This window comes from Meleagris gallopavo, chromosome 11, assembly GCF_000146605.3.
Source record: "Meleagris gallopavo isolate NT-WF06-2002-E0010 breed Aviagen turkey brand Nicholas breeding stock chromosome 11, Turkey_5.1, whole genome shotgun sequence".
Taxonomy (NCBI): Eukaryota; Metazoa; Chordata; class Aves; order Galliformes; family Phasianidae; genus Meleagris; species Meleagris gallopavo.
The window spans coordinates 4,999,418-5,057,050 of NC_015021.2; the positions used below are offsets into that span (position 1 = coordinate 4,999,418).

The following is a 57,633-nucleotide window of genomic DNA, read 5'->3' on the forward strand; positions in this document are numbered from 1 at the left end:
TTTTTTAAAAAAAGCATATCCATTCAAAACTAGTTTCCTCACACTTTGGATGCTCACCTGACAATCTGACTACACAATCATGCTGCACTTTGAAGGAAGGGTGAATCTGCAGCCAGACAAACAAATTGCTTCAGTTCTGATCTTTGTTTCTGGCATTTTTGTTTTTTTTTTTTCTTCAAGAAACATGTTGGATAAATGCAAATCTCTTGAAGGGAAAAGCATGTTTCCATTCACTGAGGCACCATCACTTACCTTATCCTCGGTCTGAGAAATGAATTGTGTTGAGCACTAAGACCAGAAATTGAATGCACAAATGTTAAACTAGCTGATGGGCAGCATTTCTATGGAAAGGCAAGAAAACTACCACAGTGAAAAAAATTACCTCTGCAGCCCACATCAGGTGTGGCGCATAGGATTCTCAAAGAAAGTATACCTTGGGTGTACAACAGGAAAAAAACAAAACAAAACACAACACACAATTCCTTTCAAAATACTTCCCTGGAAAATGACAACATTTCTGGGACTGCAAGTGCCATTTGGGGAAAAGGAGCACCATGGGTTACAGGAGGTATTTGGAGAAGTCAGATCACAGAACTACCTGCATTTAAGAAGGCATTATCAGTTGTAGTCATTTTTTGCTTGCCCTTTTGAAATTAGCCTCCATTCCCAGCTTAAAATAGACCTGAGGGTTGGAAAGAGGGGAAGGGGCAAGCAGTAAAAGAGGAATTGTCCTCTCTTTCTTCCCCCATCTGAAAGCCTGTAGCCTATACTATCTGTGTCTACAGGCACAAGTAGGCAGCAGGGTCTATGAAGCAATAGGATACATGACCAGCTGATGACACAGCAGAGCTTAAAAATAATACTGCTGATTGGAAAATGTCAGTGTCTGCTATGCAGGTCACACTCTTGGGGCTATCTGTAAAAAGTTTCAGTAGTTCTCTGGAGGAGGCAGGGGACTAGAACCTGAAAGCAGGACAGCAGCATCAGGTAACAAGGGAGAACAATTCCCAGGTTTATTCAGTCATCCAGAGCGTCCCCCAAAACTGCCTGCAATGTCAGAGCTGTGAAGGGAGAAAACAGTGGTTTCCAACACACACGTTTGTACAGACCTAATTAAGGTGTTCAGCTTTACAATTGAGCCAGAGCGTTCAGAAATTGAGTATGGATATGGTTGAAAGAAAAGCTGCTTCTACACAATCAATATATATTTCCTACAATATTTTATGACTATATATCTTGTTATGTTGCATGCAGTGAATAATGGGTAATTTCACAACTTTTAATGTCCATACTTAGGATAAACTCTTACAAAGCAAATTGAATGAGCTCTGCTCAAGGGACTCTTGCAACACTGTGAATCATGCAATATCCACAGGTATTGCAACATCTAATTGCAAAATCAAGGCTGTTTTCCCCCCAACCCTTTTCATAGCCTCCTTTCAGCCAACAGTGACAGTGTTACACAGGGTTAAGCAAGTTGAATCAGCTCAATATATGCTTGACAGTCACCCAACACATCCAACTCAAGGGAGATAGCTGAATTGTGAGGCCTGGAGGTAAGAAGGGGAGTAAAACTTTTCTTGTCATTAATACAGAGCTATTAGCACAGCTCCTTCTGAAATGGTAGAGTCTCAGAACAGACTGCTTTGTTCCCCCCTTGGTTAAAGCACAGAGTTCTGCAAGCCAACACTGCGCCCAGGAGCAACAGCACAGACAAGAAAGCAATGGCATTCACACCGCAGGCATTGTGGCCTCAGTCACAAAGATCAGGAAGAACTGTAAATGAACATACATTGGCTTAGTAAAAGCAACTGTCTGCAAGTGATAGACTAACAAAAGGATCTTTTAAACACAAAAACTCAGAGAACAAACACAACAGTTCATAACAACTGACTAAAAAACAGTGGGTATCTCGCAACAACTCTTGTACAAGGCCTGATACCTGGTTTAGGATAGCAGTGACTATGTCTCAGGTACTGTACAGTTCACATATCACCAGAGATTACATTTACCTCAGAAGATGACCTATTCAGCCAGTACCAATTGCAATGCTGTAATACTTTAACGTAATGGAAAACACAGTGATACTAGTAGAGTAGCACAATCCTAGACTGCAGCAAATAAGAACAAGCCCAAACACACCAGCCACAGACAGAGAAACAAAGGAAGAAAAACTGCTTACCCTTGGAAGGCCGCAGGCAGGCAGGGATCTCCAACAAGATGCCCCCACCTCCACTGCCGACCCTTAAATGAGGTCTGGGAAGGGGTGCATCCTGGCTCCTCCCCTTCCAATCACTCTGGTACACTGCATGCACCTGAGCTCCCCTGGGTTGGCCCTGCCTGCCCACCAGGTGTTCAATCACTGGTTCAGGCCATGACTCAGCATTTCCACTACACCAATTCATTAATGAATGATTAACACACACAGTATGTTTAAAATTCCTGTACTCAGAAGCACGAGCTCTGGGTTTTAAATATCTCTATTAGTTATGCGTTACTGTGGTTTTGTAAATAAACAAGGAAAATACTTTGATATGTCAGTCTGACAGAGCACCATAATAGGACAGACCTATTTGCCCCTTTAAGAAGTCTCTGTGGCAGAGACCCTTTCTTTCTCATCATGATTAAAGCTCTTCTTTTTTTACAACCCTACAGATTTTGCAGCTCTGCCTCTCAAAAAGGCATCCTAACATTATGGGCTAAAAACATTCACCACCCTTTTACCAAGCAATAGCAAACATAATGAGAGTACATTCAATTTGGCTGACAAGCATGGGCCAAATGTAGATCTGAGTTGGGTATCTCAGGCAACAGAACTCTTGATCCCTCAACTCCTGCTTGAGTAACAACAAGCAGAAACATTCCAGATGTTCTGTATCTTACTGCCTGCTGTGACACTAAATGAATACACTTGCTTAGAGCCTTCAACTCAGATAGCCTGAAATTATTTAAAAGAATTGCATCTCTTGATGATCTCTTTAGGAAAATAATCTTAGCACCTCTCTGCAAGAATATATGCTTTGGAGGAAGTTGACAGCTATCAATATCCAAGTCAAAATACACTGTTGTTAATACAAGCCACATAAGATACTTGTGTCATTTGAAATTAAAAGGCTGATAACATAGCAGGGAAGCTCCCGCTGCTTGCTGCCCATAGCCACATTAGGCTCTAGATATCACAAAGTAGTCTACCCCGCCCTCTGTCCCCAGCATAGAGTCCATCACAGTGGGATAATTCCATGCTGAAAATTGAGACGGGGGTAAGAAAGATGACAACATGTAAAAGCTGGGTGGAAGGTGCTATACACCAGCCAGAGACTGAGGAGTAGACTGTGCCATTTACTACTGACTACAAGAAACAACTGAAATCCAGCATAAAGTCCACTGTCTCCTCAGCTCATTTCATCACTCAGTTGTAGTGCTTATTGAAAATCATCATAGACAGAAGAGTATATTCTAAATGTCAGTAACTGTAGGCAAGCTCAGCCATGGCTACCCACTGATGCCCAGGAGAAGACTGCAGGCAGGAAGCTGAAGGAGTTCCTACAGAAGCTGTAGGAAATGGCTACTGCTACTCTGTTCCCATCCACCACAGGAAGGACACAAATGTTCCATGGATTTTAGATCTCTGAAATGGCAGCTACATTAGGAAAGGAGGGCAGTCAATTTACGTATGTTTATCAGGCCCTTCTGTGGAAGTCAGTTGTGAAAATTCCTGTATCTGTTAGGTCAAGGCCCAGCCTCTCTGTGTCTCGGCAGGATTATGTTGTTGGACACTCAGGCACTCTCAAACAAAAGTGAGAGGAAGAGGTTGCCTGATCAATCAAGTATTTCCTTCAGCTGCAGTTCTTTTTCCTACAGGAAGCCCTGGCTTGTATAAGCCACTCCAGAAGCAAACATCAAAGGACTCCTCTATCAGTCTGGGTAATAGACTGCACTTGAACTCTATTCAGTGAAGTGAGACTTCTTAAGCTGAGAGCTGAAGTTAAATTTGTTATTCCTGGCAAACTGCCCAACAGGAAATGGATCTAGGGCAGATGTTTGCATCTCAGTGAGAGGTTGACACTTTTATAATATGCCATGAAAGCAGAAGGAATAGAAAGAGTTGCTCAAACTACTGATTGTTCTAAGGTCTACTATTAATGCTGTAGTGCTTATGAGACCTCCTTTTAGTAACTGGCAAAAAATGGAAAGAAGAAAGTGTTAAACATCCGCAGGAAGTAGTTTGAGCAAAGATCCTGCCCACGAGGCTTATTCAAGAGAACAGGATGAAAAATGCACATACTCCTTGAGTAGCAGCAGTTGCATTAAGTCCTTTGCATACACTAGTTGTTACTTCAAAAATAGATTTCAATCAAAGATGCTCCTTCACCAAAGACACAACATACTGACTTGCTAGTTCTACCCACACAGTATTTCAGACCACTGTGTGTCCATAGCCTGCACACCAGTGTAAAAGAGATGATGCAAAGAGTCCTCAGTTGTTTGATAACAAACACAGGAAAACACAACACAGTCCAGCATACAGCTAGGACCACTCCAGTGCACAGTCCTGTAGATATGCTTGCTTACATATCTAGAGGTATGAAATCTCATGGATTCCCACAGTGAGTTTCCCATAGCTTCGGTCAACCTAAGCTCCACAAAGCTAACAAAAAACTTGGACTTTGGTGAGCAAACAGCAAAAAATGGTTCCTCTTGCTAAAATTCTTTACTATGTTTTTCAAAAGAACCAAATGCACCTGACAGCCACACCTCATGCAAAAAAAGCTAATTTTGCCTGTTCATCTCCTGTGTGGAGCTCAATTACGATGCCATCTCCTCGATAAGAAATCTGAAGTTGCATTTTGACTTTTGGATTAAAGAGGTTTACCTCTTCATTATCTATTAACAGTAAAAATATTTCATGGCAACATGCCATTTTGGGATCTCCTTTCTTATCTGTAACTTAGAAGCAGCATTATGACAGAGAATTCAAACTGACGAAACCACCTAAGATCAAAAGCCAAGAAACTTGATATCTGCAAGTGTTCTTTTTTTTTTTTTAATATTTGTTTCCACTTCACTTCTACTTTAAAGAACTGGTAAGGTGCGTAGATACAAGAACAACATTAAGTATGAAGAAATGCAGCCGTGCATATTCAGTAATGGCTCAGTTTATAGCAGATTTTGCAATGTGGAGGGAGTCTAAATATTGTTATATTGCATTCTTTAGTATTTTATTTTTTATTTTATGTTTTGCCTAAAGCTTAAACAGTCTCTGTGCAATCAATGAAACAAAAACATGCTTAGATGTCTGGTCAATTGCCAGAGTCCCGTACTTGCTGTTCCTCTTAGGCTGCACAGACATCAGCAGCTCACAGAGCACATTTGCCACCTCATTCTTACCTTCCGTGGGAATAAGGCAGACTGGGACTCAACCACCAGACTTGCCACAGACATAGAGAGGAGTTTTCAGTTGTTTGAATGTTCTTCATCCTTCAAAAGAAACAAGCTATCCAAGCACATGGAAGCATCCTAGGAATCAATCTGAGGCCATGAGCTTCCAAACTGACCCGTAATTGTTCTGCAAGTCTGAGATGCAACTTTGAACACCGTCCAGACAAATTTCCTGCCTGGACTTTCACAGGATTTTCTCTTAGGAAAGAAAGATTAATCATTAAGCATTAATCAATAGATAAGTACATAGGCTATTAGACAAATCAAATTAATAGCAAATAATTCTTGCACTATTTTTATACTATAAAAAGAGAAAGGAAAAAGAGAGAAAAAAAGAAAAAGCACTCTAAAGAGAGACAGGAAAGCATGAAATCATGTTTTGGCTTCCTGCTGCACAAGAACTACAGAATAAATCATATGTTGTTGATACAAAGCTCAGAGATTCTCACCCAACAGCCGTTATGATCAAATCTATAGCAACTCCATAGGTAAACAACAAAGAACAGTGCTGGTAGAAACTCATTCTTGAAAATCAAAATAGCAATAAACAGGGTCACATCTTTATCTTTAAATTAACACTTTCAGCTAATTGGGCTGTCACTTTTCCAGCTGCAAATCACTAAAGCATTTACTTCTTAAGTTCAGGGAAAAAGTCTCCAGAGGCCATGAGTCAGTGAATGAAAACTGTTTTGGGTCCCATGGCAAAGAAAGTACTTTGCATTCAAAAACAGATGTATTTCTTGTGGGAAAAAAACAGCCCAACTCCTTCCTCTCCCATAGATAATGCAAAATGTCAGACACCTCCTACCCTCCAGTCCCAGGAGATCAATAGCATTTCAATGATTGGTTGTTTTTTTTTTCCTTAAAGGTTAGCTCATACCTACTTGAAAATTGTAACTGAAATACCACCAAATACAGCTCCCTACTTAGGGCAGAGTGAGGCATGGGACATCAGGTTGCCACTAGTGTTAAACTGCTCTGGCTGCAAAAACCAGCAGAATTTGGGCATTTGGAAGCTGAGGTGGGAAAGGAAGGCTGGGAGATAGGGAAAGGCTGGGAGCAGGGCAGGGGCAGTACCTGTGCCTGGTGCACAGCAGCAACTAGCTCAAAAGGGACTGAGAGAAGACTGTACGCTGGGAAAACCTACCCGCATGCTTTTGTTTGCACTCATGCAGCAAAGAGCCCGTGGGATTAATTTACTGCACTGACAGAATGTTCTATAAGCTGGGAGCTGTACGGAGGAACAGTGAATTATTACACTACTAAACCTCAAAAATAGTATTCAAAGGTTAAAAAAAAAAAGAAAGAAAGAAAGAAAGAAAAAAGTACCATGTTGTACTACTTTAATTCATGGCTTTCAAGTGCCGGGTTCAGTGACTCCAGCATGAGAGCACTTGTGATGCAGCCACACTGTAGCAGCCCCAGTAGTGCTGCTGATCCATAGAACCTGCTTTCTTGCTGCTGCACAGGTGAGCCTGAGCCCCGCCAGAAAACTGCAGACCCAGCACAGTCAAGCAGAGGATCTGAGATCATCACACAGCAACACTGCCATGTTTGCACAGCCCCTCAGCAACATGCAAGGCCACAGCTAATTGGGAGTCTTTGATAACTCACACCATTAACCCTCAGCCCTTCTGGGCCCCCCAGCTCTGCCCATTACACCTGTACTAACACTGTGCCAGGCATGCACAGTGCAGACAGATGGGAGGATGCTCCCCTGAAGTTGTTCTACTTCACTGTTCTTGTTTCACTGGATATTTTACACATCAAATATGAAAAATAAAATGCAAATAAAATTTAAAATAAAATATCCCAGAACTTTAGGCTGTATGCTATCATAGCTGGCTTGGCAAAGCTCCCGCAGTCTCAGTGGAGTTGGAAAAGGGGCAGGAAATATACAAGGGGTGGCTTTGCTTACTCACATCATTGACAAGACACACTTGTTTACATTGGATTGGCCTCATCTAAACTTTGCTGGAGGTTGACCATAATATTTACAAGTTAGAAGAACAATTATGTAGCTGAGAGCAGCTAAGTGAACAGAACAAAACCAGAGAGGCAGAAATCATATCATTTGTGAAAGTAAAAAAAACAAACAGCCATCAGACCACGTATCTTCCCTGCTCTGTATAAATTTACTTTGTGGCACTTTTTGTGCTGCTTTCCTACAGTATTGATGTTCTATGAGTTTATAAACACTTACAGTGCTTGTATTCTCCATGTACTGACTTGTACCATAAAAATTTACACGAAAGGATATTTCCTATGCTTCATCAGTTTGTTTACAGAGTCCATCTTTAAAAGACCAATATTATTTCCTCCGGGGCCTGTTTACAGTCTGCACCTGTGATGCTCTCTTCAATTTTAATCTCATGGGCTGTATTTATTACATAACTGTTTTCTCTCTTTTAGGCACCATTAGTCATCCCTCTGCCAAGATCTTCTTCCCACACCAGGTTTTACTGTACATTCCTTGCATTTTCATACCATGATGTCAGTCCAGAAGTAGAACAAAGATAAGCGTGGTTCACAATTTTCTTCAAATGACCACTTTTCTCCAAAGCTATATATAAAATGAAAACCTAATACTCACCATGGAATTCAGGGAGGACCCAGGCCTGGGAATTTATGATTCTCTCATATTCCATATCCATATTTCCTGAAAGCTAAGAGAAAACATAAGCAAAATGATTTTGGAAAAATGATGGTAGGAATAGAGACCAGAGCTAGCACAGCATAGCTTCCTAATCAATAGTTAAGCAACTAGTCAAATATGTAAATGGCATCAGCAAATGTTTTGAAAATAATTTGTCTATTATGCTTGAAAAATTATGAAAATCTTTCATACTTCTGTCTGTTTGGAAAAGCGAGACTGTTGCATACATTTAATACTTTTTGCCACTGGAAATTATTTTTTATGTTTTAGAACAGCAAGAAGAAAAAAATGCTCAAAAAATTTCCATTCATTTGCATGTTTTAGAGATAGGATGGACTGAGTTTTTAACTACGAACTTTGCATTATGAAAGCAAGAGAGCTTTAGTAATCTGGCAAATCACTGTTCTTGGACAAACATTCATCCTACTGTGGTTTTAATTTCACTCAAGTACTCCAAGCAGGTTGCTTTCAACTAAGTTATCATACTAAATTCATAAAGAGTAAAAACTCCATATGTCATAGCAGAATATCAGAAAAGCAGTGCTTTCATGTGTCTGGCTGTCAAATATCAGACTATAAAAATACCTGGGCAGCTCTGTTCTTCTCTTGGAGCAAAGAAGAGAGCTGTTCAGGCAGAACAATATTTGTTTTACTGACAGATTTTACTGTTATCTGTTATCCACCAGTGGGCTCCATTTGCAGTTTTCATCACACAGTAATTGCTTATTAGAGACATTAGCAGGTTGTTTATTTGAAAACTATTATGCTAATAAGGAGCAATCATATTAGCAAGGTGTGCTCTTTACAACTTTATTTCTTTATTCTCAACAACTAAACTTCCAAAACCCCAAACTTTTTTGTTCCTTACTGAAAGATTTGAAATGTAAAACATTTGATTACTATTCTTTTTTTCTTTTTAATTCCTGAAAAATTTGTCCAGTAATAATCCGTAGTTTTAATGCCATCATAAATAACAGGACTGACAGGAAGTTTCCTAATTTTGGAGGCCATTCTGTACACAAATACTTACTTGCTAAGCATCCTGGAAAAATTACCTTGATGCCGTATTTGCATATTTTCTTATTATAAGCATTACCATAGCTATAATGTACTACTCTTAGTACATTATTAATCCCAAAGGAAAGGAAGAAACTAATTGTAGCATAACTTCTAAGATTCCAGGAAAGCACCTGTTTTACTTATCCCTTGAGCCTCAGGGGATTTCTGACCTCAGACTCACCAGCAAACTCCTTTATGAAATTCTAGACTGGGTTAGTTATATTTACACATCCTAAGATGTCTAACAAGCCAAGAAATCCTAACAGCACATTTGCAGTCTTGCAAAAAAATGCATTTACCATTGGCACAGCTTAAAGTTTTTGCTATTTATCATTTTGTTGTGCTGGGGGGTTATTTGTACTGTACACAGAGTAACTTTTCGGCAAAAAAATAAGAAAACAGTCTTGCAGTGGGTAGCACTCACAAGCACAATAGAGCTGCAGCGATTCCAACCTGATTGCATGCCAAAGCAGCTATGCTTATTATTATTTATATTGCATTAGCACACAGATCCAAATTTGGGATCAGAGCCATACTACTAGGTGTAATGTAAACATGCAGGCAAAGAGCCTACTGATCTAAGCAGCTCATAATCAAAAATGACAAAAGATAAAAAAGGAGAGGAAAGAGTTGGAGAGGAAATAAGAGAAGTGAAAGAAAAAGAAAAAAAAAGAAGAAAAGAAGAATAAGCAAAACACAGAGCAGGGGAAGAGAAGGGGGAAAGAACAGTGTGTATAGGGACTAACCGCATACAGCTCGGCTCACCTCCTGCTTGCTGGATAGCCTCAGCAGTAAGAGAGCATGGAATGAGGCTCTGGATTAAGTAATCAGACAAGCCCCAGTAAGAATACAGAAAGGGAACTGAATACTCTGGATTTTATTATGGAAATATATACACATTAAGCACTCTAAGCATCACAGTGCATTTCCTATCTCTTTGCTTCCACATACATACAGATCTGTATGTGTGCTGACATACAACTCAAGCTACAATGATGTTTCCTTAGATCTTATTGCAGTATATAAGCAAAGCACTGTAAAGGGAGGTTACAATGCAGAGAATTAGATATGTTGCATCAGAAGTGCACGTGGCTATGGGCTGGAGTCCAAAGCCAGTAATCCCAGTATATTTTGGAAATGCTTAAACCTAAAACTAGGTAAGCACACCTGGATATCTACCTAAACTTTCAAATCACTGACTTCAGATGTGGAATGAGAAGTAGAAATAGGTGATTTCTTACAACATAGCCAAAAGTCTTCATGCAGTAGTCTTTGTCACAGTAACAGCAAGGGAAGGAGAAATACGTAAAAGGCTCAATGCTTTGTTTTGAAGCTTCGACCACTCTCCAAGACAGACACATATCACTTTACATAATACTTTACAAATCAATAGTTGCTTCAAAACATGTCTATTAACAGTAAGACTTGCAGATCTGGCAGTCTCCCAGTCCTAGCACTTCCTCTGTGCCAGAGAAGTCTTTCTGAGTAAAAGCTGCTTTACTTTGCAGTGAATCCAGAAAGCTCCTAGGACTGAAAGCTCATCTAAAACCAGTGCAGCGGGTGCCCTCCCCACCACTCCGAGCTCTCCCCTCAGATGCTTACATCACCCAGTAGAAATCCTTCAGAGATGGAAAGTGGAGTAGATATTTATGAGTGGTGTTTATTTTTCTGGAATAGCATAGGAAGTCAGCTGCACATTCTCTTCATCACAAAGTCAGGTAATTTTAACACCCTTAAGCCAATCTCCTGTATCTCTTGCCCCCCATGAGCATCATCTTCTAGAAAAAAAGGAAAAGAGAAAGAAAGAACACTATCATTTTATGGTGCTTTTACAAGCACAGTCTTGTTTGTTAGCACATAGTAGGAGTACAGGATGGCTTTGTGAAGAGCTTTCTGTTCCAGCAGGTTTATATTTGAAGGTGACAGTAATGAATGGGATCATCCTGTTCCACGCTATCAAGAGTCGAGATTCAGGCTGAAACAGGCAGGGTGCTGAGACAGATCTGTGTCCTTTTGGGTTCCAGCACTGCAGCTTTAGAACCCTTGTCTTGGAATCACCCTCGCCCCAGGTTGTTGCTAAGGAAACCAGCATTTGAGGGTTTGCTTTGTTCCTCCATCTATAATGCACTGACAGCAGCTCTGGTTGTATCCTAGCAGAGGAGAAGCTGAATGGGCTTTATGCACAAATGACAACAAGTGAAAAAACACCAGTGATGCCACAACAGACAGTAACAACAGAGCTGAGACTTTACAGCATGCTCAGAAACACCTGTGGGAGGGAAGCAAAGCCAAGGCCATGCAGCTCCAACCAGCCATCACCACCCCAGCTGGCTGGAGCTCACAGTCCTGGTTGAACGTAGCTGGACACACAACTCCAATGAAAGCATCTGCTTACCCTTCTGCTTCATCTGCACGTTTGCTGGCTGTAAGGGCTGTGTTGGTTTGATATCCAGGGTGTAGAGGAAAATAGTAGCACAACGTATCTGAACAGTCTGAACACTGCAATGAGCTATCGTGGCATAACTCAGAATTTCAAAAGCAACCTGTAAAGTTTTGCCCAATACACCTTCCACAGAATACATTCCTGAAAAGTAGTTTCCAACCTTTTTAATGCATTTTTTTCTTTGTCTAGGTCAGCTCTACTGTTCAGCAAGGGCTCCTGAAGATCAGAGCAAGGTGGAGACTTTCCTAGTCATTTGACTGGACAGTGCAGCTCCCAAACTTTGTATTGGGGTTGGCTTTCCTGCTCTGCCTTCCTCTCTGGCATCAACTCAGCCAGTGCTTGGGTTATGAGCTGGATACAGAATTAGTTCTCCATTCTTCTGTTCCTGCAACTCCATTAAATTTCCACTGAGTATTTGAAAATAGCATTATATGTGTGTGTATACATTCATACACACACAGGCATATAAAACAGAGCTCTCAAGAGTTTGCATCCTGGGAGGAAGCCAACATTGATTTCTTTGAACTTAGAGTGACTCCTGACTTATGAAGGAGGTCATGTGTCTAAGAATCAGAAGTGGAAATTTGTCTTTCAGTGTTTCCTCTTATCACTCATCAAGGTTCTGGAGTACATTCACATCTCTTTAAGGGCTCTGAAGAAGCTTTACTGAAAGCTTATTCCCATTAGCAAATCTGTGAAATTGTCTGAGACTGACATATGGGAATACAGATAGATGCATCACATTCGTTGATCCTTACTACTCAGCTTCCTAGCTGCAGTCTTTAGCTCCCATTCAGCACTGCTAAGTGCTAAAGCCTTGATATTTTATCCCTTCTTTCACTTGTCACAATGCAGGAGTCTTCATATTTTTAAGCAAACATGTGAGTACCCAGGACTGAAGAGGAATCTGGCAAAGGTGAGACATGACAGACTGGGTGATGGTCTGATCTACAGAAGCTTGTGAGCTCAGGTAGGCACACACGCTGCAAACCTACAAATGTGCTGTTAACGTTCAGTAAAATGACTGCTGCCATAAATCCCTCTGTTTGTGAAAATACTCTGAAATGACAACAACATTCTCTATATTTGGGAGGCAAACTATCCAGCTTCTTCAGCCTCCCTCCAACTTTATCACAGGCATAAAGAAAAAGGAAAAAGAATAAGACAGAAAGCTATTTGAAAAGTCATTCATTTTAATCTGCCTGGACCTCAAGAATGCAATTCATGTAGTATCTCCTCAGCACTACTCCAGTATTCCCATTCTTAGAGGTATCACACTTAGGCAGTAAAATACCTAATTAAAGTGAGTGCAGGAAAAATTGGCAGCTCTTACATTTCTGGAAGAGTTGAAAATTGCGTTGGATATAACCCACAAAACTGGTACCCATGTCAGGGTTTATTTCTCAGGGCCAGAATTTCTTAAAAGCACTCTGAGGAGATACAGCCCAGATACTGGATCTGAACTAACTGCAGAAAGATCTGGACGAGGCTGGGTTGATTAATTCACAGGACAGAGAAGTTCTTAGCTTTTTGTACTGAGAACAAAGGGACGGGGATAGAAAACAAGAACATTTACATTCAGTAATGTGTGGGTGACACCACACAAAAAGAGTAGAAAGTTGGCTTCCATGTTCCATGCTTCTACTGTTACTTCCATGCTTTCAAATATCAAAGTGTGAGAGCAGGTAGATCTTTGTCCCATTGTACCAAGCATCTGAGGCTCATGAGCTGTGCTCATCTCAGGCAGAAGATGACTTCAAATGTCACACTCAGAATGTTCCTGGGCCAACCTTCGCCCATCACCTCTGCAGGCACTTGCAGGAGAAATCCTGGACCCTGCAGAAACTCCTGCAAACAAAACCTTTCAGTGAGCAACACCCACAAGTAAGCATATTGTAAACAGGAAAGAACCCCTAAAGTGTTCTTCTCTACTCAGAATAAGGTTGTAGTCAAGTGATTCAATTTCTCTGGTTCGCCATTGTACAATCAATGAATATACAGATGGTATAGTATATCTAGGAGCTTGGCTGATGTAATTATTATATTGGAGTAGGAAAAGAAAGACACTCCCCCTACCCTGGGCTTGCAAAATAGACTCCAGAAGAGCAGATCTCCAGAAGAGAATCTTCCCCACTGGTAGTCAGCTCTTAAATTGGGCTAGGAGAGGTGCAGCCAGGCTCCACCCCTTCCTGCAGCACAGGTGAATTGCCTTCACCTGTGCTCCCGTGGCTGACTCATTGCTCGCCTCCGGTGATCAATCAGAGGTTCAGGCCGTGATTCAGCAACCCCATACAGCTGTATAGTAAAAAATTGCACATAAAGACCACACAATCAGGAACGAAGAGAAGCTTGTCGTTGTAGGCTCTCATTTGCCCTTTATCACACAGTTTTGCTTCGTTTTCTATAAATAGATTGTGTGCAGCGCTTTTCCTTTTGGCCTCATAACTATGAGCTGGTTCCTCGCTGGCTTTGGGGAGTCTGAAGAAAATCTGCAGAGAATGCTGTAAGCCTATTTGATGGAAGCTCACAAGTGGATTAATTTCAAAACAGGGCTCAGTCGGCACATTTTAAAATATGTAATAATCAAAGCTGTTTGTAATAGATTCATCTGCTGCTGAAATCAGGACTCTGAATAGCTCAGTTTCTGCAATCTGATTTTAGTTACAGTTAGGCTGCAACCTATTTTTAGTAACAAACTGTTTCCCTGAGACAGATTCGGCTGCTCATTAGCATTGGGAGTCTTCTCTCCAAAAACATATTGTGACATTTTCTTTTAGCTCTGACTACACCTATCCATTAAAACACAAATTCAGTTCTGCAAAGAGAGAGAGATTTTACTATCTATCTTTTCCTTAATAGAAGATAAAGACTCTGGAAATAAATTGTCCCTTTCTCCTCATTTCTTTTGGTTAGTATCAGCACACAGTTTCCAGTTAAAAGAAAAAACAGGAAATTCTGTTAGTCTGATACATGAATTAAAAACATACAGAAACGAAGCAGAACTGAAGAAGTGTTTGAGTGAAAAACAGTAAAGTACCAGTTGTGTTGAATTTGTGATTTTATATCACTCAACTACTTTTTCAACACAGAGGCTGGGGCGATCCCCTGCAGCGACTCCTCCAGATGAGGTAGATTAACAGGGGCTTGAGATCCAAATCATCGCCTTTGCCAGCAAATCTTTCCAGAACGAGTTTAATCTGCTTTGCTTCCCAGTTCACCACTGGTACCAGTCCCCTCTGCTGCAATCCACCCACTTGTTTTTACGTATTAATCAGCATTTTCCAGACCATTTTTTTTTCTGCAACAGTGTTCAGGTACTTCCAGATACCCAGACTTCCAGCATTCTAATTGCAGGCTAGCTTGGGTCAAGCCAAGGGGCTTCTCCTAATGGAGAACTTATAATCAGACCTGACAATTGCTTAATGCATAAGTCCCTCTGAAAGTGATGCCTCCTAGTTATTTCCATTGAAACTTCAACAGCTACAAAGAGCACAACAACATTATGATACAGCAAAGGCTCAACTACAAAACACTTTTTCAACACAGTCACCACCGTTAGCTGATTCATGCAGATGTTCTGATTGAGATACTCTTAATTTTGTGGTGTGACAGCTGCGCATGGCCACCCAGAACATGGCTTGTCTTTCACATATATCACTGTTGCCAGTGTTTAAACACGCTGCCCACCACTTCACTGTGTGCACATCCACTGCTTGGTCTCCATAAACGTTCAGCAGGTGTTGATGAATGCCAGTGGGTGCCATTTTTTCCGCATAAAGGAATTCAGTGACAAACCTTTGCTTCAAAAATGCTTCCATGTCAGATACACCCTTCTGCCCCTCTGCTGCCATCTGTCACACAGCAACAAAATGTAAAGGGATATTGGTGGGAAGCTTCAACCTCCACTGCCATACCACCAAAATTTCCCTCCTGACGGCAGGCCAACATCATACAGTTGAAGGCATTACTTTTGGAGCAGCCCTTGTTGCTATGAAGGTGTACTTACAATATCTTAAAGTTGCGCACAGCAAGCAGAAGAGATTTACTTTAGTTCATCCCCAAAGGGTGATGAAAAATATCTCCCACTACAGCATATTGACAAGCATCAGCAGATGGTGGTCCTGACACAGCAACCTCTTGAGCTGCAGTCTTGACAAAGAAATGTAGCTCCTTGTGTTGCCTCAAATTCTGGACTGAAAGATAAATTCACTTCTGCAAAATATTTGCTTTACTGAAAACTAACTCTACCAGCTGCCCAAAGAAGCTAATTCCAAAACTGGCAAGTGTCAGAGCTCAGATATGCCATTTGGCAGATTTAGTGCTTTGTGGGTTTTGTTTTGTTTTTAATTCTTTAGCTACTACTAATGATGCAGTGTGTTAGAAATTTTGCTCATTTAAAATATTTTGAAGGTAGCCAATCTATTGGAATGAATTTCCATTTATGTCTGCCTAGAGTTTCAACCACTAAAATGACAGTTCAAGTGTTACAGATGTTATAAAATTTAAAGAGCGTTAGTCTAAATTTGCTTGAATTCCCAAAGGAATGAATATATCTCCATACAATTTTCTAGAAGGAACACAGTCTTATTTTTGGTTATGTTCAATCACTATTTTCATGCCTAAGAACAAAAATAATTCCCACTTCAATTTAAAGTATGAATGCTATCTTAACTGTTAATTGTGGTGTTGTTACAAAAATACCACTGAACTGGGCAAGAAGATTGCTCAGAGCAATTGACAAAGCTTTTCCACAAACTAGTGCAAAATGTCTTCCGATTCATACATATTTACACAGAGAACTCTCACATATATGGGTATGTTTGATTTTGAAAATGATGTCAATCGGAAAATCATTGTCTCTTGATGTAGGGGATGCAGCCTTCATAGATTTTCTCTGAAAACACACTAGATGATTCAACGTTCTTAACCCCCTTCTTGTAACTAACCTCAACCCTTCTACCCTGAAGGGTTTCACAGCTAATTGCCTGAACCATGGCACTTCCTCAAGTGAAATGTCTTCAAATGGTGGATTTCAAAGAAAAACAGAGATCATTTTATATCAAACAGTAGCACACTTGCAGAATATGGCATCCTTTGCTTTATTTTGGTTGCCTTCATCTTAACTGTAATGTTATTTCAACAGGAATTTGTGTGCTTGGCTTTCCTGTGATGGTATCTGTAGTAGCACCACAAACGGTCCTGCATTCTTCGCATATTTGATGGCATGCATCAGCCCAGTTTGGAACAAAAGCTCTTGTTTTGGACACATAGCTGTAGACTGTTGCCTGATCCAAACTGTCTGCTTCCTTCTGAGCTCTCAAACAGAAATGATAGATCTGTTTGTAGTATTTTAGCAGATCTAGCCTCAGAAAACTTATCTGACATTGCCCAAATGAGCTACATTTTGCATTCCTTTTTTTAAAATTTAAATTTATACCACGTTCTCCATCAGCCTAACACCAAAAAGATGATGAAAATTTAAACTTAGGCTGTAATTGGGAAAGAGCTGCCTTGCAAAAGAATCTGAATATGTGCAATTAGCCTAAGCATAGGTGTTATTTGAAGAACTGTTGCAAATGCTAATTAGATATCCACCTATGTAGCAACTGCATAAAACAGCTTCATCTGCACCCACTGGATATTGAATATGGCTTAGCTGTTCACAGCTTGCAGTCTCCCATGCAAAAAAAAACCAGTATCTCTTACATTCCAGACACAAGCTGCAATGCTGGCTGCAGCAGGGTAGAGCACAGGTTATCCAGCAGATACTCCTTGACAAACAAGGAATGGAAATGAGAAAATCTTAGATGCAGACGTGGCTGCTTTCCCTGCTTGCCAGGCCAAGAGGTTCCTTAGGAACAAAGAGTAGCAATATTATGTTGAAGAATAAATAAACAAATCCAATCCCTATGTACCTCAAATATCAAGACAAAACATACTTACTAAGAGGAAATAAGATCTTTGAAAAAGAATTCAGATAGGGACATTGAAAGTACATCCTGTCCATCCCAGGTCCCAAAGTAGGAACAAGTATCTTCATGTCATTCTAGACAGATATTTCTCCAACCTGTTCGTTATGGCCGCTGTGAATTTTGCAATCACTCTAGCTATCCTTCACAGGGCCATTGCTACTCCTGCTTTGGACAGGTGTTTCTCCCCCCTCCTTTGAGTCTCTTCTGCTACAGTTTACTTCCATCAATTTTGTTCCATCTACCACAGAGCTTTTACTCTCTGTAAACAACATACTGTTCTTCTTTTCAGCAGCCTTTTCTGTATTTGATAACTCTTGCAATATTTCCTCTTGGCTGTAATTCTTCTAACAATCCAAATAGTTTCTGTCTCCCTTCTAGGTTTGTCTTCTTGAAGTTTGATCATTTACTCCTCTGGAGCCTCTCCAATCAGTCCACATCACACTCAAAACTACCACTCATCTTTGGATTTCCTCTTGGGACACTATTACCATGTATGAAACCGCGTTTTCCCAGCCAGGTTTTAAAATGACCTCTATTAAGCTGAGAGTTTCGTCTTCGGTGAGCAGTTAACTTGAGTTATTTGTGCTTGAGTTAATATCTCCCCAGTCAGCCTCACATCACAGAATCACAGGAACAAAGAAGTGGAAGGAAACTCAGGAAATCATCTAGTCCATATCCCACCTTGGAGGTGCAATTGAGTGCCATTTATCTGCACTGCTTTTAAAAGACTCCAGCAACAAAGTCTTCATGACCTCCCTTGGCAGTCTTTAGATTAGAAATTCTAAATCTCTGTTTACTGGTACAGGAATGTCTCAGTCAGTTGCGTGCTCACCTTAACGTGTTTTCATGATAGATAAATCACAATTTGCTTCCAAGAACATTGTGTGGGACTGCATCCTAGCTTATCTTTGGAAAAAGGTTCCACCAAAACTACTAGACCATTTGCATGCAGTGGTAATATGATACTTACTTATCATATTAGTAAGGACAATAAAGATTTCGAAGTATCAACTAATAATTTATGGCGTTTAAAAGTTTTGATGCTGAATTAGCATTACCTTTCTGCAAATCCTCTATGGCCTCTCTCCCCTCAGATTCTCCTGCATTTTCAAGCACAAGTAATGCATTTACTTTCTTGACATCATCAGGAGACTCACCCACCTTCTGCATTTCTTAAAGAAAATGGCAGAAGGCTTACAATTTGTGATTTTCTCATATTGAAGGATATAGTATCACATCCTGCTGACTTGCATAATCTGTTCTATCTGTCAAGTATACCTGACCTGTTCCTTTTCTTTCCTGCTTGTTTTTTCTTAAAATCAACTGCTTTAACATCTGGTCATAATTCATTTTTCTTTTGTGGTTGAAGGGAGAAAGACATCAAAGACTTTTGTCTTTATTTGCTCATCTATTCACTAAGTAACGAACTACTACTTTTCTCCTACTACTTGATTACTCAGGTACTTCCTTGCTCTTGGTAGCTGCAATTCAGTTTTAGCATTCTGACCTTTCCCTACATGTCTATGGATCTGTCATATCAGTCTTCAGCAAGTAGAAACACACATTTTCCATTTTTCTCCCCCTCAACATTGTAAGCCACGCTCATTTCTCACTCACTGGGGTTGTTAGCTGAGAGCAGCCGCACTGCAAAATAACACTTGCATTGCACAGAGGGATTGGATTACTGCACAGAATAACTGTGTTAGCAGCTGACAAACCGTTAACTTGAGCTGTAGCCTGTGTGACCAGACAAGCCAGGCAGTTCAAGCAAAAATACCACCATCCATATCTTAAAGATTTCTGCATTTGCACAAGACTTGACTGGAGCAAAACTGATGTTATGTCTCCAGTATACTGCACAGTCAAGGTGAGCTCGGAGAACACTATGAAGAGATGTTAATTAAATACATTCCTTCATCTCTATTGAAATAAAACAAAAGCAACAGGCCACACAGCAGGAGGAGAATCCTTGCTGCCCACTCACATTTCGGCTGTAGTGACAATGAAAAGGATAAGAAAGTTCAACATTTTCAGGATGCGGTTACTCCTAGAGTTGCTCCTTCTCTGCTTTCACACCAGCTTGCCTGTTCCAGAGGGTGCTCGGAATGCTTTGAGCCCACAGAACATCCTCAATACACCTGTTAACAAGACAAAAGGCTTCAGACAAATCCAGAGGAAACACTACACAGCATGGTAACACAGACAGGGGGTCCTATTTATCTGCTTTACAAGTGAAAAATATTGAGAAACTGATGTAAAAGGAAAGAAGCTCCCAGAGATGTTCTGCACCCATAAATTTACTATACTAAGAGCATGGCAGATGTGATGCTGGTAGTTCTGCATTTTGTTTAGCTCCTACGGTCATACAGCTCTAAGAGTTTCAACAGAAAAGAAAACAAAATCCTCCAGTCCTTGGGGAAAAGTCACAGTTTATCTCTAGAAAGCATGAAGCCGCAAATCTGAAAAGATGCCAAAGTTGACAGTTAACTGCCACATACTACTGAAGCCTTTTTTTCTACTCTTTTCTTAAACACTTTCTTCCCACTCCCAGGCCAGGCTCCAGTTTGGAAGTCACTGAATGAATTCCACAAGTACTACAGTTTGTACTTTCACAAACAGCCTAAAAGCTGAGCTATCAGATTTCACAGCTCTGTGAAGAGGCTGGAACAACTTCAAAGCACTTCTGAAATATCTACTGCTTTATTCTGGAGAGACAATGGCCTCTGTATAGCTAAGGCTGAAACAGTCCTTTCCTTCAAAAGTTGATTTTGACACTCACAGTCTCAACTCCAGCAAAGTAACACCAACACTGAAATATCACATCCAAGACATTACAGCAAGGAAGGATTTACCTGTAAAGTTGGAATGATATCTCAAAGGTTTTAGACAAATTGTGTGATTTTAGGTAGGTTGTAACTTGAAAATGGGATGGATCCAAATTTGCTTCCATGTGTTATTCCCAGTGGAAAGCGGGCACTTTTGACAAGGTTTTTAGTTGCTAAAAGTAGATCTATATTACACTATTAGAACAAAATCATCTTTAGTAGTTCTCTTAAGATAAATTTTAAAGTGTCAAATACATTCATCCTAGAGCTTATAAGGACAGGCTTCATAAAACCTTCCTATACTGAATTATTTCAGATATAGCTGTTTTTTTGAAAAATACAAGTAGGATTTTATATATTCTTGGCCAACCAAAACCTTTCACTCAATCTCAAGAATGGTTGCAAACATCATCTCCCATAAAGGCATGAGCATGCCAAATACATTGATGTTTACTAGGAATAACAAAATAAGAAATAGGAATCAAAAAATGCCACAGATACACTTATATGAAGAGCAGGAAAACTGACTAAGCAAATACTGTACTGAGGGTACACTTCTAACCTCCAGGTGAATGGAAAGTTTTAATTTACAACTGTATCATGTGTAACAGAGCTGCTACAATTCCAAACATGACAACAGGGTGACACATGTCATTTCCCTTGTTCTTATATGTCCCAGTTTTTCAGTTATTAAATGACAAGCTAGGAAATAGTAGTAAACAGACAAGTCACAATGAAGCTAGTGAGTAAAAGGATAGTCAAGATTCATCAGCATTTGATCGGAGCTACAGAAAGAACGAAACATCAGCTGCATCAATGTCATGAGAAAACAAACAAACAAAAGAAAACAACCTCAAGAATTCTAACCAAGGAAAAATGAGGCACTAGAGTCATTCATGAGGTGAAATGCCATGTATCTGTATGGTACTTTGTTTATGATGTTTATGTGAAAGGGACTGGAAAGGCCAGCTGTAATACGGCAGTCTAATGCTTCATCATCCTCTCCATCTCCTCAGAATCTCCTAGAACAAACTGCACACGGCAGGGAAGACAAACTCAACACTGCTGATTAATCATAGCTCTCCTTGCTAAATAGCCAGGGGAGACAATAGCAAAGTTTCCACTGAGTTTATCAGGAAGAGGAATTTAGCCTGATTACTTAATCCCCTTATCCTGTTGATCTGGTGCTTTGCATCTGTCTACTGCCGCCCAGTCCCTGGGCAACAAACTGTTCACAAGGTTCTGCCTCTGCCACCGTGCTCACCAATTCCACTTGTTTCATTTATAAAAACAAAGGGAAAAGAATTTTCAACTAAATTAAAAGCTGGCTAAAATTCATACTGGTTTTCTTCTGTGGAGTTGGGTGCGGGGAGGATGCTGAGGAATCTACCCTCCTCTGTTATGCCCATTTGTGACAGATATAACTCTAATTACAAACTTCAGGTAGATTATGAAAAGTGTGAAACTGCCTCTCAGAGCTTCAGCCTTTAAGCCACTTAAAAGGCATGAGCTGTTCTTAGATGACACTACTAAATTTGGGAATCTGTCTCCAGTACTGGATGCAAAGCTGATAAGCCCAACATCCAGTCCATCTTTTCCCCCTTCCTTTCCAATAATCTCATAATGTAACCTTTATTTCTTCCAGATTTCAAATGCTTTGATGATGCTTCAATCCAAACTCCCCAGGTACTGTACAGTCACAATCAGCTCAATATTCTGTAGAGCTTCCGCAGTCTCAAAATTCAAAGGTAAAACAGAAGAAGAGACTTTGGTGGAAAAGCAGTTTACTTTCCCTAATGACTCCTCCAAAACAGCAACGGAGAAACAAATTTAATAATACCTTAAAAATAAAGAAATAGAATCTGAAAAGATAGCAGCTAATAAAGATCAGCCACAAGCCACAGAACTGGCTACAGTTTAAACTTCTTTAAAATAGGTATGCTTTCTCTTCTCCAAGTACAGGGTATTTTGTTGAGCAAACTTTTTTTCCCATGAAACCACTTCCACATTACGGCTGAGCCATGTTTTTGACAATAATGTTTGGTTTGGCAAGTTTTAGCATGGTTATCTTGGAAAACAGATATTTCAAGCTATGCTGTTCATTTGGTCCCAGTATACTCCAAATTATTTTGATGAAACTTCAAATGTTGTATGAAAGGAAAGTCACAGCCAATAAATCACTTGAATCACCCAGAAAATCCCATACAGGACAGGTACTGAGTGCTTCACCCTGCCCAAGAAACAACACCAGGTTGCTGATCTGTTACAAACTGGAAATACCTATAATAAAAGGAAGGATTCTTTTTATTGCAAGAAAGCAAGTAAATATATACAGCACAAAGAATAGTAATATGACCCTACAGCAATACTCACCATCGAACAGAAGGATCGTAACTCTTCTGAGCAGTTAGCACTTAAGTTCATAAAGTTACTGAGGCGGCTCTCACAGCATTCGCCTCTTTCTAAAAACTGTTATTTATGTGCATGCACATAATAGTTATGCAGTTTATTGACTTAAAGGCAAGAGTCCACACCACGCAGCAGGAAGGGAGAGCGATTTCTTTATCAGCACCATCTTCTTCAACCACAGCAAAACAAAAAAGCACTGCAAATTGTAATAAAATGCAAAGAAGAAAGATTTAAATCCCAAAATGATGCATGATAGCTCACTCAAACGTGATTTTGTTTTGTTTTCTTCTGGGTCTGTTGCTCTTTAATGGTGTCATAAGAACTGCTATATTTTTTCCTGAAAATGTGAGGCTTTTGCAAACAATTCACAATATCAAAGGATGATATAAATAACTTTTTATAGTCCTGAATACCTTAAGAAGTTTCTTTCAGAAGTAGCGGCGAGTGGCTTGATTCTCAGAAATGCTCTATAACCTCAGATCCCAATGGAAAAGACAGTATCTGTCCTTGCTTTGCACTTGTAGAAATCAGGCCAATTCTAATGTCTGGAAATAAATAATACAAATACTTTTAATGTTGTAGTATCAAAGTAATTTCTATTTTTAATTAATCAGTACTTAATTTGAAAGTTAATACATTTGTAATATTCACATTGTTTTTCTCACAAATGTTCACATACACCTCTCCATTTCTTAAACTGTCCTCAATGAGAAACGCATAAATGAAATACCTCCTTTTCACCTTCCTGCAACCCAAACACTGCTTAGGAGTTAAGAACATCAGCAGGAGAAGGAGACAGGAGAAGGAGACAGGAGAAGGAGAGCATTTGAAAATTTAAGCTTAGCTCTACAGCACTGCCAGAATAGGCAGATGAGCAACTGTGATAATCTCACATACATTTATAGGAAATTTCATTATTTTGTTTCTTTTATTATCAACAGTACTGTAAACATGAACAGGAATTAATATCTAATGGCAATAATTATTTCGTCTCAATTTATTTTCTAGTCTGTGTCAGTCTTCTGTATTGCATATACATCTGAAATACTGCACCAACGAACATCTCAGAGAAATTCTTCAGATACCATCTACATCAGTACATAGACTTATCTCTGTATTTGTCTTTTCCAGAAGAGCAAGCCCTCTCTAAATGAAACAATAGCAAAGGACCATCTCATTTACTAAGCAGCCTGCTACAGATGCAAGAGTCATAGGCTGACCTGATTTACACAGAGAACCAGGATGGCTATCACCTTCAGGAAAATAATTTGAAGCTTCCTTCAACAGAAACTGCTGAACTGCACCACAACATTGCAGAAACGTCTCTGTTATTGACATTGAGTCCTGGGTGAATATTTTACATGCTTCAAAGTAGAAACAATTCAACATTTCCCCCAAGAGATATTCCTGTTTAAAAATCTCCTCTACAAAATGTACATTGCAACTGCAATATAAAGCAAATCATAACTGCAATCCTATACAAAGAATGTAACTTGTAATTCACTCTGTAATTCACTAATGATTAAATGCCTACTAGATATGGACGTTAAGGCTGTGACAGTGTAAAATTAGTTTTCAAGGATGACTTGTGACTTTTGGTTGGCTTGCAGTAGGTGCTGTTTGGGCACCTGTTGGTTTTACACACACAGATTCCTATACGTGGTCTCTGTTAGTTCCTTCCTGATGCTTCTCCTGTTTTGTCTTTCCCTACCTACTACACATCTATTTTATTCACCTTTTCATTCTTTTATTTCTTTTGGATGGCCTTGGTTTATTTCAGGTCCATAGAGAAATTAAATACAAATGATTTGCACTAACCTTCGCACAGAGAAGTAATGCTGCAATGGACACTGTCTTCTGCTTCCAGCCAGTTGGTTTCTTTAAAGAAACAGCACTCCTTTTAAGGACTGAAAAAAAGCATTCTGAAAACAAATTGATTAGCTTCCTACAAATTATTTTTTTCCTTTCTTCTCTCTTAAAGCTTTTATCTATATTATTGTCTTTCATTCAGACAATAAAATTGATTAAAGTCAAATTACATTTCTGTAGGCATCTATTTGGTAAAACTTTTGACACAGCACATCATTCCAGATACATGAGCTGATATGACAAATCCTGCCCAGCAAGCTGCCACTGACTCCAGACAGTGTTGGATGTACAGTTATGCAATGGACGCCACGATACTCAGTCACTCAAATTACTCAGTTTTTACAATTATCTGGTCTTTTTGGTACATGGCTAACTCACACACATCGGTGCTGGTGTCTGCATACAGAAACTGCGTAACTCTTTGGACAAGGCACAGTTTAATATGTGCTCAGAAGTTACTATATACCGACCACAGGAGTGGTCACTGGAAGCAGTTCAAAATGTTTTACAGGAATGCTTTGATGCTATCCAGAGCAACACTACTGGCCAGTAGCAAGACTGTAATTATGCTAGCTGGATTTGGAACCAGGATTGAGTTGCAAGAATTCCCTCCTCAGCTCACCCATTCCAGAACTTTATCAATGCCAACATACTGTTGGGAAAGTTCAGTTCCAGTGAAAATGTAAGCCTACAGCTGAAAACCTCCTGGGCTGTTTTTGTTTTAAAATCTAGGTCACATCACTCGAAGAGCAGCAGTAGACTTTCTACACAGGTGTAGAGGATGTAGGAATTCTGTATAGAAGAAAAAATACAAACAAAGAAAAGTTTACAAAAATCTAACTTTATGTAGGGGAAAAATATTAACATAATTCATTATAAGTCTCATCTCTGGCCTTGCTACCATCTGTGGTGGGGATGTTGCTCTACAATGAAACAACCCATATACAGCCTTAAACACTGCTGGGAGCACACAAGCCCTATGTTTATTCCCAGCAACATATTCATAAATTATAAAACCAAACGGGGACCACTTTGTGTGGGCTGGAGGAATGTACTTAGTAATGACATGTTCTGTCTGCTACTGTGGCCAGGACAGGCATTCAGAACTTGCAGCCAAATGCATGTTTGCTTGAGTCAGGTATGTTGACCTTGTACACCTGAATAGTGGCCCCTAATTTCTCAGCCCAGGTTGATGGCATTCATGCAGCTTGTCACTGCTGGAGCAGAGACAGGCGGCAGAGCGGTCAGTCACTCATGGCACCTTTACAGGCACCAGTGAGCTCAGCAGACAAGCTTTGCTCTGGTCAAGCAGTTTTCATGGGCAAAGATGATGGCTGTGGATTTGGTTGTACTTTTCCCAATCTTTGTTGGCTACAGTTTTTAAACTCTTGTTTCCTTGGCATAAACACATGTCCAAGCTTGAGACTTACAGTCCAACTTTTGCTCAGCCAAATTTTGCTGGTTTGAGGAACCATTACCTCTATTCTCTACTTCCTCAAGTGACCCTAAACTAGAGAATAGGCTGATCAATATTTACAATTGGAGAAGTACTTATTTGCTTTGTGCTCATGGCACTGGCCTTTGGGAGCTGTGCATGATGTTCTCCCACACAAACGCAGGTACAGTTCCCATTATTGTCTCAAACACCGTCAGGGAGATACATTTCTCCCCTTGCTTCCAAGCAAAGATTCCTCTTGATTCCCTCCTCCTTTACGCAGTCTCAGTATTTAAACAACAGACAAACACTAATGTCTTATAGATTATTTTGCAAGGTATAATTATTTTCAAAAGAAACTACTGATCTAGAGAATTATTTTACTCTCAAAAATGAATGTTGTTTTCCATGCCTTAGGAAGTAAAGACACCTTACCATGTCTGAATAGTTCAGTTCTCTCTGCCATACGTTACCCTGATTAATTTTGGCAGTGATGAAGTTGTAGAAGTAATTTAAAGTTATGATCATATGGATCCATTGTATTCACCACAGCAGAATCACGTTCCTGTTTTAACCCTCGTGACCTTTCTCCTCTGCAGAAGCACAGGAGGTAAAACCTGCTTCTAGAGGGTTTTTTTAGAGTATTTTCCTTCACCATTAATGAGAATGCACTCTGAGAGTCAGTTTAGTTAAGAGAGGCAACAATTTTACTAACAGTGCTGCAGTACAGCAAGAGTACCAGATAGGTATACTAAAGGTGGAATCACACAAGAACAATAAGACTGTTAAATTAAAGACAAGCTAAGTTCACTTTGTCAGTATTAGAAATTATGAATGGAAGTGACAGACACAAGAAATCCAGCACGTTTGCTGGCTAAAAGAAGAATATGCAGAAATACCAGACTCACCATTTGTTTCCTTTCTTGAGTTTTCTTTCTTATTTCCTTCTCATTATTGCTATTGAAGTATTTTTAGAGAAGTATTGTAAATAATGGCAGTTATCTGTGTGAATTGTATGCCATTCGTGGCTCAATGCTTTTAAGTAATAGCCTTGTCTTCTTTCAGACTGAGCGTGTACTTTGTGTGGCTTCCCAAAATAACTTCTGGCAATCCCTGCAGCTAAAAGAGCTGTTGATTTCTAGAAAGTGACACATTAAGTGTCTACAGAAAGATCAAGTATGAATTGATTAAAGAACATCTATCTGAATGTCTACTGTGAAGTGATCAATCACTGACAAGCTTCTGAAAGTGGTTTCAACTCTGCATGCATACAAAGGTAATAAGTAGCAAAAAATATCAAGCAAATACTTAAAAGCATTCTTCAAAGCTCTCCTTAAAAGAACTAACCTGTATGACATCAGTTTATACTACTGTTATATATGACAAATACATAAATAACAACACTGCTAAGAAAATGGACTGGCACACCCACCTTACTGTTATCACAGTGGTATTTGCTTATACGTGATTATTTTACAGTGATGGAAGTTTCATTAACAAACAACTTCATTCTACTGCCAACTAGCAAAGTGTTTAACAAACACTGGGCAAAAGAGATGGCTCCTAAGAAAAAGTAGCAATTCACTTAGCAATTAGCCTGCTAATTTCTTGCTACTTCTCTAATAGAGCCCAAATAAGCTTAAAAGGTTGCTGCCCCACACTGGAAGTTGCCACCTTTTGAGTAATATTGTGACCTATGTTATCATGTTCCAGATTGTACTAAGGAAAACATGTGCTGTTGTTGTTGCTTTTTTTTTTTAAAGTGAGCTTACTTTTTTTTTTTTTTTTTTCTTTTTTTTTCCTCCAGAGTTCTTACACCCAGGGAAATCAGGGCATATAGCTAATCAAGAGCAAAATTAACCAACCAGACAAAGCCACCCAGTATTCCACCAGGCCATCATTTTCAACCAAAGATACCAGAGAGGACAGAGCCTTTTTAAACCAAAGTAATTCTAAACTGTGGAGAAATATTTTATTTAAAAAATAAAAATAAAAATAAAAAAAAGCTGTGAGCCCATCTGCTTTCATTAAAATCAGAGAGGCTGTAGTCACATGATTCGCTGACACTAAGGGCAATTTCAAGTTAAGAGTTTCACACTTTTCCCAGTTCTTGGGTCATTTATGTCCAAGTTAATTCAGTGATATTACTCACAGTATGTCTCCAGAAAGTTCTGCAGGCACGCTCTCCTCAATCAGGGTCAAGTGTGACTTCCATTTATAGATTACAAAGAAGGTTTTTGAGAACTGCAAACCTGGCCCAAATGCTCACATTCCAGTGAGAACACCTTGACTGTACAACAGCTAAAAAGAAACACAAGAGCAAGGGACTGCTGGGCTAATCACGGGACAGAGAATGGGACCTTCCAGCAGCCAAGAGATCTGAGTGAGTGCGATAACACTGAAGAGAACAGAGGAAGTATTGAAGTGGAGAGTGAAATCTGGAGAGAGATGAAGGGCTGAGTAGTGTTACTGCCCTGCAACAAAAAGCTCACACATTCTCTCTGCAAGTATTTCTGTGCAGCCCAGCACTGCAGGAATCGAGCGCTCCTTCTTTACTTAATCCAACATCTCTGTGAGGAAGGTAAAAATCACACTCATTTGCACACAGAAAACTAAGACAATAATATTAACTGTTTTACCTGACAGTATTCAGGAGGAGGTAAGAACAAAAGGCTTGCTTGTGTCTTTGTTAGCTTTCGTTTTAAAAATAACACAGCAGGCAGAAGTGCCTTGATCTTTCACACACACATGTCATGTTCAGGTCCTTATCTCTCACCTCGGATGGCAACCCTCAGAACTACCCACATGACTGAGGAACTGGCATTGAGCCAACAGATTACCAGGTCAGTTCACAGAGAAAGCCAGGCAAGGAGGAAGCCCGGGCAAATTGCTTTCTGGCAGAAAGAGCAAAATTTCAGCTTACCTTCTGCTGTGGGATGCCGAAGCGGCACTGAGTCTGGAGGGGTGAGGTGGGACTGCGTTACTGAGAGAAGCCAGGGAGCACAGACTGCACTATGGCCCTCATGGGCACGCTGGAAAGCTGAAATTAATGCAAAGCACACTGCTGATAAAGGCAAACTGACATGTGAGTGAGATTACTCTGTTATGCAGCTGAGGAAAGCCAGACAGTGTGGTAAAGCTGCCTCCTCTGAGGAGGTGAGCACACTCAGCTACAGTGCAAAGCAGCTTGGGGCTGTGCTGAGGGAAAGATAACCAAATGCTAGTTTAAAAGAACTGAAACACTGTTCTTAATTCACCAGCTGAAGGTAAAGCAATAAACTGATAAAGTTATAAATACTACACCTTCTTTTGGTTAATGCTTGGAGATGTGGAAAAGCAGCACTACCCTGCTCTGAGGGAATTTAAAGGGACATTGTCCCACTGTCCAAGTAAAACTAAGGAGGACAATACTCTGACATTTCAATATTTCGTTGACAATAAATGATTCATGGAATGGCTGACATTTTACTTAGTCTAACTGATAATAGGGTTTCTTAAAAAACAACAACCACCACCACCACAAGCGGACTAGCAACAAGAGAGACAGCAGCCATGGCTTCCTAGCTAAGCAGGGGTGGCACCAAGGCCTTTCCAGCCAGAACCCCTGCACTGCCCCAGGAGCAGTGGCCCGGCCTTCAGGCCTGCTGCCACATTGGGACGGTTCGATCACAAAAGCAGGGTCAGATTTCTTCTAAAATTAAAAAATAAACTATACAAGAATGGCTGAGTTTGTGACTCCCACATAAAATATATTTACAATGCCAGAAAACTCTAATTGTCAAACAGGAACAGACCTTGAAAGAGGAACCTTTCCTCTCCAAAAATGCAGATGTTTTCCTGTACTTGTATCAATTCTGTGGCATCGGTGCTGTTGTAATTGTTATCCCTGCAACACTCTATCCTCTGCAAACACAGGAGGCAAGTTCTCCAGTCAGGTCTTTTTCCTCTAAATACTCATTTACGTGCTCCGTTTGCATTAGATAAGCATAGGGCTTGAAAAAGCACAGTAACTTTTTTCAGCCATGACACAGCGACTCTTCTTCTTGTCATTCTGATTCAGTATTATTTATCTGCCTACAGATAACTTGATTACACCAAGACGATGTATTCCATTGGTTTAATCTATAGAGGGCAATAGATTTTATTTTATTGTTTTACTCCCAGTCCCAAAATATTACTAGCTGAAATGGCAGACTAGGGTCCCAGCAGCCAGACGGGTACCCACCAAATAAGAACTTTTCCATAGGTTGTGCAATGTCATGGGAATTTCCAAAGCAGTCACTTCTCCATGTCCTTTTTTTTTCCCCCCTATGCATCTTGGTTATGCAAAGCACCGTTTTTCAAACCACCAATCAAGTCAGATCAAGAGATCAGAACGTCACAGAGCTTCTTACAGAAAACACGCTCCATCCTGCTGGCACAAATTACTAGGTATAAGGCATCCTATGTCCCACTGCCCTCCCTCCCAGGGGCCCACCCACTGCAGGCATACACAAACACTTGATTATCCCATTGCTACTAGCCCAAATGTAGAATTCAAAACTTGCAATCTGAAAATATTTAAACACAGAAGTTGTAACAACGTTGCTTTTTTTTTTAATTAGCCTCCACCTTTTCTACTCATGCATAAATGTTCTTTCAGAACATATATTTGGAAAGAAGTGAATAGGACAGATCATGGTCCTCCTCATCCCTCATTTCTTCCTTTATGTGAATAGTAGCATCTCAGAGGACATTTCCCCATTTTTTCTTCCATTCTCCATCCTATAGCCTGGAAAATTTCATATGGGCATCCAGTAGGTTCAAAATGAGTTCATTTATGGTATATTCAAAGTCATACCCAAATTACTAGTGAACAGAAACACACAGAATGAACTGAACAAGTGAGAATACTGTCACCCCTACACAGCGAACCAGTCTCAGGGCTTGCAGACCAAAAATGCATACTGCAGCCAAAGATGGGTGGGAGGTCACACAAGAGATGGACAAATGACTTCAAGAGAGTGAGGGTTGGTTATTGCTCATTTTCACTTCTTTAAGTAAGCTAGCTTAGGTGAGCTAAGCTGCAGAACAAAGCATTCAAGCATCTATCCAGACTGATTCAATCATTAGCTGACATACTGTACTTAAGCTCCTACCAAGCACCAGCTTCAGCTAATCATTTCAAAAGCAAATGTGAATGCTGTGCATACTGTAGCATTAATCTCTGTTATTGCACAGCCAAGTTATGTAACTAAAATACGGCACACATTGAGTTGATAGGAGCCATTTAAGCACATACTACTCATTACATAGCCCTTGAATGTAATAGAGGGCATGAATAATAGCTTCAGCTAAAAGTCACCTGGTAGCAAGATGGACACGGATGCTTAGTTCTTAAATATGCAGAAAGTAAGTCTGCAGCATTGGAGTATGCCTATAAATGTGGTGTTCCTTTTTCTTTTCTGAATTTGTACTTCTGCTGGAAAAATGTCATAAACATTACAGAAGACATATGACAGTTGAGACGCTAATTAAAGAAGTTAATAAAAAAGACTAGAAAGATTTAGAACTCCGTAACATGTATCAACTCAGCAACAAATCAAGCTTCAAAACAGCAATTATCAGGGTGGGGGGAAAGAAGTATATAAGCACTGCTAGTACTTCTGGAAACTGCTTCAAACTCTTTTTACAATCTCATTCCTTTTCAACCAATAGCAGTAACAAATGCATTCAATATAGCCCTTTTTGAAAACTGAAGCTGTCACAGTAATGGATTCAAAAAGAAACTCAAATAATAATCAGCAACTTCCACTTGAAAAAAATCATGCAAAATAAACTCCTGAGCATCTAAACCTTACTATCTGATGTGAGACAGAAATCACTGTCCATTTTCAAACTTAAAAAATTATAAAGTATTTTGCCACAGACACAACAACAGACTACACAGAAGAATAAGATAGGATAGCACTGTTTGTTGAGGAAATTCCACTTTAATTTATAAGGGGTTTGATTTATAAAGGGTTGCAGTCTATTTAATGAAGTCTTGAATTAGTAAGAATCTTTATGCCAAAAAAAAAAAGCATCAAGAAGATTGTTTGATTACAGATTAAGTTTGCTTTAAACGTATTCTCAAAACATATTTGCTAAACAGGTTTAATTTTACTAAGGAAAAGAACTACTAATGTAAACACAGTGAATGTTAACATCATGAATTGGTTGATTTTTGACTGTATGTGCTAATGACGTAAATGGACAGATCAGCCCAGCAGAACAGCAGCATCCTCTCACTCCCCGTTATAGTTTTTCCAACCAACATAATCACCTTTGCCAATTTCTAAAATTATTCTAAAAAATCAAACGTTTTAAACAAGATGTGCTCATAGATGTATCAATTCAAAATAGTTACCTGGATTACAGGTGCTAACTAATGCCTCCTAAAATTTAATAGTAGCTTCCAGTACCTACAAATATGTTTTAGTTATGGCTAGAGCACGCAAATCATCTGAAACATTGCAAAGCACAATGCTCATAAAATACTGTTTTATCCAAGGTGCATTAATGGGCTAACATGGACGCACAACATGGGCTAACATTCAGCAGCCAAATCAACACTATGAGCTTTTATGATGAATTGTTAAACTGTTAGAAAGCTGTAGGTGAAGGGTTTGAGAACGGTGACTTGGTTTCATTGGTTGTTTTGTTTTACTTCTGAACACATGCAGGTTAAATGCTGCCTTTTTACATATTAATAGTTCTTTAGGAAAAAACATACTAAAGCTCTTCGAGAGCAACTGCAAGCTCTTGTGGGTTATATTGCCCCTTTCTACATATAGAAATGATGCCTTATCTCATTTACTGATTAGCATCAGCCTCTTTGGTGGAGACTGTTTTGTCAGCAAAGGACGAGATTTCCAAAGGCAGCATCCTTTGCAGTCACAGGTCCATCTTAGGCTGCAGCCTCACCATGCACCAATATCCTGAAGTCTGCCAGCACCAGTATATACGTAATTGTCACCAGTGATCTGTAATGACTGTAATATTTTAAGGTGTAAAAACTTTCTCAAAACTTTTGATTTGGTATGGTCAAAAAGTGAATATACAAGTGCAAAAATACCAGTACATTTAGAGGAATGGTAAACTTCCAAAGAAAAAGCCAGGTGAAAAAACAGTACAGATGAAGGGGATTTGGCTCAATTGCAGTCAGAAGAGGACACTGCACTAACTTCAGCCTAGCCCCAAACATCGTAAACGTCTCAGGGGAAATAAATCCTTTTTTTTGGAGGGTTTGACAGCTATCCTCCCATCCTCTGTGGAGGGTGGTGCACTGAGCACCTGCTTTTTCTTGATAACAAGAATTCTGTCAAATGCACCCTGGTCCATAAAGTTGCTTTGCAGAAGCAAGAGCAATGACCAACAGGGACCTGAAATAGCCTGTTCTCTTATCATGTCAACAACATTTTGCTTTGAGATCTCCAATTTCATTACTTCTCCAGACCCAAAAAGAACTAAGACTTTGCAAATGCTACACACATAAAATAACAATATAGACAAAGAGTCAGAGTAAAGCGCAGAAATAAGTCACAGAAGAATTCTTAATTCTTCCTCTTGCACCGACTTCCAGACAATCATCTTGGTTGCTGTTTTTAAATTTCATGCTGCTATCTTGCTTTCAGTGATTTAACTTGCTTAGAACTCTCCCACTGACATAAGTGGAAGGAGGACGGTATCCTGAAGACTCACCAGAACAATGAAACGAGATCTTTAGTGAAATACCCAAGTATACCACAGAAAGGCAGAATGTTTTTCATTGGCCCTTTACAAAGCGCACTCCCTACTACATCTAACTGTACTCGACGTTCTTAAATAGTAGTGATCCACAGCCATTCTTAGTGGCACAGTAGCAATATCAAAGAAAGCTATAGCGGGGCAATCTGAGAGATCTGAGACAGTTCATCAAGAAAAACAAACAAACAAACAAACAAACTACAGCAGATAAAACAGTATCTAGTTTATTACATATAGAAAGAGATTTCCAGAATTTACAAACACCCACATTTTCATTCCAGGGAAAGAGTTAATTTGAAAAGTTCACCCTTTGTTTTCATTTTGTTTGTGGTTTTCTGTTTGTTTTTTTTTTTTTTTTTTTAATTTTCTATTCTTTACAATATATACAATGGAAGACTTTGATTTCTTTTTTTCTGATTTTTTGTCAGTTTCTGTGCAATTGACAAATTCAAGTTGACACTTGTAAATACCATGTACAGTAAAGTTTGTCTTCATTGTAGTTAATACAGATTATTATTTTACAAGGAGTACAAAATTACTTTTCTTCTGGAAAGAAATCAGTTCAGCATCAGGGTTATCTTACAACTGATAGTATCAGCAAATATGACTGTACAATCAAGGCCCGGGGACCAATGACTCGTATTATATTATTTTCTGAATTACAATCTTAAAACAAGAATAGTACCCTACTCTATTCTTAGAAGCCTTGTTTTAAGCAGGTTTCCCACTCTGTTTACAACAGAATATAGTATACCTCAGTTCCACATCAAAAAAGATGTGCTGTAGGAAAAGTTACATTTTAATTAAAAAAGTACATGTATAAATCAAAACCTATGTTAAATATTTAATACTCTTCAACCAACATTAAGTTTTGTATGTAATAATTTACAAGGATGATTTGTCATACAGGTTTTCAGCAGCAAATGAAGTTGTGTAAATGTGCTAGTAAAATACCCATTCTCACCATGACACAGTGGTGGGCACATCAGTTCATTGTGGCCAGCTAAGTCCTTATGGTAGAGGATTAAGAGAGACTCATAGTCCAGGTGTCACAGTGCTTCTGCTTGGCACAACACAGGATGTGCAGCTCAGTCAACTAACTCCTGAGGTTTGTGTAAAGTAAACAAACTGAACTGGATGCATCGTACCCATTTACAGAGGAAGAGGAGGAGGAGGAGGTGAGGTCCTAGTTGTGGTAACATGAAACATTTAGAGTCTTGATACCCATGAGTTAAAAGAAGGATTTGCTGAGGTTGTATAGGTCATCATTCTGAAAAGGAAAGAGAAAGAAAATTAGCATCACGGGCACTGTGAAGTTTTCCTGTAATTATCACATCTCCCCCGACATCTTCCAGTTTTGTGGGGATTTTTTCCTATTTAAAGTGTTATCACTCAAATTGAAAATGTTAGCACCTTGAAAAATTACGGCATACACATTTGAACTGTACTCAAAAATAATTTAAAGAGCATTTAAAACAGATGTCGGCAATGAAATTACAAGCAGTCAGAAATACATTTAGATTTGCAAGAGATTCACCTAAGCAGAAACAATTTAATTGTCTATACCAATTACCCCAGAAAAACTCCTATGACAAAACAAAAAAAGGTCAAACAACTACCCTGCTGCTGGCATTTTTGCCCAACACGTGTAAGACTCAGGCCTCCTTGCAGGGCTTCCTAGCCATCTGCAAATGCCATGTTTTGCTTGAGAAGGATGACTGAGTATCAGGGGTGCAGCACCATCATTCACCACTGACATACAAATTAGAAAATAACTGTACCCAGAAAATCCTATTAAAGTCCATAAATGTATTTACATTTTATTTATTTCTCTGACTATGGAGAGGACTGTGGAAATAACAAGGTACTGCAACCCTAATAAGGATTACTTATGTTCCGTACAGGTTTACTACTGAGCAAATGCCAAAAGTTGCTTTTGATCCACATCTTTAGAACTCTGTGCAGTTCTGGACACCATAAGAGAACATAAAACTATCAGAGAGCATCCAAAGGAAGACTACAAAGATAGAGAAGGGTCTGGAGGGTAAAGTGCATGAGGATTGGCTGAGGGCCCTGGGTTTATTCAGCACAGAGCAGAAGAGCTGAGTGAGGGCAGCCCTCATGGCAACTGCAGCTCCTCACAGGGAGCGGAGGGGCAGCGCTGAGCTCTGCTCTGTGTGCAGTGACAGGGCCCGAGGGAACGGCGAGGAGGGCAAGAACAGATCCCTGGGCAGTGGGCACAGCCTTGAGCTGCCAGAGTTCAAGAAGCATTTGGACACTGCTCTCAGAGATAGGGTTCGGGTGGTCCTTGTGGAGCGGGGGGCTGACCTTGAGGATCCTTGTGAGTCCCTTTCAACTCGGGGTATTCTATGATTCTGTCACTGGATGATTCTCATCATCTCAGCTCTAGCTCTTCTAATCTAGCACATAATGCAGATGCCTCAAAGTCCTCTCCCATCTCTGCATTTCTGTTGATCTTTACACAGGTCAACAATAGAAGTGCTCTTATGGGGTACATCTACATGAGCAACAGAGGATGGAGTGAGACTCGGTGTCGATCTGCCTTGTGTCCTACTGGGAATCCCCTGGCAGACTCTTCAGCTGTCCCTAGGCCTGGCCGGCTGCAGGCCCACACAGAGCCCACCAGCAGGCAGCCACACAGAATCATAGGATTGCTCAGGCTGGAAAAGACCTTGAAGATCATTAAGTCCAACTGCATCCCAGCCTCCAAGCAATAGCATACACAACCCTAGAGCTTTTCTCTTTGCACTACAGCAGGATGTAGCCATACCCACTGATGCCTGAACAACACACCCATAAATGAATATCGGTTTTGTTTTCACTGGGGCTAGAGGACTACCATCATTTACCTTTTAGGAGTTTCACATAAAAACTGATGAAGCAACACTTAGACTTTACATAAACGTGTGTCTATTTCTATATTAAATATTAACTAAGCTCCTGAAAATATAGGTAAATAGTGTATTTTCCTCAGTACAAATAAAGAATTCCCATACACATGTTGAAGTATAAAACTGAAAAGACCTCCTGTCCTATATTCTTTAATTGCCCAAGAAACAAATTTATTTTCTGTGGTCCTTCAAGTGAAAGGAAAGCCTATCCTTGCAAGTGATGTGTGGTATGCTGTGAAAACTCCCCAGAGAATTATCTCACAGATCTCTTATTTACTTTCAACTTTCTTCTGCATTTGTATTGTAACCTCCTGGAATGTTCTGAGCCGAATATCTATCTACAGCTTTGCAGAGCTCTGCAGCTTTCAACTATGCTTGACCTAAAATTAGCCAGTAATGCCATACTGTATTAATAAAGACTAATGACAAAGAAGAAACTGCTTAAACTAAATTGAAGTATAATGTGTGCAAAGTGCCCCCTTCCCATCCATTCCAGATGCAGCAGGGCTGCAGGAGGAGTTTAGTGACCATTGGCATGGCCACCAGTCTCAGCTTCTCTGCATGGGCAAGGCAAGATGAAGGAGACAGGTGTCCTACATCATTGGAAGTTATTGTGTTAAGAGATTTAAATATTTAAACAATAATTTGCAACATCAAGACAGAAAGTGACATTTCTACACTAGCATTCAGGTAATCTCAACTGAAATATATAAATATAAATAAATAAATATAATCTTAGATTATATATCTGTATAAGAAAACAAAACCTGTGACTGCCAACAGTGCTGCCTTTGTCTAACGCAATTCATCACCCATTCAACCAACACAGTCGGGAACACATTGCAACTGCTATTTTAAGAAGTCAGAAGAGTAAATGAGGAAAGAGTTAACAAGTCTCTATGAAAAAGAAAACACTTCCCAGAGGAATTCACTAAGCAAATAGTACTAAAGAAAATCACAGTTACAGCATCTTTGAATCTTAAAAGTCCTGAACATGTGTAAATGAGTAAAAAAAAAAAAAACACAAAAAACACAGCAGTTTCAAATATCTGAGAGCTTGAGACTCTGGATGAAGACAGAGTCATGCAGGGTGTGAACAGAACCGGGCTGTGCTTCATATGAACTTCAGTTGCCAGTACAAGAGCAGGCAGGACGTGGGCCCTGTCTTCCCGCTTGTTACTGCACCTCCAGTTTGTCCAGAAGTACAATATGGAAAACTACTTGTCAAGCAGGAAAAGTATTACCAGACCACAATTCAGACGCTGTCAGTCATTTTAGAGACTACCAATATTACTGTTCACAAACCTCATTGACCTTATAACCAGCACCATTAAGAAGTACTTTTTAGAAGTTATTTTTAAGAATTTCTACTGCTTACCAATATATGGAAGTTCATTAGAAACTATTTATTATTTTGGCCTAATAAAAGAAAACAACACCAACTTTCAAACTTCAATTTAATATAACAACCCCTAACTCAAGTTATTGGGGTGGCAATGCACATGTGTAAAACCTGCTATACATTTTCTACAATTTCAAAAAAAAAAAACCAACAAACCAAAACCAAACAACACAGGGAAGGAGAAGTTTTCTTCTAATTTCACGAGCAGAAAAAAAATTAAGACTCCACACTGTGAGAGTACTGATTGCAATGATTGTTGTCATCTCCCCAACTCCTCTTAAAAATCTCTTTCTGAAATGGAAGAACTGGGTAACAGAGAACAACCACCCCCACTCCTGTGACATGGCAGAGGTGTCTGTTCTGCCTTTATGCCCAAGAGTGCCCAGAAAGCAGCCCTTCTGTGAGAAAGCTGCTGCTCCAGGGCAACTGCCGAGAGTCAACCTGGAAGGCTTTGATCCAGGGAATTCTTGATTGCACATAACTCCTAGCAAAAAGCGCCATCCTCAACTTTAGTGTACACATGTTCTTTGTTAGAGTCAAAAGAATACTTAATTTTTTGGCATAATTTTCTCTCTCTTCAGAGAATTATTACAATATGTTTCAAGGCGGAAGCACCTTATAAGGTACTGAAGTCATCAGCTAGATACCTCATTGTTTCTTATCAACAACCATAAGCATTTCCTTAACAACATATAAAACCAGTGTGGAAGGCAAGTGTTTTAATAGAGAGCACTAGGAGTACAGTGAGCTGAGGTAAGGATCATTAAAACCACTGACATCACTGTTGGCAAGCATGGAAAGGGGAAAACCTGTGTTTAATCTATTTCCTATTGACCACAAGCTTTAGCTGGAGTTCCCAATAATGCAGTTCGTGGTTGACTTTATGGAAAAAATTAGTGATGCAAGAAAAACGTACTGAAACAAACAAGGATCTTTAAAAGTTACTACAATGTACCTTTGACAAGCAGCCTCTGCTCAACATCTGTTACAACACACATGCAGATAACACAAATGCGTGTTCCAGCTGGCAATGCTTTCAACTCCAATCTATTAGTCCAGGCTGGAAACAACACAACCAACTGGAGTTCCGATTACAGCTCAAGTCCCATTCTTAAATCCAGTAACTAAAAATAAGTCGATAGCACCCTTTATTTCCATTATGGGGGAACTGGAGGAAAGGCATATTTAAAGTTCTAAATCCCAATGAGCAGAAGGTCTGGACAATTTTACAATGTATCTTTCCTGAAGTTAACTGAATTTTTGTATGTAAAGTAGGTGTATTGTTAAAATACATTCTGAGTGCAACCACTTACTTCCTCCTTATAAACCACTCTTACTAAAAGCTAACCAAAGAGCAAACATATCAACAAAAGCAGAAACTCAAGTCATTTTCAAACAAAAGACTTTTCTGTCACCGATTTCATCTTCTGTGTTCTATTAAAAGCTAACAACACATCCTATCCCTAAAACATCAACAGAAATGTTCTTCCAAAGTGTCCTTCCACTTAAAAAGAAGGTAAGGTACAGCTCCTGTTGAAGCTCCGTGATCAATCTGTCAAATAACTACTTCATCTGATGAGCACACTGGGGCAAAACGGTGCTCCCAAATGCCGGAGCTGCTCGGTGTATTGTGCGTTTGCTGGATGTGCACAGGACATGACTGCTGCAGTTCTTCCATCAGCCTCACTCAACCAAATGTATTCTTCAAAACTGTTCTTAGCCCACCAGCATCTTACTTGAAATTAACAAATGCATTTTTGCTTACTTTAGGATTGTGTAGTGCATCTTACTCCGTACAGATTAAGAAGTGACTTAGTGCATAATGAACACAACTACCAAGCAGAGCAACAAGGTCAGGAACAAAGGGTCACAATTAAAGAGACAGCCATTAAGAAAATACAGCAGAAGACTCATGCAGAACTTCACAAGCCCCAATCTGCACTTACCCTGGGCACCCACTGTCTGCCCAGGTAACTAAGAGTCTTTAGAAATCTGACACGGGTTAAATACATTAAGCAGCGCTGAAATACTCATTTATAGGTCCTGTCTGGGTGACATTTCCAGGAATCATCATCTAGCTATAATGAATTGACACACATCTCCTTATAAACTGAATCTATCCACGTTTTTGCGTTCGCCATACTTATGATCTTAAGTAGTGTCTGTTTACATTTTTCTTGGCATTACTAACATGCACACAGACATGGGAAGTATTCCATTTGGATAAATTAAAAACACCAAACAAGACTTAAACTAGCTCTGATAACTTCTTTTCAAAGAGATGCAAATGTACGGTACAATTTTCCCAATCTCACTCAGACCTTGAAAGAGTAAAGGAATGCAAGAAGAAACAATGGTTGCTCTAGTATGTTAATTGCGGTCTGAATTCTAACAAAAGGAATTCAAAATAGAACTAAACAAGGTAATTACAACGTTGCTATTTAACTTGACAGGCTATAATCTACATTTAGTAAGTCTAGATGAGCTTTTCTTCATTGTAGCCTAAGATGCCTGTTTCAGCTTTCTCCTGAATGGCATAAATGGAGAATTACTGGTGATTTGGTTTATCAAGTCCTTTCCTACCAGACCGAGCAGTTGGTTTCGGTGTTTTCATCCCCTTTTTCTTCTTCACATAAACTATCATTTACTGATAGAGGAACCTCGGGACAAGTAATAAGTAGTACAGCCCTCTGCCAGGACTTCAAACAGAATTCATTCCCATCTTCTCCAGAAAGGCAGAAAGATGGCAGGGAAAAACAAAACAAAACAAAGACTTTTAAAACAAGATGATGAACAGAATCAGGTTCTCACACTTAAAGAAGCTCTTACTCTCATTTCCTGTATTCTGAGCATAGTGGGAAAACACCAAGTAAACCACAGACATTCTTTGGACGAGCTTCTGCTCAGCAAAGAGTTCATACATCTGATTTCAACTTTACAGTGTGTCAACCTGATTTATGCTCACTCAGGACAAAACTAAACCCATCACTTCAGTCAGCAGCAAAGGCTGCTCCCACAGGCAGGAAACCAAGGACTGACCGCCAGCAAACATCTAGCTGAGGAGAGAGCGACAGCATTAGAGGTCAGATTTGGCCACTTCCACCTGTAAGGAGCAGGAAACAAGTCAGCTGTTGGTGCTGATATATAAAGATATTTGAGAAAGCAAATAACAACAGAAAAACTATTTAAGGTATTTTCCTGCTCTGTTATGCAGTTAGAAGTTTGAGCAAAACTGACTTGACCTAAGGTTTGAATTTTGGGTGAAATACTTTCATCTTTCAGTTCTTCAAAGCTACTGAGCCTTTCTTTTTCCTTAAGTTTTCCAAAAACAAACAAGATACAACTAAAGTTTAAAAAGAAATACCTTGAATTCTATACTGTCCATTTAATAAAGAAATTCTCTACTTTTTCTCACAGCGATGCAACAAGACAACTGTCTAGCAACTAAAAATTACAAACAAACAACAGATGCAGCCCTAGAGTCAAGGCTGTTTCTTGAGGTTTTTGTTTGCTTGTTTTTTTTAATATTTGTTTTTTGTTGTTGCTATCTTTCTTAATGAAATGTAAAATACAGGAAGAGTAAGCTAAGCTGTAAGTGGGTTGATCGTGCTCATTTCTTTCCATTTTGTAAAGACAGAAAGTCAGTATCTTTCTCCCTCCTTTGCTAGCAGCCCAGGCCAAACACTCAGCTCAGAGTTGAGTCGAACAGAAATTCCTTTTTGTTTCAGGACTGAAGATATTTACATTAATAGCAAGCCTAAGAACGTAGTGTCTCTCTAAACTGATAATCCACGTTCATACCAAATCTTCTCATAGAGCTCCTGTAGTACACCTGGTAGCACTGTTTTGTTTTTGGTGTCCCATGGATAGATCCGCTCACAGCCCAGTGTCTTCCTCCCTCCCCACAGCTGCCCTAATGAGAAGGATATCAAAGACTAAATGTGCATCATCTAGTTACTAGTTTCAGTTTTCATGGGACAAAACTGCTTCTGTTTTTAAGAGTCAAAGACAGTAGCAAATTCAACAGAAGGGGTCATTTACTATTTTGTTCAGTTCACTGAGTTTTCAGTGTCTAACCCTGACAGATTTGGGACATACATGCTCCCCCAGTGATCCCATAACCCACTGCCAGGTCAAGAAAGCAAAGCTGAAATGCAGTGTGTATGCCTGCATCCTTGAAAAAAAGAGAACGTTAATCAGTATTTAGGAAACATGCGATCATGTATCAATGACATTACCAAGCAGCATCCAGAAACACATCTTCACTATGCTATTTATTTCTCCAAGGAACTTCCTTAGCAGGAGTTTTTTTTACTTCATTTTGCTTTACTTATAACTTTTATGGTAGTTCAGAATTCAGTAAACTCAACACTGCTGGGAACCATTAGAACTGCTCTCTCCCTATGGGGAAGCAGATGATAAACACACCTTTAGATGCACTCTCACACCCTCAACTTGGTGCCAATTTAAACTCACACAATTAAATTTGACCAACTTGAGTGCATAGAAGCTGTGCTCATAATATATTAAATAAATTATATCAGCAGTAGACCTCAGTAACTCAAAAAACACAGCGTAGCTTTCACAAAATCAGGATACATCTCAGTCACTCAATTTTCAAGTTCATTATTTTTCTGTTAATTTGTGTTTCACTTGCCTTTCTGCATTGCAGTCTATTTCCTTGTTTCTGCAGCCAAACATTGCCAACTCCCCTCTTTTCTGACCCTATTTTACAATGCTCATTTTCTGCCAGACTGTCTTTTTACAATATGTGAAAAATAAAATACAAGAACAAACCAAAACAACAATAAACCCTACATGATTAATTCTAAGTACCCTGAAACCATATGATACACGCTGAACTGTCAGAGTTCCACCTTAAAGGAAAGATTTGCACCAGTCAGATTAGCCAAAGCCATTTTCCTCCCAATGGACATTAAGGGGAACAAGGCAGAAGAAAAATGGCATTTAAAAGAAAGACATACAGAAGCCCCGCAGGGGATAACCTGGCCAGTTGACCTTCCCTTTGAAATTTTGCCAGTGCAAATTAAGTAGCTAGTCTGCAGCACTTCTGGCAGCAGCGTGGGAAGGAAGTTCTGCAGTGATTTTGGATGAAACACTTCCTCAATTCCCAACAACAGCACATTAAATATCAAAAAGGATAATAAGGATAATAAGGAGGTGCTGGCAAACACATTCTCAAAAACCAGCTATGAAAGCAGAGGAGGAGATTAAAGGAAATGAAATGCCATTAAGTAGAAAAAATGTAACAAGGTTCAGAAAGCTAAGGTGGCTGCAAAGCATACGTTATTTTGACACCACTTGCCATGTCTTAATAAAAAGCTGTAACAGAAATAAAAAAGAAAATAGAAGTAGCGCTGTATTAAAGTAAAAGGAGATGGCTTTTGATGAGAGGCAAAAAGACAGTAAAGTTTGTTACAACTTGAAGCTGTACTAGAAAACAATTAAACACAGATTGAGCTTTTCACCAAAATATCAGGCAAGTTTAATACCAAATGAATTGCACGAGTGGCTTTGTCCCATTTTCTTCTTCATATAGCAAAAAAATAATAAATATTACAAGTCCATCTAGGAAATTACTATTTGAACCCACACTTCAAATCTGACGTTCAGAATCCTTTGGCACTTAAAATTGACAACTGAAATCTCAAGCATCACAAACCCTGTGCTCACAAATTCCTGAGCAGCAGAGCGCTGTGGCTGGGGAACACAACCTGGACACAAGAGCTTAAGGACACACCTAGAAGCAGAAAGACCTGAAATCTAAAGCTGGTTCTTGGTTTGATTCCCTACGTAGCTCCACTCAAGTTGCTCTGTCTGGATCTCACGTAAAATAGATAAAATATCTCTCTACCCCATTTACTATCTAAATGAAATTTGTAGTGAGGAGGAAAAAGACGTTGTGATGTCTCAAACACACACAGCTGAATATCTAAGGAATGATGTTCATTCCTTATCTTCCTGCCTCTCAGTGCCATGACCACGAGTTGAGGACTTCTACCTGATGGAAGAGGGCAGGCTGTCAGGGACCAGACAGCAGGGTGACAAGTGTCTTCAGAGGGTCCACGTGATGACGGATGCACGGCAGCATCTGGACATTGTGCTATAAATACAGTATTAGGCCAGTCATATATCAAGGAGAATAAAAATAAATGAATACTTGCTTCGTTCCCTCAATACTATTTACATACTGAAGAAGAAAGCATTGTATGTGAGGAAACAATGTTTTTATTCTATTCTATTCTATTCTATTCTATTCTTAATACAGCCTTAAATGATGAGAATGCATATGCACGAGGCAGGGGCAAAACTACCAATGCTTAAAAAAAACTAACAAGTATTTGAAAATTTCCTATATTCCAAGCATCATTCAACATTAAAGAACATTTGTAAAACAAAGAAAACACTACATGAAAACAGAATTCTTAACTGGAAAAAAATAACAAAATTCCAGCATAAGAAAATACACTTTTATTCATAGAGCACAAGTTCCACCCTTTAATAGCACTGATCTAATGATGAAGATATTCCGGACTGTAATGGGATTAACCTCAAAAATATTACTGAGCACTTTAACGAGATCTGAGTTCATGGCTGAATTATCCACTCTGCCATTAAACACTGAAATGGATGTTTGTATATAGATTAGGCTTTCAAAACAATTGTCATCCGATTTATTTTCAGAAACCATAGTAACAAAAAAACAGTAAATATAGGGTGATGACAGGGCACAAAGGAAACCAAAGTCTGATCCAAAAGGATGGAGCTATCTCAAGCTGGAAGTTGAGGGGCAGAGGAAGCAGCACCTGGCAGGCACTCAGGGCCAATCTGGATACAGCTGTGAGTTAAATCCAAATTATAAACACCAATCAAACAACCAAGCCCTCTGCTGCTGTTTCTTTAGAGTTCTGCTCAGTGAAATCCTAAAAGACTGAATGACTGCCAACACTGTATTTTAAAGCTATGAGCAGCTTAAATGGACTAGCCTTCGCTTGCTCGGTTGCTATGATTTCCAATGGGAAACTCATCAACAGTCACATTAATAACTTAATTTCAACACCAGTCTAGCATTGTGAGACTATGATTACACAAGCAAAAGTCAAAGTAGGTAAAAGTTGTTCTCATCACTGAATTTGCAGCCAAAAATTTTAATTCAGTAATCCTTTTTTAAAAAAAAGCACACCAAGGAGAAATTTTCTCCATATAATGGAAGTTGTTCACCACAGTATCAGTAAGTATCTCACCAGATGATGGATACTGTATTATTGTGACACATAAATCTTCCATCAGTTGTCACATCTAATGTTAAGGATAACCTTTTAGAAGTTATTAGTGTAAGTCAACAGAAAATTTAAAGCATATAGTAATACAGATTAAAGGCTTAGCATGCACACAAAAGGATGTGCACGTGATATTACATCTCATTAAAACACCATTAAGGTGTCTTGGTTAATCAGTGATTAAAAACATCTACTAAACATTAACCCTGACAAAACACATAACAATTCAACTTTATTACATAGTATGACCACATTACAGAATCTCATAAAACGGGAATTTCTCATTGTTTCTGTGACCTAGGACATGAACTTGGATACCAAGATAGGAAATTCTAAGTATCCTGCTTGGGCTGCTGACATTCTCAGTGATTACGGGTGTAACTGATGCCACAGCTAAACCTCTCAAAAGAATAAATTGCATTAATCAGTCTTTTATATCCACTTAATTCAAAACGTTACTCAAAAACACACATTACGTAGGAAAAAAAAACACAACCTCCTGGAACTGTGAAGTTCAACATTATGGCGGTTGAGCATCAGTAGCAGCTAAGGAATGGTTTCATAGTATCTAATAGGCAGTGACTGAAACTATGTGTCTTAGTAGTTCAGAGTAGAGCTGACAATGGAGCTCAGGTTTCTTATCTCCAGAACTAGGCCTACTTTTAGTCCTGAGCAGGTCAAAAACTGAGATGCACTAAAAAAGCAAGGAGGATAAGGAATAGACACCAACTATATCACCTATAATATCCTCAAATTATCGCATCTGACACCTGTGCTTCCTTTTACCATCAGATCTTCTAACACTGTATCACACTGCTGAAATCTTCAGGAAAGTTCAGCCATACACAAAACAGCCATTGATTCAAATGCCCTGAAAATAGTAATTGTAGGCACAGAGATATTTTCTTTTCCTTCAATATAATTGGATTGCTCAACTGGCAGTTAAACAAGCCAGTCAAAGGGCAAAGACATTCATCTGCAGCAAAGCAGAAACACGGTGAGTTAGCCCAAAATCAAAGACAGTACAAGCAGCATGGATGCCAAAAGACAGAAAATACATCCTGCCACGCTCAAGATACCATAGTTTGCACTGGTTTCTTTGGTCCGGTTTCCTGACGAAATGGAGCTCATCATATCACTGATAGAAGAGAGAGCAGACCATCTAAACAGGACATAAAATTCAGCTTAACTTTGGCAAAGATACAAAATGTCAGATATATTGATTTGTTCTATGCTGTGTAAAACTCCAGGACTGAGTGAGGGATTCCTTGAGGCACAGCGTTAGCAAGCACAGCCCAGAGACAGCAGAGCAGGTGGAGATCAGTGCTTCCAGCAGCCCCTGTGCTCACAGCACCACGTCTGGCGGGGACTGAAGTGAAGAGTGCAGAGGTGTGCAGAGGCAGGAGAGGACAGTGTAATAAATGGAAAAGAAAGCCATAGGAAGTAGTTCCACTGCTCACAGATCATCTGTTTGCATAAGCAGTTTTGCTTGGAGCAGCATTTTGTCACTACTATTACTGTTACATAACGTGCAAAGAATGTATTAAATTCTTAAATATTAAATGAAATTTCAGGATTTCTGATTCAGATATGGGAGATCAAACAAGGTGGGTAATGTTCCACTCAGCCTTCTAAACGTCATTTGGAAATCAGAAGCCTGCAATACACTTCAGAGTGCAGTCCAAACAAACACCCGCATTGGAAGGAGGCAGCATGAAAAAGCAGAACAAAAATACCAGTGGCAGTGACACCCAACAGTGCCATTTTCATGAAAGCTCTTGCTGCTCAGACCCTGATAACCCAAGCTGCAGTGAGATCACAACCAGCAGCCATCTCCTGGAGTGAGCCTCAAGGTAAGTCACTTCCAAATCCAAGGCTTCAAAGTAAGGAAGCTTCACAGCAAGGTCCCTTCCAAGTACTCTCAGAAATAAGAATTATCCTGAAAGGGGGAGGAGGAAAAACAAGGAATGCTTGTTTTCCACAGAAAACCGCTTCCCACATCGGCAACGACAGCTTTCTACTTCACTTTATCCACAGTTTCAGTAACAGCATCATCACCATCTCTTTAAAACCATTCCTTTCAACTTGTCAAACTTGTTTCATTTCCAGCCACCAACTAGACAGAAAACTTAATGATTGATTTTAATTAAGAACAGTGACAATTGGAATTCAGAGCTCCTGCAGCATCTGTAGACATCTTGCTCTACAAAGACAATATGATGAAATACAAACCCAAGAAATTTCCTTTCCATAGGTCAGTAAGCTGATATTTCAGCAAGGTACAACCACCTTTCCAACACTCCTTTTCGTCTCTGATTCTCTTCTGGTTACAAGTCACAGCTGCCAGGAAATGATGCACCGAGGCCTGTGGAGCTTGGATGTGAGCAAAGTGCAGTGACTGCTCTGAGAAATAATAACTGAAAGATGCAACAAGTTCTACTGTAAATACAACTTCGCAATTTTCAGTTATTTGGAGTACTGACATAACAAATACAGCAAATACAGCACTTGAAATCTAGAGATAACTTCCTTCCAAACTTCAAGGACACTGTTCAAAACAAGCAATACATCAGAGCTGTTCAAAGTATTGGCTGGAAGGGGCGGAAAGTACACTGGCCCCACTGAGAGCACCCCTGAGGATGGTCAGACTGTCTCAGGTAAAGCTTTCCAACGAATTTCCACTGAGGAGGATTGGTACCCAGTCCCTAGCCTTGAACAATGAAGTTGTCAAAAATACTAGCAAATGAGATGTTCTGGTTTTCTACCACCTAAATTATAGACACTAATACATTCATATGACTTTTTAAATAAAATCATCTTGTAATGCACGTTATCAAAATAATTATAATGATAAACAACTTAGCTGAAAGACCCCAAAATTCTTCAGCACTATCTGGGGAGAGACAGTTTATCATGCATTGTAGTGACACGACAAGAGCAATAGTTCTAAAACTTAAAAGAAGATTTGCATTAGATACAAGGAAGAAACTCTTTACTCCGAGGGCGGTGAGGCACCGGAATAGGCTGCCTGGAGAAGCTGTGGATGCCCCATCCCTGGAGGCGTTCATGGCCAGATTGGATGGGGCTTTGTGGCTTCTTTTATGCGTCCCTGTCCATGGCAGAGGATTGGAACTAGATGGTCTTTATGGTCTCTTCCAAGCCAAAGCATTCTGTGAGTCTACAAGAGTTTAGACAATCAAGATATTTGCTAGCATTATCTTTGCATAACTGTAAATAGAGACTTTCTATTTAAATATTTAAATAAAATTCTCCTTTGCTACTGCTTCTGTTTGGCAACTGTCTCCCAGATGTGCTTAGCATGTATCCATCCTTTTACGTTCTATGCAAAGAGTTCCTTGCTGCTGTATTATTTCTCAGCTTAAACTTTCAAGAATGAATTAAACAACACAATTTTCCTGCACGGTTCCTTTAGTCAGAGCAATCTTAAAACAGCAAAAAATAGTCATATATGCAGACAGATGCAAGATTTCAAAGCTATGTATTGTAAATGTTGAACTGGACACTTCAAATATATAAAATATTACTCCACTAAACAGAGCTATGCTTCACTGGAAGTCAGATGACAAAATTAATGGAAATGTAGGAAAGCAGAACTAGCTTTTGGAAACATCCCACAGTTCCCAATGAAAGTAATGATTAAACCAGCAAAGAACATAGACGTCCACTGACATTTTCCTTTAAAAGAAAAAAAACAACAAAACCATAATGCCGCGGTCTTCATTTATAACAAACTTTAAAGCAAGTAAGCAGAATGCACTACAAGCATCCATCAGACTGGGGCCCACAGCTGCCCCAAAGCGCAGCCCTGCCACAGGCACAGCGGCTGCTGCCCTGAGCAGCCCACCGCCAGCACTGCTGGGAGCCAGCATTGTGCCTTTCTTCTGACTTGGGAAGCCAGCATGCAACCAGGAACAATATGTTTATAGCATTATAATCCATATTCTGTCATATGTAAACAAGTACCCATTACTTAGAGGCCGCAGATGAGCATGGTATTAAATAGTAATAGAAAACAGCTGTATTTTCCTTCCCAATTGTTTATATTTCTAAAGCATCCGCTCTTTAAAATATTGTCCATTCAAATCAAAACATGCTGTGCCTGAACGAAGGACAAAACAACAACAGTAGTTTTAAAACACTCCACTTCCTGCAATATTACGCGAATTAAACTCAAGGCTGCAGCCAGAGCAGCTCATGTACTTCAGAGGGCGAAGCGACCACAAACGTACAGGAGGCAGGGGAACATGTGGCTCCTCAGCACTGCCCCAGTAACCCTGACACTGTGGTGATACCTGCCTGTGTTTCTGTCTACTTTTTGCCTTTGCTGCAGAACTCTGCTATTATCTTCCCCTCTCTCTCTCTATATATATGTGCACAGAGAGATTGATTACATACTATACGTATGTATATATAAACACATCAAGTACACACATATACATATACAACTCAGAACATCCACTCTGACTTCGTTGATATGTGTTAGCAGAAAGTAACATTTTTCTTAGTATTTCCTTCAAACATCTCCAGTGCGTTCCACATTTCCCATCAGTATTAACTACAGGTATCAACTGTACGCAGATTTATCAACCACAAGAAAATAACAAACATATGATCCAGAAGCTTTGAAAGCCCTCACGACACTTGTCTGAAGAAGCTTATAGGAGAAAACAGAAATGCTAAAATCACTTGTAAGCTCAGCAGCTGAGACGTGTGCTCACCAACACTGCTTCAAAACGTAGCAAGATCTTTCAGCTACCTTACCTTTCACCATCATTCCTACAAAACCACGTTCAAACATAATTCTGTTACCTGCACTACAGCAGCAGCCAAGAGAAGATGGTTGAAGCTTCTGGGGAGGATATGGAATTGGGACAGATATGGTTACAAACCTGCAGATACCATCTCCTATCATAAACACATTCACAGAGCTCGCTGCTGGGATTTCAGACACTTCGTAAATAATACCAATTCACTGCTTGCAAAGTTAGCTGGAGTAAAACAAACAAACAAACAAACAAACATCTTCTTTCCTGTGCATCACAAAATGACCCGTAGATGCCGAATGATAGGTTGGCTGCCATGTTACAAAGAAAGTAGGTGAGTTAAGAGCTCCCGTGCAAATGTTCAGTAGTTTACTTGCTTTTATTTACTCAGTATTGGTTTATTTTACCTAATATAAAGATAAGTTCCAGACAGGCTCAGGGCTCTTGTGAAAAAATACCTCACGCTGGTTGGAGCCACAAGCTGAGCAGTGAGCCCACGTTCCAGCAGAGAGCTGCCCTGGGAGCACGGAGCCCATGGACACAGCTGTAGCACCTGAAGGAGCAGTCCCCATGCAGCAGCTGGAGCAGAGCAGGGTCAGAAGCCATACTGTTCTTTTGTTCTGCCATGCGCCAACAATTATTAATACACAACAACCGTACAAAGAGCAGGTGAACGGAGGGTAATTACACCACGTATGTCTTCCACAGGAAGAACTAAATGGACATTAGAACCCCATAGCACCAATACAGTACGTAACGACCAAGCAAGGTAAATTCTGCTTTAACAAGAGTATCAGATAAGCTACTAACTAGTAGGATCACTGGGTCACCATTTGTCTAGTAACCAGAAACACCAACATCTGCATGAAGCAAGATGAGAGCTCTCATGGTTCCACAAAGAAAGTAGGGGAGCTTCCCTCTTTGCACCACGCAATCTGCAGTAGTGCTCCCCAGCATTCCCCCCCTTCCCTACCTGCTCCATGACTTACCTGTAGGTAAATTGTGAAGCAGGTAAGGAACAAACAAGTACCTGATATCCTGCCCACAAACGTGCTTACAAACCGAACACAGCACTTCAGAGAGACAGCTGTAGTTACCTCAAATTTCCAAGCATGTCTAACAGCCTGCTGGCTCTTCCGCAAGCCCTCGCACATTGCTTGGGAAGCACTATTCTTGATCTATTTATTTTTGTAACTCTGGAGAGATTACAACTAACCTTAAAGCATGCAACTGAGCTGTAAGTTAATGAAAAATATTTGTAACAAATAAACACAGTAGTGAAATTCAGACTCTCTCTGTATTTTGTTTTTGCACCATTCACAGAATATTTTGTCGTGAAACAACAACTTAGTTTCTCTGGTAATATCCCCCCAAAGGCCCTAAAAACAACTATCAGTACAGAATACCATGGACACACTGATGCTGTTTTTCATTAAAAAATCAAGATCAAGTAACTTCTGCAACTGAAGATGAGATATGTTGAAGATTTCCTCAAGTCAAGACGTGGCCATAGCCCAGCGTTAATGGCGTACTCTGCAGCACAGTGTGTCTCAGCAGAGCTTCAGTGCTTGCTGGAGCCTTTGTATCTGCTTCAGTGAAAACCAATACCTCTGGATGTCAGCGCTGGCTGTTTGTGTGAAACTAAAGTTAGAAGTCAAGCTAAGCTCCACTGGGGAATCAAGACAAGTGTGTAGCCAAGAAAGCTGATGCTCGGAGAGCCTGATCTCATTCCTACTCGAGTAAGCAAGCAAAGGAAGTAAATTCACCTTCTGCCAACAAATGTTACCCTGCAAAGCAGATTGTGAGAGAACAGTAAGATGTATATTTTTAAGTAATGTGAAATGCAAGCACATGCTATGTGGAGCCAGCTACCCTCTTACAACTAGCCTACATTATAGCAGGTGATTTGGGATAAGTCACAAATCTCACAGATTGAAATAACTTCCAAGGAGGTGCTAAAGTTAACTTTGAAAATGTACAGCACGACTTTCACCTTCTCATAATACACTGGTAACAGAAAAGGACAATCGCATCCATCAAAGCACCCTGTGATCTGTGGGAGCAGAAATGCTGAAGACATTACATGGGTACTTCACTTATTTCTGCAAGAGAAACAGAAGGAATTTGCTGCTCAGGGAACTTCAGAAGTGAGAAGCTGACAGTACAAAACACCACTGGCAGGACAGCAGCTCACAGCCCCAGCAACCTGCAAGAGGCCAGGCTGAGGCACTCCCACCCGCAGCCGATGGACACACAGGGCTGCCAGGAACCATGCAAGGTTCCACACTCTGCAGCGCCAGGAACCTGTGACAGGGAGAGCCCAGGGGTCCTCAGAGATTTGCAGACTTCAGCACTCAATCTTTTTGTTAGAATAATTCCTTCATTATAACAGCAAACATGACAGACAGGCTGCCAGCCCCATGCAAGCCAAAGTTACAAACAGAACTCAGAATGCAGCTTATTTGACAACTTATCAAATGTTTTTTCTTCTTTTTAACAAGCTTCTTTTGTATTTGATCCAACCAAGCTGCATCATTTCTGTCTGCGGTAACATCCTGCAGCAGCAGCTGGGGACATCAGCTCTGTTTGTCCCCACTGCCTGGCGCGGAGCTGCATGTCTCCCACTGCCTTTCCTGTGCCTTGTGCTGCTTGTAGGATACAGCTGCCCAAGAATACCTCCTGGACATGCTGTGTTATGGTCAATTACTTCATTATTAGGAAAGAGTATTTTGGACAGCTTTTGCCAACCTCTCAGAACTAAATAAGCAAGCAAAGCTTCCATTCCAACTGCCAATAGGAATGCATATATATTAGGAAGCTGGATTGGATTTCAGTTTCTGCTCTACAAATATAGTCGGGGAAAAAAAACAAAACCAACCAACAACAACCATCAACACAACAAACAGCTTCCATAGAAACAGAGAAACAGAATTGCTACAGTTGTGCAGGCTGAGAGCTCTTCCCCGTCAGCAGCGAGCAGGCTGTAACATTATCTGTAAGCATCCATCTGCAGAAGAATAATGCCTACGCTTTAAGTAGCAAGGCCACTTGAATGGATATCGAGTACTCTGAATTCATCACCCTTGGTATGCAATTTACAGCTTTACTTAGCCACAGAGAGAATCTCAGCGTCTTGCACTTTTCTTTATGCTGCATTTGTTAAATCCTCTCTCCCTCAAATGCACACTTGGGTGTGTTTTTTTTCCCTCTCTTTCATCCAAAGGTGTTGAAACTCATCCCCACGTACCTGCGGGCAGTGCTGGGACCCGACGAGGGCATCCCTGCCCACTGCAGCACTGCGAGGAGTGCTGGGTAACAACGAAGGGGAAAAGCAGCCCAGCACTTCTTCATTTTAGCCTCCCGTAAAAAGACACCCTTGAGAAAGACTTAATTTCCCCTCCCGCTTCCTTCATCATTACAGTTGATAATTTCTAGGAAGCAAAAAGAAGCCACAAAACCATCCAGCTCATCATCGGTCTCCCGCGGCACTAGAGCAAGAATTCAGTAAGGCAGCAGGACAGCGAACTCTCCTGGGTTGCTCAGCAGGTACATCCTAGTAGGCAACAAAAAGCAAAGGAGGATTTCTCCACACATGTTTTCCACTGCTGCATGCCACGGCTTGGCACCGAGTCACCCAAAATCCGAAGCCTCCTAAGGTCAGGTCTTCAGTGTCAGGGCTCATCATGTTACCAGCCACTCGGGTTGTTCTGTTAGTGCCTTCTCCGTTTTTCCTTTTTCTCATGCCACTTTCAGTATTTGACCAGACTGCTTTTGTTCAGCCTTGCAACCTCTTCAATCTTAAAATTATGCAAAGGCTCCAAGTTCTCTTTATTAATGTATCCTTTAGAAGATTTCCACCTAAATTCATTCTAAAAATATGGCAGAAAAAAATCATCAACATCACTAGGCCACTATCTTCCGGTTATCAGTGGTTACCTCCCCACAAGCCACTGCTACATTGTAGTTCACTTCAAGACAATTTTACAAAACCACATTCACTTGAAAATAGTGCAATACTTTCTCTAAGACTCTAATTTAAGAAGTACTCAGATTCTCCAGATTAGGACTCAATGCCTTTTAACAGAGGTTTTTACTCTCACTCACAAACACGGTCCCCTCAACTAGTTGCATCAACCTGCAGCATTCTGCAACCTACTCTAGGGAACCCGCTATAGTAGAAAGTTGGACTATATGCTCTCCAGAGGTCCCTTCCAACCCCTACAAATTCTGTGATTCGATGATTGGTCACTTTGAGACCAGGCAGAGGTTGAAGAATCCACATTTATCAAAGTGCAGCAGGACAAAACCAAACACCAAGGAATACGTCACACTGATTGAGTGATTAAATGTATTTGGAGTTCTGTTGCATAAACAACAGTGTACCTGCTCACCACCACAAACTAGAGGAAGCTACATCTAAATAAAGCTTTATCACTGGTAGCTGACACAGTCTTGAATCTTTCCTTGTAATCTGAAAGGAAAATGATAAGTGTAACCCAGATGAATCACATTCCCAGACAAACGTCCCAGCCTTTTTTTCCTGGCTAGAAGGAAGAAAATTTTTTCCAGCTTACTGTAAAGCAATAGCCAGGTCAGCTTCCAATACTGATGAATTTAAGTAAGCAGGTCAAAAGTCACCTTGGAGGTGAAACTCACTGAATGTGCCAAAAAAAAAAAAGGAGCCTTCTTGGTTCCCCCTAGCCCTGCTGCAAATGGTGGTGTCATTTCGAGAGTGCCACATAAGGATGGCATGGAGCACAAAGGCTCAGTGTCTTAAATGCCCGTTTGGGTCAGACCAACAGTTCCCTGCACCCAGAATGTACCTCCAGCAGGGAAGAAGGGGCTGCTTAGAGAGACCCTACAAACCATGCTCTGGGTCCATTTCCCTCACGCCACTTTCTGACCATGAGTTCTCCCAACCCTGTCCTGAACCTGCTCGTACTATTTGTTTCCAAAACATCCTCTGGCTGCAAGTTACTGCTGTGTAAACAAACACTTTCTTCAATCTGTTTCACCAAGTGTCCTGCAATACTGGTACTGCAGGATTTCTGTCAGCAAGAGCTCCGTGTTCACCTTACCCACCACACTCATGACTTTGTAAACCTTGATCATGTTGCCCCAGTCAGCTTCTCCTCTCTTCACCGCAACCTTGTAAATGACAAAAAGTGTTCCATGTACAAAGCAAATTCAACTCCCTGTCTATAAGCTATCTTTCTCTGTACCTTCCCCAAACGACATCTTTTTTAAGGTGTAGACACCAAAACCGCACCCAGTGCTCAAAACGTGGGCACACCAATGCTTTAAGCGTTGGCAAAATGACACTTTCTTGTTCTCAGTACCTTTTTCTGATGATGCCAAAGGCAACACCAGGGTTTTCTGGCTGCGTTTTAGCTGCTGCTGTTTCACATTTGAAGCAGAGGTTCTGGAGAACTATCAGTACAACACTGAGGCCTCTCCCAGGCTGCAGTCATCAGGTCTGAGCTCAGCATCACACTGCCATGATTTACACTACTGTCTTCCTCACTGGAAAAAACTTACAGTTGAAGACTTATGTTTACCTATGTGGCGGTTCATCTACCACTTTTTTTTGCCCGGTCAGTTATATGACGGCCTTCTGGAATTTCTCAGCGCTGACATAGCATCTGACTACTTGGTTTTCACCAGAACTGGAATTATTTTAAGACTGGTGCAAGCTAACAAATCAAGCTCTTGGTTTGAGTAATGCCTAGAAGCCACAGGGAAAGCAACTGAGATCAATCAAAAGCACTAGAGCTACTTTATCACTGTGGTTAAGACTACTAGAAGACAGAAGATTTATTAAGACAGAAATAAGCAATAAATTTTAAAAAGATAAATTAAAAAGAAATAACCACACCTCCACGACTGGCAGTAGCGAACAGCACAAAATTCTCTTTTTCTGTCACATGATCCTATTTGGGAAGAGCATCCAGAAGTGTTGAGACATTAAAAACTGTTGTCATGAAACAGAGAGTGGAAAGACCTGAATTCTGGCCTGAAAGGGGTTTTTTTGGACATTCTCTGCCACTCTATTTTTTGACAATAACACCAGTCCCTTGTTTATTCTACAGCAAAGAAGAAAAAAAAAACCAATCATGCTCTTTCACGTATGAAATTACAGGTTACTTAGGAAAAAATAGAAGGATCAAGTAAGAATACTGTATTTTCAGAGCATTTCTTTTGATTTTCTCCTCAACAAACAAATGTTGATCTACACACTCCTCCAATTTCAAGAACTAACACCATTCCAATACTTCAAAACGAGCAGGAAACAATTGACTGAGCATAGCCCAGGAGATCACCATGTCTTCTGGGGGCTGCGATGTGCCATGAGGCACTGCTGACCACCCAAGAGGTGGCCTTGTCTCAGGACAAGACATAATTGAGTCTTACTGCATTATGTGAGTCACTGTGACTTGGTGCAAGTGCACCAAGTATTTTAATATGTACTGAATAAAGTAACTGGAACTTCAATATTTGTAACTCAGAGGATGAGGGTTAATCCACCATCTTTGTCTTTTACTTTCTACTTAATTTTTCCTTACTTCAGCATTTGATCAGTTTTAAAAATGAGTTTCATCAAGTTCTGTTGACTGGACCTTAAAAGAGAAAGCTATTTTTTAGCCATAGCTAGGGGATTTAGCCAACCTGGCATCTAAGTTTGTGCTCTCAGTGCAAGCATAGTAGCAAAACTTTCTTGGAGTCAATTTCAGGGTAGGAGGCACAGAATGCTTTCGACCAAATAGAAGTAATGAACTTCTTTTGTTTTCCTGCAAGTCAACCAGTCAGAAGAACACAGCACTATGGCACCCAGTAACAAATAGGACATAGCCACACTAAAATCACAGAACTTTTGGAACCTGATTAGCAAAGGTGACAGCCAGCCCCCTCATCACTGCCCAGCACAGGGCACGGACCAAGCAGAGGCAGAGTGAGGTCACTGCCCATCAGCTCCTCTCAACCCAGCACTTGCTGCTCTGCCCTGCACACTGCTGGTGTTTCCTCCACACATCTCGTCACCAAACAGCTAGATGTTAAAAACCAAACCAAACAATATTTCTGCTCCTAAACAGAAAGAAAATAGGTGCTGCTAGCAACCTACTGCTGCAGACCAAGGAAGGAATCCCTCTGCAATGCTGTCCTGCCTCAATGCTGAGGTGGGAGACACAGCACACCTCCTCTTGCCCCAGCAGAGCAGACAGAGGGTTCCTCAGAAGGAACAAGAGCTGGCCTGTGGCTTGCCAGAGCAGATGAAAATGGCAAACCAGATCATGGAAGGAGTAAGAGGTTTCAGAGCAGACAGCTATAACATGGGAAGCATCAATAAGACCAGGCAGGAAAA

The 57,633-nt window shown here is 40.1% G+C and overlaps 1 long non-coding RNA gene across 4 annotated transcripts; it reads right to left on the minus strand.

The window, feature by feature from the left end:
• Positions 1 to 7,263: 7,263 nt before the first annotated feature.
• Positions 7,264 to 29,404, minus strand: LOC104912564. Of its 4 annotated transcripts, XR_004160934.1 has the most exons (7): positions 29,031 to 29,404; positions 25,326 to 25,464; positions 24,622 to 24,681; positions 23,217 to 23,348; positions 19,554 to 19,707; positions 10,757 to 13,445; positions 7,264 to 8,105 (listed from the first exon to the last, which is right to left on the minus strand). It is a non-coding gene; the product is annotated as an uncharacterized LOC104912564 (long non-coding RNA). The 4 variants fall into 4 exon arrangements; XR_004160931.1 differs by having other exon boundaries at positions 24,622 to 25,464; XR_004160932.1 differs by lacking the exon at positions 29,031 to 29,404 and adding an exon at positions 28,747 to 28,868 and having other exon boundaries at positions 24,622 to 25,464.
• Between the last annotated feature and the right edge of the window lie 28,229 nt (positions 29,405 to 57,633).